Source organism: Barbus barbus (assembly GCF_936440315.1).
Source record: "Barbus barbus genome assembly, chromosome: 13".
Taxonomy (NCBI): domain Eukaryota; kingdom Metazoa; phylum Chordata; class Actinopteri; order Cypriniformes; family Cyprinidae; genus Barbus; species Barbus barbus.
In genome coordinates, this window is record NC_136741.1 from 15,595,001 (window position 1) to 15,654,976 (window position 59,976).

Here is a 59,976-nt window from a genome sequence, read left to right on the forward strand (position 1 = left end):
CCTTTTGCTCACTCTGGATAAGTACAGTTCTTGGAGAGTGAGGAGGGTTGTACCAATGATTCGCTCAGCAGTCCAGACTACCCTCCGTAGTCTTCTGAGGTCAGATTTGGTAGCTGAGCTGAACCAGACAGTTATTGAAGTGCAGAGGATGGATTCAATGATGCCGGAGTAGAACTGTTTCAGCAGCTCCTGTGGCAGGTTGAACTTCCTCAGCTGGCGAAGGAAGTACAACCTCTGCTGGGCCTTTCTGACAATGGAGTCTATGTGAATATCTCAGTTCCTGAGAGATGGTGGTGCCCAGGAATCTGAACGACTCCACTGCAGTCACAGTACTGTTCATGATGGTGAGTGGGGGGGAGCAGGGGGGTTTCTCCTGAAGTCCATGATCATCTCCACAGTTTTGAGCGTATTAAGCTCCAGGTTGTTAAGACTGCACCAGACAGCCAGCTCCTTAACCTCCTGTCTGTAAGCAGACTCGTCACCGTCCTGGATGAGGCCTATCAGTGTGGTGTCATCTGCAAACTTCAGGAGCTTGACAGAGGGGTCTTTAGATGTGCAGTCGTTGGTGTAGAGGGAGAAGAGCAGTGGGGAGAGTACGCAGCCCTGAGGAGCTCTAGTGCTGATGGTACGAGTGCCGGATGTGAATTTACCAAGCTTTACTAACTGCTGTCTGTCTGTCAGGAAGCTGTTGATCCACTGACAGACGGAGGTGGGGACGGAGAGCTGAGATAGTTTATTCTGAAGGGTGTCCGTGATGATGGTGTAAAAAGCGGAGCTGAAGTCCACAAACAGGATCCTCACATAAGTCCCTGGTCTGTTCAGATGCTTCAGGATGAAGTGCAGTCCCATGTTGACTGCATCATCCACAGACCTGTTTGCTCTGTAGGCAAACAGCAGGGGGTCCAGTAAGGGACCAGTGATGTCCTTCAGATAAGCCAAAACCAGTCTTTCAAATGATTTCATGGCTACAGACGTTAGAGCCACAGGTCTGTAGTCATTTAAATCCAGTAATTTTGGGTTTCTTTGGGACGGGGATGATGGTGGAGCGTTTGAAGCATGAGGGGACTTCACACAGCTCCAGTGAGCTGTTGAAGATCTGTGTGAAGATGGGGGTCACTGATTTGAATTGTAGCTGTGAGGGAGAGGAGGGTTGCTGGAGGTGTTAATGGTTGTGTGGAGAGGTGTTCAGGGCAGGTGTGGGGTGTTTTTTCAAATGACAATAAAACTTGTTCAAGTCATCTACTACTTGTTGATTCTCCAGAGTGCTGGGGGATAGTGTTTTTTTTCCTTAGCTTGTCAGAATAATTCCTCTTTGCCACTCTGATCTCCTTTTCCAGTGTGTATTTGGCCTGTTTGTACAAGACTTTATCCCCCTTTCTGTAAGCATCATCTTTGGCCTGACGGAGCTATCTGAGTTTTGCAGTGAACCATGGTTTGTCGTTGTTGTAGGTTAGATGAGTCCTGTTAGGAATGCACATATCCTCACAGAAACTGATATAAGATGTTACAGTCTCTGTGAGCTCGTCCAGATCGATGGCAGCGGCTTCAAAAACACTCCAATCAGTGAGAGAGAAACAGGCTTGTAAATCCCGCTCTGTTTCATTAGTCCATCTTTTTAACAGATCTTAATACAGGCTTTGCAGATTTAAGTTTCTGCCTGTAGGATGGAATAAGATGAACCAAACAGTGATCAGAGAGTCCTAAAGCTGCTCGTGGAACAGAGTGATATGCGTCCTTTATCGCTGTGTAACAGTGATCCACTATATTACTGTCTCTGGTGGGACATGTGATGTGCTGTCTGTATTTTGGCAGATTTGCTTTATTAAAGGCCCCGAGAATGATTAAAACAGAGTCTGGGTGGTGTTGTTCTGTGTCTGTGATCAGATCAGCGAGTTTCTGTAGAGCTGTGCTCACGTGCTCTTGCGGTGGAATGTAAACACTCACGAGAATGAACGAGCAGAACTCCCGCGGCGAATAGAACGGCTTGCAGTTAATGAAGAGCGTTTCTAGATCTGAACAGCACATCTTCTTTAACACAGTTACATCTGTACACCACCTCTCATTGATGTAAAAGCACGTCCCGCTGCCACGCGATTTTCCCCGTTGATTCTGCATCGCGATCTGCTCTGATCAGCGTGAAATTAGGGCAGCAGAGTTAGAAAAATCCTTGTCCGGGAGAGCAGGAGTTTGTCCGTTTTGTTGGGTAGAGAGCGGAGATTCGCCAGATGGATGCTAGGCAACGGCATTCGAAATCCACGCTGTCTGAGCTTCACAAGCGCACCGGCTCTCTTTCCCCACCTGCGCCTCCTGTAGCGTTTGACAAGAGCTACGGCTCTGCCAACTACAATGTCCATCAAAACGTCCGAAAAATCAAAATCCGGTAAAAGATTTTGTGGTGTGTTCTGCCGAATGTTCAGCAGGTCATCCCTGGTAAAACTGATCGTATTTGAAAAACAAAAAACAGGAAAAACAAACAAAAACAGTACAAACACTGGAGAGCAACGCACAATAGCTGCCATCAGCGGCGCCATCTTGTAATATCTTACTACATTTCCTTCAATTCCTTCATTGCTCTGATATTAATTTAGTTGAAAAAACAGCACACTTATTTTACTGGTTGTTTTATTTAACATGTAACATTTAAAACTGCATCGACATTTGCACAGAGTGATTTTTGAGCAGTGTGAATTCAGCTAATGCTAAGTAGCATAATGAGACTCCTCCTGCCGTTGGCTATAAATCAATCTGAGGCAGGTGTTTATATTAGACACCATCCAGTAGAACACCTGGAGTGTTCAGATTATCCTGATGTAATTGCTTTCTTCTAAACAGTGAATTCATTGTGTAGATCCTCTGTCAACATCGAGTGAACTTTCTATGATAGGTGCTTTACAGTAGTTTACTGTTCACAATCGAGCCTTTGTAATGCTATCCCCGGGCGGTCTTTCATTCAGCTGCCACTGAACCCTCTTCAAAGACAAGATTACATATATTCGATCAGTCAGACCAGTGTATTCTTAAAATGTTTAAATGGCTGCTTTAAGCCATCAATTTTTTTTTCTCTTCAAGACCAAGCTTGTTGTGGCAATGTTGTTATACTTCCTGCCTCAATGCACAATCGTCTTTTGGAAAAACATAAATCATGTAAAATTTTCACCTCTCACCTGAACTGAATCTTAGATGTATGTGTGTGTAAAACTACATACTTTCAAAATGGCTCTGTCTGAATGACTAGTCAGTCTTAGAACTGTATTATTAGACCGGTTTAGAGTCTTGTACCCTGTCCACCAGATGCTGATCAAACACCTTGACAGAGACAGACTGAATGGAGCAGTATTCAAGGACCATGAGACCCGTTTTTAAAAGTTAACACCCTAGGGAAGTGGAACATTGCTTTCTATGTGCAGTACTGCACATAGACCAGCATTTAATAAATAAAAAACAATGCTTGAATGTAGAGGAATCAAATAAATAGGGTATAGATTTTCTGCATAAACTATGCATGTATGATGTATTGGTGTTGTTGCATTTTGTGTATATACACGACCATTCAGAATTGAGTAGTTGTTTTTTTATGCTTTTGTTCCACAAACACATTATGTTGATCAAAAATAGCAGTGGAGACTTGTTGATAGTTTTCTATTTCAAATAAATGGCGTTCCTTTGAATTATTCTACATATAAATGATCACTGAAAAAAATGCATTACAGTTTCCACAAAAATATTAAGCTGCACAACTGTTTTCAACATTAATAATATAAAAAAATCGTCATATTAGAATGATTTCTGAAGGATCATGTGGCACTGAAGACTGGAGTAATGGCTGCTAAAAAAAAGTCCGCTTTGGCATCACAGGAATAAATTAGCATTTAAAATGTCACATCAGAAAACAGTTAATTTAAGTTCTAATAATATTTCACAATATTACATTTTTTACATTGTGAGAATAGACTTTTAAACAATTGTATATCAGCCAGTGTTGTATAATTCTCCTGTTTAACTTCTAGATTACCTTTGCAGTCAAAATTAATATTTTCCATATTGTACATAAAAAAAGAATGTGGTGCCTAAATTCATTTGTAGCATTTTTAAAACAGCTTTTTGTTTTTATCATTTTATTTTTTTACACTGCAACATTATACATTTATTAGGTATTGGTAATAAAATAATTATCATCTTATTAGTATTTTAATATCTGTGCATTTCTAACTAAATCATTGCTCTCGAGTGATTTGCAAGTGGGAATAAATTGGAATCTTGTCTTCTCAAAGAGGGGTTTAGCATGTTGAAAGACACACGCTTGCTGTTAACTGCTGGCACACTAAAGCACACCCTCTCAGAGAAGTTATGCGTCTAAATCGATCCCTTTTAAGGCATGACAGCTAAAAGGAAAAGGTTGAGATTTAAAAAGACACCCTTATTGACCATCCCTACCTTCTACATGTTCAACATGTATTCTCTCTTGAGTAAATATTTCAGTCTAATCACTGTAACCAAATTCACACTGAACAAACGGGAATGAACATGCACCATCGAACTCATCTGACACCTGAGTTTGTCATACACTGCGATTATTTTCTAAAGCCTTGTGTATAGTTCATCTGAAAAGCCACTCATTATGTTATGACCTTGTCAGTTAGCACCCAGGTTTTCTTGTTGTGCCTGACTCAAGATAGATTATACAAGGATGCCTGCAGTTGAGACACTCCCTCTAAAGAGTTAAAGTCTTAGTGTTAAAGTGTTAGTGTTTGGCTATGCATCTAGGTGCAGAGGATGTTTATGTTTAGTGAGGTAACTGTCCTTACATCAGACATCAGACTCTTCCTACCAAACTTGTTGCTCCATCAAGTCTGGTTTCCCAAGAGGTAAACCGTAACCACAAGCATCTGCTTACCCACTTGTCATGCGTCTCACTTTTTGTGTCTTTTGGTTTCTCTTGCTGGACCTCTCTTAATAAAAAGATCCAACTTTTTTTAGACTCTGGGTGACCTTTAAAATGTCTTATTGGTCACGCAACCATTTAGTCCACTTTCTCTCTCTCTCTCTCTCTCTCTCTCTTGTGTTACCCACACAGGCCATCTCTCAACAAGACCTGGTCCACATGGCAATACAGATTTCATGTGGGATGAGCTATCTGGCACGGAGAGAGGTTATTCACAAAGACCTGGCTGCCAGAAACTGTGTGTAAGTGCCATTTGACCTCATGTTCTCCCACTAATTACCATTTTACATCAACTGTCCTTCACGCATCAGTATAAAGCTGCACCAAGTGTTACATATTGGCATTGGCTGTAAAAAAAAAAAAAAATTTTAATAATGGACAGTGAAAGAGTCATTATTGCAATAGTTATGATAATGACCGATCAGATGTGCATTATCGCATTTGTCATTGGTAATTGCCAAATAAATGAAAAAAATATTGAATTAAGCGTAAAGCATTTACTTTTTTTATTCTCTCCATGCATTCTTTATCATCCATATGTATATATTTTATTTTTTAGACGTCTCTGATTTTTTTAACTTATTTATTTTTGTAGAATTGATAACAGTATGCAAGTGAAGATCACAGACAATGCGCTGGCCCGTGATCTCTTCCCCATGGACTACCACTGCCTCGGGGACAATGAGAACCGACCCGTTCGCTGGATGGCTTTGGAGAGTTTGCTTAACAATGACTTCTCTAGTGCCAGTGATGTGGTAAGAGTCGCTCCTGCTTTATGAATTTTTTGCAACGGACTGTAACATGCACTCTCATATTTTGTTTCATACCAGCAGCAGGTGTTCTCTGTATTGTTTTTCTCTTCCTATGGATGATTTGCTTATAAAAGTATGTTGTACCCTTTTAGTTTTTTGTTATGGCACTGGTAAAATCGCTATCATTTTTAAGATTCGTGATTGTGTCCCAGATCCTGGTAACAGATTTAAAATTGCGTAACTTCCTTGACGTCATACGGTCTGCTCCATCATGCATTGTTACTGCTGATAATTACAGTAATCGTGCTTCAGGTGCCCATGAACTTGTTGAGGCCTGTATTGTCAGCTGCATTCAGCAATATCACAGTTAACACACGCATGAATTTCTCTAATGTGTTTATATTCAGAATAATAGTCATGTAATAGGTGTACAATCAAATTTCAGAATTTCACAAGTCTGCATATGCGCAACAGTGTAAGGTAAAGGGAGAGTTCACGCAAATTAAATTACCACCATTTATTTACTCATGTTGTTCCAAACTCCAAAGACTTTTGTTTAACTTTGAAACAAATGAATGTTTTCTGTTGCTCTATTGAAAGACCATTACACCAGAACTTTAATGCTTCAGAGTTCATAAATGCATTGTAAAAAAAAAAAAAACTGTATGACTCAATCATGCCTTTGAAGTCTTCTGAATAGACACGATCACTTTATATGGTAAACTGATTTAACTTAGGTGTTTATTCACTTATAAATATTGATCAATGCACATACATGGAGCGCATCAAATATGGTAAAGGAAGCTCAAACATGCTTTCTTGATGCATGAAAACCAGTGAGTTTTGTTCTTGTGTATCATGCAAGAACCAATAAGCTTGTGCATCAAGCAAATACGGATTAAACCGCTCTATTTACATTGATTACTTTTATAATGTCTTGTTGTCGCTTGTGAAGAACCAAGGTTTTGGTGTAATGGACCTTCAGTGGAGGGACAGTAATGTCTCGTTTCATGAAAAATATCCTAATATCTCCCTTGAAAAAAAATGTATGGGTCAAAACCACATAAAAGTGAGGAAACAAGGACTGAATTTGTATTTTTGGGTAACCTATTCTTTTAACCAAATTCAACCATGGAGCATTTTTGTATTTCTGAAATAAGTGAATGGGGGAGAAAATTGTGTTTGTCTGGCAACACTGTACATTCTCGTCTGTCTCACTCGTAAAGTGCCAAGGAAACAACCCACCCTAGACAGTCAGGAAGGACTGAAAACCTCCTGGCTGCCTCATAAATGACACACCAGGCCAAAACCTGTCAGCGATCTGACCTCTGCATCCTTTCAATCTAACAGAACAATAGTGTCTGGTGCTGCCCTCATGCCAGGAACAATTATTAAAGCGTTGTTTATCATAATACAATAGGAGATGGTGATGAGCAGTGGGCTGGTATGGAAATTTACTCATTTACTAGGATACGCAGGAGATTTGTTTACCGTAAGGACCTGTAGTTCAGGATACCACCCACCCATTGAGACTTGAGACAAAATGCCAGATCACCAGTGGATGTCAACTTTGATCTCTGCCCAGTTTTACCTCTCAATGACTAACAAACAAAAAACACATTAAAGTGCAGAAGACAACATCCTTTTATATTTAAAGAAGCCTGTCTGTTTTTAAATGTGTAGAAAGAAAAGATGGGCATGATCGTCTTCTAATGAATAGGGAGCACATTCTTCAGTCAAGTGTGTTGCCCTCAAGCGCAAACTATTTTTACAGTACTTTTACTGTTTAGCATTTTCCAACACATCTCCCTGAAGGGCAGACACATATAGAACTGTTTGTAAAGTTACTTTTGCACTGAAAGTAATGCAGATTTTTATAGTCGTGTTGCTTTTTATATCCAAGATTATTGACACATCTAATCAACTTGATTGACTTGAACATTATATATAACGAGCTGTAATTACACTAATTTGCACTTCAGTTTGTTTCATAGCTAATGATGTAGAACAAACATCTTTATGCATGTAAAATGGGCATGGCTGCTTATTTATTAGATTTGAAGCGTCTTAAATGTTTCCGCGAACAAGCTGTGATTGTGTCCAAAATCAATGGAAAGAATCCACATTTCCTTCTTTTGTGTTACTGGAATGCTTTGTTTCCAGAATACTTCCAGTGGCCCTAAAATGGCTTAACGGGGACCGCATGGCTCAAACAAATCCAGATAGGGTCTCATATTTACATGCTTTTCTGCAGTTACATGATTTGTCACGAGTCTCCATTTTAAATTGTTTTAAGGAATCCACTGATATTTAAAAGTCTGACAGATGCAGATACGCTGATAATTATTTATTTGACCAGTTTTAAATGAATAAATATGATTTTATATTAATATAAATGGATAATAATAAAACAACTTAAAATCAACTAATTTTTATTAACTAAGGATTATATTTTGAAATGTTTATTAATGTTTTGATTTAAAAACATTATAAAAATAGCACTAATAAATTGTTCTTAAAGATTTTGTGAACATTAATCTTTAAAAACAGCATTTTTTAAAACGTTATCTTATGTTTATTCTTATTTGGTTATAAATACCTGGATACTGACTCCCCACCCACCCCCCCAATCATCTGTGAAACTCTCCAAGAAGCTTCCCATATGTCCTATATGAAGATTCTAATAGGAACATCTTTCTGCATTCAAATACTGATCTGTAAACACTATCTGTTTGTTTACTAAATAACGTCCGGCTCTCATCACTTGTGGAAAGGGAGGGATCATCTTTCTGTTTCAGTCATTGTGTGTCACTCAGCCTGCTCTGAGCTCTTGTGTGTTGCTTCCTTACAGTGGGCTTTTGGGGTTACTCTGTGGGAACTGATGACCTTGGGACAGACTCCTTATGTTGACATCGACCCCTTCGAGATGGCTGCCTATCTGAAGGACGGCTACAGAATAGCACAACCTATCAACTGCCCCGATGAACTGTGAGTTTGGTTCAGACATTTAACTGCTGTATTTGAATCAATTTCAGAAAAACATTTATTTTAAAATAAGACGTGTATAGTTAATTTTGCAAAATAATAACCTCTCGTGGACTTACTGAGTGACTGGCAGTGCTCCCAAAATATCAGTAACAGCAGCTTTCTTAAATCTTGATTAATTTGTAAGGGAACCTTTAGAAAATGAAATAGTTTGATCCGAATACAACAAGTCCACACAATCTGAACCTTATCGGCATCCTGCAATAGCTAGGGAACCGGAGCCACGGTGACCGGACCAACCAGGAATTACAAAGCAACAAGCGCTGTTGACTATGTGAGTGATCCAAACACAGCAAGATTTATTGTCTTACACGCACTCACCGGAACACAGTTTAGAGAACGCAGGAAAGGCTAATCAGCATTGGATCACAGCTTCGCACTCTTTCCCTCCAGAGAATAAGTGATGAATGTGTTCTGCGGCTTGCCTTGTGTGTTGGAAAGCCTGAATAAAAACTGAGCGATAAGGCAATCTCAACTTTCACTCAAGCTGTTCTCGAAGGTTGCTGCTGTCAAGTGTAATCAAGACCAATAAGTCTCATCAGACCAGCTTTTTCTTCTTTGATCAATCTACTACGGCTTCATCAGTGACCGATCTGATGAAAAGAAATGTTTTGTTTATATAAAGATGTTTTCTGTTTCAGATTTGCAGTGATGGCCTGTTGCTGGGCCTTGGATCCGGAGGAGAGACCAAAATTCCAACAGCTCGTCCAATGCCTCACTGAGTTCCACGCAGCTCTAGGGGCCTACGTCTAAACTCGCTCAAACCAGCGGAGTTGTTGAACAGCACTATTCCAGAGAGTGAAAGTTAATGCAGTGCCTTACTTTATAAGAAAACTAGCCTTTTTGTAAAGTGCTTTTGTTTCATGCGATATGAAATGTGGCTTGGTTTGGAGGTCAGTATCTTTTGTATATCACAGCTGCGTGAATATCAAGGACTATTTTTGATTCTCATTAATATCATCCACACTTGTTTGGAATGCTGGTATTAGGGTGTCCACAGGAAGCTGCTGTTCTCTTTGTTTCACGAAGAAGCTTTTTTTTCTTTTTCATAATAATAGAAATGACAAGAAACTGACCTAAAGGTCTGGTAATTTCCTTTTGGACATTTTAAATATTGCTCAGAGTAATCTGTACATAGATTTTCAAAGACTTCAGTGAGAGGAGCTTCATCTCCACTGCATTCGGTCTTGCATTTATTTGTTTTAAAAAGAGAGAACAGGTCTCTGCTGCATTAAATGTGCAGAAAAAAATGTCTCCTCCTGAGCACGGCAATTGGTACGTAAACTAGATTCAGAAAAAGGCAGTTTTTTCGTTTTGGGACTAAAGATGGTGGAGCCCTGCAGCTGACCATAAGCTTTACCTCCTTAAATTATGAGGTGGTCATGGAGGTTTGAAGCAGCATGTTGGGGATCCTGCAAGTCAAACTGGACTTTGGTACAGGGTTTTTTTCAAATTCCTAAAGCTTTTGATGTTTGACTGTTCTGTGTCAGAACAATGCCTTCCTTGTATGTTTAAATCCATATGAATACATGGACAAGAAAAGAAACATGAGTCACTGTGAATATTTGAAGTGTACGGCCTAGACACCATTTTCAAATCCTTTGTTCTCCATCTATAGGCTCTTCTTTCTATCCTTGTGATCACTGCATGTTGACTTTTTTAAAGGGTTTTGTGTAAACTGAATTCATACATATCAATTAAATGAGGCCTCTAAATAAAATGGGATCTCAGTTTTAGTGTTTGTGTATGTTGCCTTCAATGCATGATTTGGCCTGGAGAATGGTTTTAAACATATATGCGAACTTTTTCACCCCCTCTTAATACAAGCATCTATTTTAGTGATCAAAGCTGTTGTGAACTATTCTGAATGGAACAATTTTGCAATAGTTACCCCTACTCTGGTTTCAAGATAAGCGTTGTGCTTTTAATACGTAATAACGTTGTGCAAATGTTTATCTTGAGAGAGCAGTCAAAAGGCTATCAGTCATTTGTGGGCTGGCAGACTACATATTTGTGCAATCTTTATTCACTGTAATTTTAGCTGTGAAGTATATTTTTTGAAAGTTAGCGATTTCAAATGTTTTTATTAAATGCATCATGGTACGTTTCACAGCATTTCCGATATAAAAGTACACCTTGTATATAAAATTGTAAAGAAATATTAGAAGTGCTAAAGCTACGATTACTTGATTCTTTTTATAGTTTTTGATGTCATGCAAAGAAAGAAAAAAAACATCTGTTGGTTTGTTGCACCCATAAAGAGGGTAAAACCTCTCAAAGTTTTCCGTTTTATGTAGTGGCGTAATGGAAAGTCACTTTTTTTGAAGGCTGAATATGCTTAGTCTTCAATTGGAGTAGTGGCTTAGAAGAATTATCACGCTATTCAGAGATATTGTTTTTCTTTCCCTGGTTCTGACATGCTTTATTCTGTATACAATACAGTTTAATCTCTGCTAATGGCAAAATATGTTCAATAAATGTGTCTTAAACTTATATAAATGCATGCACACCTATCTACGTACAACTTGACAAGCACAACATGCTCAGACATCACGCGCTGACACCATCTGTGACCTGCTCTCTGTGTACTCTGGATGTAAATGTTGCAATATAAAAGCTTAGATAATGTTTCTTAAGAAAAAAATGATGTATCTTGTATAACTGACCTGTATTTTCATAATCACTCCTTTCTTTTTCCATGGTAAGATTTTAAAAGAAGGCACTTTGGGGAGTGGTAACCTTTTTTTCAGGTACTACCTTACAGTAAGCTTTTTAAAAAATGATTAATTGTGTTTTAAGTAGATGATCACTTGAATGCTTGTTCTAAAATTTCTATTCTCTATCCTATGATGCCAATTTCAGTGTTATTGCTGGTGTAGCATTTCATTTTAATGGCGCGCTACAATGACTCCATTGTTGAATCAAACATCTGTTATTTACACACATTCGTGTCATTCCAAACTCAAGGCTTTCGTTCATCTTTGAAACACACTTTTTTTTTTTTCTTTTTTTTTTTTTTACGAAAGCTGAGATTTCTCTCTTCATTAAAAGTCCATTCCCCCAAAATGTTCAGTCTTATAAATTTTCATAAAGAGATCGTACAAGAAATCCAAGTTAAACAAAACACATCAACCAATACAATGAAGCTTACGTTTGCCATATTTGATGTGCTTTTAGTGTGTTGATCAGTGGTTATTGGTCAAAGAGGAAAAGGGTTTTCAAGCATCAAAAATAAATGTGTAATGTAATTTACTTTTTTCCCCAACCATTAGAATGTCCTTTTTTTATTTTATTTTTTATTTATTTTTTGGAGCAAAAAATGACTATCATATTTTTTTACCATGATATACAGAAAGCACCCACTAAAATGCCATTCAGTGTAATTTTGTTTAAAAAAAAATAAGAATAATTTAATGACGTGGTAAAAGACTCACAGCTCAGTCTCAAAATATTAACTTAATAATTTTAAAACTTTATATTTTATCACTATCCTTCAAAAAACTTTACCCATTTGTCAAGAAGTTTTTGTAAGGAAGTGAAAGAAATACAGGTCAGAATAAGTTTCATTTTTACATAAATATGAATGTTATGCTGAAACGTTTTTTTTGTGTTTGTGTCATAAATGGAAAGAATATTAGTATTGTTATATTTTTGGTGTTCGATATTTAATTAATTTTAATAGTATTGTTGAAAAATAAGAATTTCATTGTCATGCTTGCTTAGCTTGTCACTTTGCATCTGACGTACTTGGGCCCAAAAATGACTGCTTGCTGCTGTATTTATGAACGCTCTCTGTTTGCCAACATGACTTTATCAGGATGGGTATTTTGGGTCCCCTCACTGGCCTCTTTTGAACAGAGGGAGGAGAAAAACACTGTCCAGAAACCGTAGTAAGCTGCTAATATGACAACTATAATCCTTTCTTGTTTCCCTGCTGCTCTAGCTACTGGATCTGCATGTACTTTTTGGTGGTGCCTAGCAACTCTAAAAACACAAAAATGTAATATTTGTCAGTGCAAACATTCTTGATTTATCTGAAATATAAATGCTAAAATGATCTATACAGTGAAACTGTTGTATAACAAAATTTGTGTTATGCTGAATATCTTCAGCCTATGCTGCAGGCTATCAATCAGCCACCATCAAACCATTAGCTTGACCAGTACAGTTACAAACACCAGTAAGAGGTGAAATTATCTCAATTTAAGCGCAATAAACTCACTCTGCTGCAGAACTGCAATTAACACCCCCAAAAACCATTAGGGAACGCGTGGCCTAATGGTTAGAGAGTCGGACTCGTAATCCAAAGGTTGTGGGTTCGAGTCTCGGGCCGGCAGGGATTGTAGGTGGGGGGAGTGAATGTCCAGCGCTCTCTCTACCCTCAATACCACGACTGAGGTGCCCTTGAGCAAGGCACCGAACCCCCAACTGCTCCCCGGACGCCGCAGCATAAATGGCTGCCCACTGCTCCGGGTGTGTGTGTTCATGGTGTGTGTGTGTGCACTTTGGATGGGTTAAATGCAGAGCACAAATTCCGAGTATGGGTCACCATACTTGGCCGTATGTCACGTCACTTTCACTTTTCAAACCTGTTCATCATTTAAAGTGGTGGTGTCTCTTCAGAAGACTTGTGTACTGCCTTTACCGGGAAAACCGTTATATTTCTGTGAATGAATCAGTTAACATAGGTTAAACTAGTGCGAGTGCCTTCTTTCACTGCACGATTCGGTCTATAAAAATGCATTTAGAATGATCATATAATTTAAGATATGGGGGAAGAAAATGTATAGTTAATATCACAGGAAGAGTGCCTTTTTTTTCTCCAAAACTCAGCATGATTATAAATGTGACATTGATTTTATGCAACAGTTCAACAAACAAGACGTTAATATTAAGAGACTTACGTTTTAGACACCATATTTCCTGCTTTTGCTCTATTTCTCCAACAAAAATAATTCCAAACACAGTCACAGCACTGACGCGTCTCTGAGCAACATGACGGTGCTTCGTTCCTGAATGAATCAACCCTTTAAATGCTTGGGTTCAATCGCAATGACTCACTTATTAACACTGACTTGCTGCCATCTACTGGCGGTTTTAATTTCACATTTAAAGTATCTTCATTTTTTTTTTTATAATTCCAAACATCAGTTTTCAAACATTATTTATGCATTTGTAACTGCAGGTTAGCATTCTATGTCCCTCTGAGCTGCATTAAACAGTGTGTAAATGCATCTAAATGCCACTTCAGATGCATTGCAAAGATAAATGTTGTTGCTACTGATTTAATCTGTTTGGTAAGAGCCCAAATGCAAGAATTTGATTTAAAAGATGAAGCACACTTTTAGAAAAAATGGCTTAAAGGTAAAAATGCCCATAAAACTTATTGGAAAAGATTAATTTCTATCACTGCTGTGAACAGACCACACAGAATGTGAAGAATATATATAAAAAAATTCCACAGTAATCTTTAAAAATATAATCACAGTAATCTCTGTCCACAGTAATCTTTAAGATACCAGCACTATAACACACTCAGCAAAATATTGTCTAATTATCGTTCTTGTTAAAATTCCAGAAAGTATCAAGATATAATTTTTTGTCAATACCGCACACCCCTAATTCATTCATGTTATTTAATTTATTGATAATAATGGTTTAAATCAATATAATAATTAATACTTTTGACTCATCCATTTTCTTAAAAATGGTTTAAAGGTTGAAATGTAAAGTTTATAATTTTATAAAACTTTGTTTTTGTGAAATCTTGTATCTGAATTGTAAATTTTACAGTTTAATATGGTACTATAGACATTGCCCTACCCCGCTCATATGGTATTCATTTTATTTGTGCAGGTCTTAAAGGTCTTAAGTCATAAATTTGAGCTTAAAAATCCTGCAGAAACCCTGTGAGGGTGAGCAATTGATGACAGAATTTTCATTTTTGGGTGAGCTATCCATTTCTTTTCTTCTTCCTGCAGAACACAAAATATGATATTCAGAAAAATGCTGATGTCCAAATAAGATGGACCGCACTGACTTGTTTTATTGTGCTCCGCAGAAGAAAATGAGTCACAGGTTTGGAACCAAGTGACACTGTAAATGACAACTTTTTATTTTGGGGTAACCTACCCTTTGAAGAGAATAGCTCTGTCATAATGGTCTAAGTACTTCTTGGAAACTTGTCAGAAAAGAACAATGTTACAGCAATGAATTTCAATGAGACGTCGCTGTGATGCAACATTTATGGTCACTTCAGTGAGGTCTCTTGTGCCAAATCTTACTCATTTCCAAGGTTTCGCTACACTTGAATACAGAACAAGTACATTAGCACAATGGAGACTTGAGGCCCAGTGGAAGGCCAGTAGAAAATTCGAAACCTCTTAAGGTAAAATTAAAGAAAACATTTTTCAATATATCTTGCTATACAGAATAGGTCACACTTTATATTAGGTGGTCTTAAGTACTATGTATTTACATAAAATAAGTACAATGTACTTATTGTGTTCATACTGTATTGCAAAACACTTTTGCTGCTATTGAGGTGGGATATATAAGGTTAGAGACAGGTATGGTGGCATGGGGTGGTTTAAGGTGTAAGGGATGGGCCAACAGTGTAATAATAAATGTAATTACAGAACTTAATTACAGATATAATTACATCTAGGTATTTAAAAAAATATAAGTACAATGTAAAAACATGTATGTACACAATAAGTGCATTGTATCAATTGATTAATTTAAATGTAAGTACATAGTAGTTAAAGCCACCTAATATAAAGTGGGACCACAGAATATATCTTACGCCTTGTATCAGGTTGTAGGACTTTGACCCTAGAGTGCAGTAATGGACAGAGACTCACGTGGGCTTTGGTCATGAACGTCAGTATGAGTAGGAGTATTGGACTTTGGTTTGGTCATAATTACACGGCGAGTTTCTATTCCGTTAGGCAAAGAGTAGGCATACAGCATAACACCTCCAAGCCTTAATTGTGCTTTGGAATGTCATTGTAATTAACTCATGCTCCTGCAACTGTGAGGTGTCTGCCTGTAATATCCTGATACAGGAGTTCATTGCGACTTGATTTGAAAGTGCCATTAAAAACTATTGAGATTTGCTACTGGAGCAAAAATCACTGATGCACAGACCACTTCAATTTAAAACTCACAAACACAGCTACTATGCAATTATGAATGCCAAGTACATAAGACAGAACTAAATGATTATAGCATGCAAATAGCAACAATTTTGTCTCGACTCCCTTAATAAACAGTGATTTGGATTTCAAACAGATAATGCAGTATAAGGTTTTTGGATTTATATTGCAGGTGTTCAGGTGTTGTATTATCGCCTATTAATACCATTATTTGGGTCAGTTTTTCATGTGTATGTTTTAGTTAAATTAACAAATAGCTGAATAAAAAAAAAGATGTAGGCCTGCTACTGTTTATTATTATACTTCAATAATGCGTAACATAATTAATGCACCTTATTCAGAAATAAAGAAAAGCTAATTTCCAAATATTTTTTATAATTTTAATACATTTTATATGGGCCAGCCTATGTCTGTTCACAGATCACTGGTTTAAGCTTATCTACTCATCTTATTTTAAAATGTACCTATATTATTTTAAAATATGGAATTGTAAGAAAGACTTATGCCAAATATCATTGATATAAATGTAAATTCATTGAAATAACGCCATGGTTACACAGAAAAGCAAAAGTAAGCTACTCCTGTTCTCCTCCGGTGTCATTAAACTGAATCCAGTTAAATGATTTACACTGTTTATGATACGTGTATGCACAGATTCCTTACCGAGTGTGCAGTAAGTCCGTGTAATATGAGGAAATGAGATCCGTTTCTGATATATGGGTAGGGGGGGGGGATGACGATTGTATCATCAAAACATTCGCGCGTGGAGCAGTGGGCGGAGTCTGTGGGCATTGGGCGGGGCTCGTGACATCACTGATAAAGGTCATATAATCCCCCATAGACGATCACCGATGTGGAAACGTGTCTAGTTCATCCTTGTCGAAACAAGCCTAACAACCAACTTCACCTTTTATAGGAAAACATGGACATATACGCCAAAGACATAAAGAAACCCAAGCCAGCGTTGTTTTGTAACATAAAGGTAAATTATTATTATTGTTGTTGTTGTATGGTTATTGATGAATATGATTAGGTTATAATGAAGATCCAGTATTCATACAATAATAATTTTAAGTTTAATATATTAATTTCATTTGTTCAAGTTCAATATTATTATTTTTGTTCACTGTCATTTAGTAGAAGCATATTTTTCTCTCTTTAAATATATTTTAACAATCTCTATAGACACTTTAAAAAAAGCAATTTACAGTGCACTTGCTGTTTTTGCTCTGGTGATAGTGACGTGACAGTGGAGGCATTATTATTATTATTATTATTATTTATGCTGCCATAATTTTTATTGTCTTTGGACTTTTTTGTCTTTAACACTCCCACATGAGTTCTTATAATAGAGCTTTGTGTTTTATTAGTTCACAGCCCTTTAAAGAAAACGGGGAAAAAAAACTTTAATGTTATTAATAGCATCTAATATTATATATACTTAACTTATAAATCAAACCACCAAGACAATGTGTGCTCATCTTTAGGGTTATAAAGTTGTGCTGTTTCTAATCCTGTATCCTCTGCTCATCTGCATTGTGAATATAGTAAACCGTTCACTGGAGCTTCATGCTGGATATATTTTCTGTCTTTCATTTGTAAAACCCAGATTGTTTGAAGCCCTGAATGTTTAATTCAAGGTGTTTGACAGTTGAAACTAGTTTTGCTGATTGAGACTGTCAGTGCAGATAGACTTCTGTCATCTTGAAGCAGCTGTGGAGGGATTAGCAGGTCAGGATGAGGACCTTGGCCCAAGGGGCAGTACTGTATATCAGATTGCTTGCCAGAAGCGATGCTTAGTTGGAGTACAGCATTAACTGCATCCATTCCCAGTTTACTCTCAAACAAATGTCTGTGGAATGTGGGGGATATTAGACAAAAATATGGTTCTCTCATCTCACACATTGTCTTGCATGCATACAATGTTTAATTATGAGGTTTTTGTGTTTGGAAATTGTTTGGATAAAGATCTCCGTGACCACAGACTGTTGTGGTGTCAAAACTATTTAATCTTGGCTTTGCCAGAGAATCATGGATTTATTTGTAATTGATATCTGTTCATTTTCCCAAGGAGTATTTTGTTTTTCTTTTACCACGATACACAGATCTTGACCAACATTAATTATGTTTACATGCACCCAAATGATCCATGAGTAATTGGACTCATGCCTCAGTAGAACTGAAAAGCCTTCATGTAAACATCTAAATCAATTCGACTGAGCTGAATCTAAATTAAATTTTGATTGAATCGAAAAGGGTGGTGTAGACCTAAAACAATCCAATTAAAAACTATGCATGTAAATGCTTGAATACAACTATCTTCTCAATCAGATTCACACATACCTTGCACGCCTGCATGATTCACATAAGAGCCCTTAAATGAAATAATCTGTTTACATACAGTTCACTACTTACAAATCTGCATATCTTTATTTACATCTTATGAACTGATCAGTAAAGGAGACTGATTTTACTAAATATTGCTTAAAGAACTCTTGACACTCTTGACTTGTCAACAAGTCAAAAGTAACAATTAGGTTAAGTGACATTGTCGCAGCTTTATTCAGAATACACATGTAATGCACATGTAAACCGAAATATGAACCGGATTGCAGAATCTGAAATAGAAAATTAGTGCATGTAAACATACAACCCGAATTCCAGAAATGTTGGGACGTTTTTTAAATTTGAATAAAATGAAAAATGAATCACATGAGGCAATATTTTATTCACAATAGAACATAGATAACATTAAAAATGTTTAAACTGAGAAATGTTATGTTATGCACAAAATGAGCTCATTTCAAATTTGATGCCTGCTACAGGTCTCAAAATAGTTGGGACGGGGGCATGTTTACCATGGTGTAGTATCTCCTCTTCTTTTCAAAACAGTTTGAAGACATCTGGGCATCGAGGTTATGAGTTTCTGGAGTTTTGGTGTTGGAATTTGGTCCCATCTCGCCTGATATAGGTTTTCAGCTTCTGAAGAGTTTGTGGTCGTCTTTGACGTATTTTTCGTTTAATGATACGCAAAATGTTCTCTATAGGTGAAAGATCTGGACTGCAGGCAGGCCAATTCAGTACCCGGAGTCCTCTACTACGAAGCCATGCTGTTGTAATAGCTGCAGTATGTCGTTTTGCATTATCCTGCTGAAATGCACGTCGTCTGGAGGGGAGCATATGTTGCTGTAAAACCTTTATATACCTTTCAGCATTTATAGTACCTTCTAAAACATACAAGCTGCCCATACCGTATGCACTTATGCACCCCCATACCATCAGAGATGCTGACTTTTGAACTGAACACTGATAACACGCTGGAAGGTCTCCCTCCTCTTTAGCTCGGAGGACACGGTGTCCGTGATTTCCAACAAGAATGTCAAATTTGGACTCGTCTGACCATAGAACACTTTTCCACTTTGAAACAGTCCATTTTGAATGAGCCTTGGCCCACAGGACACGACGGCACTTCTGGACCATGTTCACATATGGCTTCCTTTTTGCATGACAGAACTTTAGTTGGCATCGGCAGATGGCACGGCGGATTGCGTTTACCGGCAGTGGTTTCTGGAAGTATTCCTGGGCCCATTTAGTAATGTCAATAACAGAATTATGCCAATGAGTGCTGCAGTGTCGTCTGAGGGCCCGAAGACCACAGGCATCCAACAAAGGTCTTCGCCTTGTCCCTTATGCACAGAGATTTCTCCAGTTTCTCTAAATCTTTTGATAATGTTATGCACTGTAGATGATGAGATTTGCAAAGCCTTTGCAATTTGACGTTGAGGAACGTTGCTTTTAAAGTATTCCACAATCTTTTTACGTACTCTTTCACAGATTGGAGAGCCTCTGCCCATCTTTACTTCTGAGAGACTCTGCCTCTCTAAGATATAGACATACCTTTTATAGCTAATCATGTTACTGACCAAATGTCAATTAACTTAATTAGTTGCTAGATGTTCTCCCAGCTGAATATTTTCAAAATGTCTTGCTTATTCAGCCCTTTGTTGCCCCTGTGCCAACTTTTTGAGACCTGTAGCAGGCATCAAATTTGAAATGAGCTCATTTAGTGGATAAAAGTGTAAAATGTCTCCGTTTAAACATTTGTTATGTTCTATTGTGAACAAAATATTGGCTCATGTAAACGTCCCAACATTTCCAGACTTTGGGTTGTACCTATTGTTTGCTTGTTGCACTTCAAATTCACGGTGATCGGCTGACTTTGCAATTAGGCATTATAGAAAATTCCATCTGAGTTTGTCTGGAGTTGCATAAATCCTTTAGACTCATACCTGCTCACTCCTCCACCTAAAGGAACTGTCTGCGAATCACTTCTGACAAACCAGCCCAAAGGTTGTTGGTCATATTATACGAGAAGAAAATTTGCTCACCTAAGTGTTTCACACCTACTACAGATCTGTTTTGTGTATTTGTGAAAATTGTTGGCACTTTACAACAACCTTAAGCAGAAACAATTCCAATGAAGATAGTTGTTTGGAAATACAATAAACAGTTTGACATGACACAGATGCAGAAGTGTCTTCGTAGTTTTCCTTACTCCATTCTATGGAATTCCTTTTTGCCCCTTTATTAGGTACTATCTGTTGTTGTGGACATTTATTTTTAGTGAATGAGAGTACAAGTAGAGAGAAGCTTCGTGTACTCTCCAAAATCAACTAAGCTGCTGCTGAAACTTATGCTTCTCCTTGACGCTCAGCTTTCCCTTGGACTTTATATGTTTGCAATAAGGGTGTGAGAGTTTACAGGTATGTCTAAATGGATTGAGTTTGTGTCTGTGTGACCAATGAGGCATAACTGCACATGTTAAACGGACAGGTTTTGCATATGTATTTTGTTCATCTGGGTGAGTCAGGCATTGATGACGTATGTTGAAAGGTGTAGAACATGCTGTTCAGTGTACTTGGCCTGTTTACAATCCTTAAACCCCCCCTTTTTTAGATTTAAACTCATTTGAACTGACAGGTAATTCTGATATATGACATGCAGTTTTGACATTTTTGTTGTTTTGCTTTCAAATATTTTGTACTTTTTGACTATTTAGCTATTTTTTCAACTTTTCTCTATTAGCATGTTACATAACAGAAACCTATTTTATTTAAATGTAGGATGGGTTTTCAAAATAATTTTTTTTTTGTTGAGATTGCCATTAGAAATTGCAGAGAGGGAGTGTTGTTTATTTGGGCTACAGGTCATTGTAAGATTGCAGTTGTTGAAATAAGTAAAATATTAAATAAGACTGTCACATTGATCTTGAATTTTTCCATTTATTCTTCCATCAACTGATTTGCTCTTGGCAGTATGCACAATGCAAAGGTTCATTTACTCTTTACTAGGAAAATGCTTGGTTGAATCTGTATTGCATTAGGGTGGACCAACTCCTCCAGATTTTTTCACTTGATTTCATTGAATCGTTGTTGACAACCTCTAAATTTGTGAGTGTCCCATTTGCAAGAGTTTCTTTGAAGCCGTACAATGTGAAAATCCGTGAATATAGACATAGCTAGCAAGTTCATTGTTTTCTGAAACCTGGACTTGAGAGATATGATTATTTGTAGTCATTAATAAATTATGCTTGTCATCACTAAATGTTTTCTTGTAAAATGATAGAATATAGAAATGGACTCTGCTCGTTTCAACCCAAAGTGAAACAGCGTCTGCATGTCATGTTATTTTTTGTGGCTGTGGTGCACAGGACGGGCAAAAATTATTAGAACATTGAGATTGTACTTTTTGACTGTTTAAGCTTTATATCCTGAGGAAATCTGAAAACGTCTGCTTAATGGCTCCTGTAACACGTGATAGCAGTGCAGAGATGAACATCAAACTTCAAAGTCAGTTTTTCCCCTGATTCTCTTTACTCAGCAGGACTCTTCATGCAGCACAATAGCTGCTGAGGAGGGGGAAAAAATCCAGGTCTGGACAGATGACAGGAACTGCTTTTCAGCACGTTCATCGAATCTTTCACCACTGGTTTTCTATCTGTGAAGTTTGAATTACTCACTGTATCCTAAAAACATTAGGCCGGATCTATGATGTCAGTGCAATTCAAACATCATTAAAATACACTGCTGATTCAAAACTAATGACATTCTATCAAAGCCCTAAAGGTGCATAATTAAGTTAATTCGGCGGTCATCTTGCTCTTTCTGTTTTGGCAATAGACAAACAATTTCCTATTTTCTTAAATAGGGAAATTAAAGTTTGAATTGACCAAAATCTCTAAATCTGTTTGACAAGATTACGGTTCAGTAATATAATGCAATCAAATCTGACAACAAAAATATAATATATTTTGCTTCTTAACTTAAAGGAATAGTTCACCCGAAAATGAAAATTTTGTCATAAATTATGTCGTTCCAAACCTGTATAAGTTGCTTTCTTATGTTGAACACAAAATTTGATATTTTGAAGAATTTTGAAGAGCCAAACTGTTGTTGGTCCCCATTGACTTCCATAGTAGGGAAAGAAATACTATGGAAGTCAATGGGGACCATCAACGGTTTGATTACCAGCATTCTTCAAAATATCTTCTTTTATGTTCAACATAAGAAAGAAACTCATACAGGTTTGGAATGACATGAGGGTGAGTAAATGATGACAGAATTTTCATTTTTGGGTGAACTATTTTGGGTAAAACTATATATTCCAGCACTTGATCTTAACCTGGGGCCCAGGTTTTTTTCTTAATAATAACCTGATAAAAAAAAAAAACTTACATAAAATTAAGGTGTAAACTAAATATTTATTTTTAATGCATTTTTTGCTCATCAAATATTGTTTTATTTAAAAACAAACAAACATGTGATTCTTGAAACTTCAACAATATTTGTGGTTAATTAATCTCATACGGTATATTGACCCAGTTTCTGTTAATATTTTTTTCAAAAACTAACAACTTTGTCATAATTTCAACATGCCAAATGAAATGTTATATACACAATATGAGGGACATATTCAGATATTTTATTGGACAATATGGCTGATAGCCACTGTTTTACAGACTAATACAATAAAGAGTACATGAAAAGACGATGCCTCTATGAAAAAGCATTTGATTCTTTTTTCCCCCTGATTTCCTAGAACACGTAAAGCAGCCTGCCAGGGCTTAAATGCTTGAGGTAACAGTATGACAAATGTCTGACAATAATTTTCTCTCACATATGGCAGGATTGTTTTAGATTTCAATTATTCTTCCAAAATTCCAAAAACAATTCACACATTGCTTCAATACAAAACAAATATTTCAGCATGCTTTGTGCTTACCTAAGGCTACATTGTAATATTCATTCACAACGCAGTGAGTGATCAAATACATGCCAGCTCTGCAAAAGATTTATGACTGCTTGTGGAGAATTACACACCGATGAACCTGCCAGCTGTAATTTGCGTAGGAACATGTCAAATTATTCTGTACATATGCAATTGCTTGCACTTTTGTTAAGACCTATTATCCAGCAATACAGTAACATGGCCTGATCATAGTACACCTACTGTACCTCAGGGACACTTTTTGAGTAATGGCCTCTGGAGACAGAGTTCTCATAGTGTTAGTTTAACACAGAGTCTTAAGAAAACAATAAAAAAAAGCAATCTGCTTGAGCTTCCCTGTAACATTATACGTGAAAGGTGGCTGAAGCGTGTCGAATAATTCGAGCTGAACCGAATGTGGAACTGGCATTGGGGCAGAAAGAGGCACAGAGCTGCCATTCAAACGTCTAACAAAGGCATTTAGTTGGGCTGCTTGAGTGGACACAGCCTATCAAAATATTTCCATAATTAAAAGCCCATTCGCTGAAAAACAAGAAAGAAATCGTAGCAACTGTGTCAAAGGCAGCTATTATGTGTGCTAATAAACCATAAAGCTAAAGATTTAATGGGAGCATTAGCTGTTCTAGAAGCTGTCAGAAAGCATAGTGCTTTGGCCTGAAACGGTTGAGAGCTGAGGAGTGAAGGAGAGGAATTTATGTCTTGTGTTTGTTTAGGAAATCCAGTCCAGATCTCTACATGCCCCATCAGATTGCTTCATGCCTCTGAGACCTCTGCGAACGTTCCTCTGCTTGCGTTCATCATGTCTGGGGCACAAAAAAAGCATGATATCATCATGCAGCTACCTCTCTCTCATACACAAACAGGGAAACGTTCCAATTTATGAGCTTTTATCTCCGCTGCGTTTCTGGTTTATCGCCAAGAGCCTCTCTCGAAAGAGGTGAACAAACGCTGCTAACTCTAGATGAACATTACTATCAGTGTATTTGCCAACCAGTACAACAAGTAAACATGACTGTCTCTCTGCTTTAGCCTTTTTATGCTGTGTTATGCATAGTAGGAATTCTTGATTTTTTTTCTTCTATGTTTAAGAGTCATTGGTAATTCTAGGATTTTTAAAACATTTGCTGGTAGGATTATAAATTAATATTACACACATTTCAACATAGAAAAAGAGCACCATATCTGTATATGAGTTGGAAAAGTTTGATTTATCCCTATATAAATTAGGGGTTTATGTAAAGTATAGATACTATGTGCAAAAAGGACAGGTACTGCAGTGTACTGTGCAAAAAAAAAAAAAGATGGATATTAAGTTATGAGGGTTGTTCTATGGCAACAACCCTTTTGTTAACTTTTTGATTTAAAGTAAATTTTTGCCATTAGTTTAGCCATTTAATTTTTGCCATTAGTGCCGCAAGTAGCACCAAACAGAATTGCAAAATTTTCTCCTGCGGTCTGGTGCTGGTTGGACAAACAAGCAAACCAAAATCCCGGCACATGAACCAAGAAAAGTTTGCAATTCCATTTGGTGCCACTAGTAATACGTTTCTGGGCCTTGACAGTGTTAATTCTTTGGCAGTCAATAGGACAGTCACAAGCCTCCCGGTTTTCATCCAAAATATCTTAAATTCTGTCATTAATTACTCACCCTCATGTCGTAATAAAGGCATTTAGTTGGGCTGCTTGAGTGGATTGGCTCTTCCTTAAAGAGCCAATCAGATTTCATATAAGGCCGATGTCCACGTGGCTCCACCCATAACTCTGAACCTGGCCATACCCTATAGTTACTTAAGCAACTTGCGGTAAAACTGAAGTTTACTACCAGATTTTGATTATCAAAAAAGGTTGTTGGTTGGATTTTGAAATGTGAGTGTTGCGTTAAAAATGCAGCAAAAATGATTTGAGGCTGCAGTAAATTGTAAAATGGTGGGGTTTAATTGGTGTAAATCAGTGGTTCCCAACCATGTTCCTGGAGCCACCCCAACAATGCACATTTTACATGTCTCCTTAACCAAAAGCATGCAAAATGTGCAGTGTTGTGGGGGCTCCAGGAATGTGTTTGGGAACCACTGTATTAAATGCTAAGAGAAGTGTAATTTTCAGCGGAAGTTTGAGTTGACATTTTGAGTGCATTAAAAAAAATTGAATGGCAAGAAAAAAAGATAAAGTAATAAAAGTGTCACATACTAATGGAAAGCAGAGACACCACTGCTCCCAATTTTCCATTTTATGTACCGTCTGTTTTATCACTTATTTGCACAATAAGGAGCTTTTGGGGTGATGGCTGCTTTTACTAGCCGCATGAAGACAACGGTGTAAATCTTGAAGGTGTTTTTAGGAGCTCTATATGGTTTGGATTAAACTGTATTGCCTTTTCCCTTTTTGTGATTAGGGACGTGTTACAAACCAAACACAAGTGATCAAAGTCCCAGATCTCACTGTCTGTAGAGATTTGGAAGGGAGCTCTAATTTTAGGGAGTTGTTGTTCAACTCCAAATGTGCTTTAAAAAAAAACTCCCATGTGATACAGTAACAACATGCTGATGAATGCTCCTGTTTAGATGATAGAACATCAAGTTCCTTTAAACATATAAGTTTTAGTACACTTGAAAATTATAATTGGTACACTGTAATCGTAACCCTAATGTCTGACAGTTCTTGTACACTTTGTTGCTCTCTCTTCCTGTAGGTCTTTGTGTTGTGTCATGGCCTGCTCCAGCTCACTCAGCTCTTGTATAGCTCTTACTTCAAGAGCACCATCACCACAATCGAGAGACGCTATGGCCTGAACAGCCTCTCCTCAGGAACCATCTCTTCCCTCCATGAGGTACTGGTCACATCACAAACATCTGTGTGTGTCATCTGTGGCTTGCTTAAGTGAAATCATTCAAATTAGTGAGGCGCTAACTCTAATAAATGAATTATTTAGATATTAACTGTTCGAAATTTTCATCTGTTCTTCTCAATTAAATTGTTGTTGAATATCAGTTAGTGTAGTCTATTGTTGTATTGTTTTAGGGTGACACGGTGTGTAAGGATGCACAATATTAACATTCTGCCTGATAATGATAAGCTGATAATTCATGTTCATGTTTATGACCGATAACCAATATTTAAATTCTACGTATTTTGTCTTAATAATAAAAAATAATAATAATAATAATCAGTCTCTAATGCTAAGTGAAATTAGGCATCACAGCTTCATAATGTTCAGTATGAAAACAAAGAAGACAATTATTTTGAAGCTATATAAGAGTGGTAAATTATTAGTATTTTTAAAAACAAATTTTAAGTGAGTGTTAAATGACAGCAAAGGTAATATAAATGTAAAAATAGGGGGGGAAAGCATGTAGGGCATAATATCCAATCCACAGGTGTGCCACAGATAGCCAATATTGGCTAATAAACCAATTATTATGTGCATCCCTAATTATGTCATATACGAGGTATTTTTATAATGATGAATCATGAAATTAACAATAAAACGGTCAATCCAGATCAGCTTTCTATTCTATTCAATTCAAGTTTATTTGTATAGCACTTTTCACGATACAAATCGTTGCAAAGCAGCTTTACATAAAATTTTAAGTTTCTACATTATATTTAGTAGTAGGTTATTAGTGGTGACTCTGGCAGAAATGTACAGTAGGAATCATGCAGTTAGTTACAAATTACATGTAATCAAACAGAAGATGAACACTATTAACTGCAATGATTATGCGAAGATCAAAATGAATGCTGGTCAACAAGGAAGGGGCTGAATACTGTATATTAGGTATATACGTGAATGAATGTGATTTGTTTTTCTTTTTTATTAGGTAGGGAACACAGTGCTTATAGTGTTTGTTAGTTACATGGGTAGTCGGGTTCACCGACCTCGATTCATTGGACTGGGCGGCCTACTAATGTCCATCAGTGCCATGATCTTAGCTCTACCTCATTTCCTGTCTCAGCCCTACACCTTTGACTCTGTCCTGCATGGTAAGTGTCATTCAAGCCATTAGCATCCTTATTCATCTCGATAGAACCAAACGAAATCAATGAATGTGAATGTATTTGGAAATCTTACAAATCTCTTGGAATGAGCTCTGCATTCTTTTTCTTCTCATTTTCTGTCTTAGTTTTTTTTTCCTGCATGTTAATATTGTTTCATGCCCCAGAGTAAAGGACTCTAAGACTCTAAGCTCAGCAAAATTATAATATCACCATATTCATTTAAAAAGGCTCAGGACACTTTGAAGAAAACCAGACACAACAAAGAGGGAATCCAAAATAACACAGCTGGATGATAAACATCAGCTTAGACATAACAGTGTAGGCAGGTCTACAGAAAGTTGCTGCAGAGAGACTCCATTTTAACCCGAGTCTCCCTTCTTAGACAGGGTTTAGCATTAGTTTGTGGAAAAAAAATCATGAAGAAATAAACGGATTGAAGTTGAAAAGGGAACGGATAGAGAAAAAAAGGGAAAGAGATGAGGACAAAGTAACAGGGAGATACTGTAAAGTTAAAGCTGCCTGATTTCTCTCTGAAGAGAAAATCAACTGGAATTTACTCCAAGAGATAACCGTTATCTCCCTTGACTTCCTTTGACCTTTTATTTTTGCTTCATTCTCTCACTTCTCCTTCTTCCTCCAGATACTGTCATTTGGCCATACACATTGCAATGCTATGCAAAGCTTAAATGAAATATGCAGCCACTTACATAAGACCTTAAAAGTCGTGGCCTGATGGTTAGAGAGTCGGACTCGTAATCGAAAGGTTGCGAGTTCGAGTCCCCGGCCGGCAGGAATTGTAGGTGGGGGGAGTGAATGTCCAGCGCTCTCTCCACCTTCAATACCACGACTGAGGTGCCCTTGAGCAAGACACCGAACCCCCAACTGCTCCCCGGGCGCCGCAGCATGGCTGCCCACTGCTCCGGGTGTGTGTTCACGGTGTGTGTGTGTGTGCATTTGTTCACTACTCACTGCTGTGTGTGTGCACTTGGATGGGTTAAACGCAGAGCACCAATTTCGAGTATGGGTCACCATACTTGACAATACGTCACGACTTAAATGCATGGCTCACTAATTTTTTTTCTTTTATTCACCTTCATGACACTCCAAACCTGTTTTGTCTAAAACAAAAGGAGTTGTATCGTAGATGGTCCAAGCTTCTTATTTGCATACAAGTAAAGGAATAGTGTCTTGTCTGTTTATGGTCTACATCCACTTTGTTGTATGGATAAGAGTAGTGCTCTCAAACGATTAATCGCAATTAATTGCATCCAAAATAAAAGTTTTTGTTTACATAATATACTTGTGTGTGTGCTGTGTACATTTAGTATGTATAAATACACACTTACAGAAACAATTTTGAAAATATGTATATATTTATATTCATAATTTATATTTTATATATATATATATATATATATATATATATATATATATATATATTTAATATATAAACACAGTATATTTTTCTTAGATATATACATGTTTGTGTATTTATAACAAATATACACAGTACATACATATTATATTAAACACAAATTTTATTTTAGATGCGATTAATCGCAATTAATCACTTGATAGTATTCGATAAGAGCAATTTGGACAATATACTTAACTCCATTTGTGTTAATAAAAGTTAGAAACATTATGAGGTGAGTGAATAATGAACAATTAACCGTCAGGAGCACCTTCACCCCTCAAGTTCACACTTAAAATGCAGTATGTTTTGTTTTCATCGTTCCAGTAAACTTTTATGAAAGTCACTAAACACAGATATTTGGATGGATGATGTGAACTGGTGGTTAGGATGAATATGGTGTATTTCTTTGTCTCAATCCCACAGCGAGCAAACAGGACATGTGCTATTTGCATGCGAACGTAACGGGTGCTGAGGCTTGTGGTCAGGAGGATTCAAGGAAGCTTGTGGACACCAGTAAATTTTGGGTGTTAATGGCTACGGCCCAGCTGCTGTTTGGAATCGGTTCTGTCCCCATCCAGCCTTTTGGAATATCTTTTATAGATGACTTTGCAGGAGTTGGGAATTCTGCTCTCTATATTGGTACTTTTTTTTTCATGTTTTTCATAATGTTATTTGAATTTTAAAGAACTGTAAAGATTGATGAGGTTTCTGTTGTTGCATGTTGCAGCTGTTCTCTTTGCTGTGTCAGTGTTTGGGCCGTCCTTTGGATACCTCCTGGGCTCTGTGGTTTTGCGGATTTATGTGGATGTGGACAGAGCCAGCACAGGTTTGTTTACCTTTTAAATCACAGCAAGAAATTATTCCTTTTCTTTATGTTATTGTTCAGTGTAGACAGCTGCGGTGTTACATATTATGCAGTTTCTTTCGTCTAGGGGAGGCATTGGAGTTGACCCCTACTGACCCTCGATGGGTCGGTGCATGGTGGATGGGTCTGCTCATCACTTCTGGAGGGCTTGCTCTCACCTCAATCCCTTACTTCTTCTTTCCCAGATCACTTCATGCAGAGAAGGTTAATCTCACTTTTGTATTAATAACAAATGATCATATATGTATGGCACTGATTCTTGAGACATTTGATCAAAAATGCAGTAAAATATTCTTCAACATCATTACATTTTAAAATAACAGTTTTGTATTTTAAAATAAATTTTAAAATAACTGTTTTTAATTTTTCTATACTTTAAAATGTCATTTATTCCTGTTATGGCAAAGCTGAATTTTCAGCAGCCATAGTCTTCAGTGTCACATAATTCTTCAGAAATCATCCTAATATGCTGATTTGGTGCTAAATAAACATTTCTTATTTTATTTTTTTTATCAGTGTTGAAATTATAATATTAAAAGTTTGGCATTACTGTCACTTTTGATCAATTTAATGCATCCTTGCAGAAAGTATACATTTTCTGTGTCACAACCATTATATCTCCATCACCCAAACTCTATAAACATGTTTTGGAACTTTAGGTAATTTCCCTCATTAAATCATGTCTGAGCTACCCACAGCAGAAATAAAATGACTACTACATTTATCATATGCGTGATAAGCAAAATATGTCTAATATGTCAACACCATCAGTGTGACAGATCTTCTGTCTGACAGTGGTGGTAGTTCATTAGATGCAACAAAGTGTGTAATCATCCTCTATTATCCATTCATTAATCCAGTCCAATCCGATCCATTCAAAAAAATTGGTACATAAACTTTTATTTTTGCTTTTCTTTAGCATGTTTGTCTCACTGAGCTTAATAATTACTGATGGTTATTTTGGATATTCCTTCTCTACTGCACTGTAAAACAACTTTTTTGAGTTTAAGATTTTTGAGTACTCTCAACTTGTTGTTTTTACAACAAAAAGTTGAGAATCTACAAGAATAAGTTGAGAGAACTCAAAAATCTGCTGAAGCTGGTTGCCTTAAACTTTTAAGTTGGCTCAACTTTTTATTTTTTTACAGTGTGTATTCTGACAGTTTTTATGGAGAAATCCCGATAATACAACTAGCTGCCATCCTGTCACGATCAATTTAGATAATCTGTGTTTGACAGTGTGAAACTAGTACACCATGTTTTTTGAATCTGATATGCAGTAGGCAATACTTCTACATTCACAGTGAGAAGCTGAGGCTGTTACCATATTCCTGAAATCTCATCACTGTATGCCATCTTCTTTTAAAAATGTAAAAATAGGAGTCACGTGACGTGCTCATGAACCTAGCCGCATTTGAGTAGAGCTCCGTACGTTTGGCCTCTTTTTGATGATTTTTTTCGTTTTGTTTTAAGTTTTATTCATTGGTGGTGCTTTACCTGATTGCATGCAGTCGTAAACAGCAGGAGTTGTCTCCATTGGCTTCTCCGATTAAGAAGAATTCCAAGTCACCGAACTCAAGCGATATGATGGACAAGATGTCGAACACTGTTACACAATTTGAGGACATTCTAAGAACGGAGTTGACGGCGATGCGGAACGAGTTTGCTTCTCACATGTCAGTTGTTCAATCGCTATGCTCTAAACTGGATCCTCTTACAGGGGAGATGAGAGAACAAAAGAAAGTTGTAGCAGATCATGGTAGATGCGTTGCCGCGCTCGAGCAACAGGTTGTGGACTTACAGGATCGCAATAGGCGCAGATGTCTGCGTCCTTTTTGAAAAGTTCGGTACCGACGTGGGCCGTGGCTCCTGTCTCTGGCGGGCAAATTGAAGATTGAAGTGGAGCGAGCACATCGCGTGTACACAAGGTTCTCCTCAGATCGGTTTTCATCTTTAAACTGCTGCAGTACTCGGACAGGGAGCTCATTCTGCGGGCCGTCAGACTTCATGCCCCGGTGAAAACTTCCAACGGAGCAACGCTGTCTTAATTTCCAGATTTTTCTCCGGTCACCGCAAAAAGTAGTAGTGCATTTGCGCCAATTAGGAAGGAGATGAGAGACGCTGGCATCCAGAATTTTCTCCTTTATCCTGCAACACTGAAGGTCATTCTCAATCAAGGTGAACCTAAAATGCTATATTCCCCAGAAGAAGCAAGAGTTTTTCTCAGATCCCTTTCATACACCAACTCTCAGTGAACTTCAGCTGGACATTTGCTGTCTAATCAGAGAGGAGATGCTCTAAATGGTTAGGTGACTGTGTCTTTCACTGTTCACTTTAATGTTCACTGCCTTGTCTTGTCCTGATGTCCAGTAAAGATATGTTATTTGAGTTTACATCCTCGTCTCCGTGTTCCTTGTTCCTCCCTGCTGTGTGCACCGTGACACTTAATGAGGATGTGCATGTTTAATTTTCCGATCAGGTATGGGGTGTGTTTAAATTGTCTTCTAAAAACCCTAATCACCAAATGATTCATTGGAAATTGCTGCATAGGGTTTACTTGACTCCAATGAAATGCTTTTATATGAATCTGTCGTCCTCTCCTAAGTGTAATCTCCCAAGGAGTTTTAGGCACGTTTTTGCATTTTTTTCGGGAGTGACCCTCTCTCTCACCTTTTTGGACTCAGCTCTCACAGGACCTATCATATTTGTTGGGTACTGAGATATGTTTGACTCCGCGCCATTTTTTCATGAATGACTTTTGGGACTTCACCTTGTCCGTCCAACAAAGATCTTTACTGTTAGCTGCTCTCACAGCAGCAAACAAAATTGCTTGTCAACCGTTGGAATCCTCCTCACACAATGGACAGACGAACTTGGACTGTGTATTTGTTGGACATTATCTCAATGGAACTCTCTACTTCTCGTATACATGGATCTAACGTGAAAACTGTAAATTCATGGCATTCATCTTTTAATGTTGTCTTCTTTTCTAAAATCTTTGTAAAAATTATTTTATTGTTATTTGTTTATCTATTAATATTAATTAATATGTGTTTATTATTATTATTTTTATTATTATTCTACCAAGGGGTGGGATGGGTTGGGGTGGGTTTTAAATTTGTACAGCTGATTTTTGTTTTGTACTACTGTTCCACAAAATAAAACTCAATAAACAGTTGTTAACAAAAAAAAAAAAAAAAGTAAAAATAGTGGTAGAATAAGCAACGAAAGCCTTTCTTAGTTCAAAAATGTAAGCAGATGAATAATTAATTACTGTAAAAATACTTTTTTACAAAACAAACAGACCAATTTGAAAATCTTCTTTTGCAGCCTTTTGAATTGGAAGGTGACATCATAAAAGAAGACCCCAGGAAGACAGAGGGCTCCATGCTGGATTTCTTTAAAAGTGAGTCCACTGTAATTGATTCGTAATGAGACTATTTCATTACTTTACCTACAATTAAGAAATAAAGTTGACTGGGCCAATTAAAATTTCTGCAGTCCTGTGCCTGTTGTCGAGTCATACATGTGCTGTTTGTCAATGTCTTGTCTCTTGAGTCATACATAATGCTCAGGTTGTTAATGTAACAGGATCTGACTCGTTCTTATGAATATACCGGCCTCCAGGGCATGATTTGTAAGCAGCTGGTTTGTACATGATCATGTCTTCATTCAAGTGTATTCAAGGCAAAATTGATTTCCTGTTTCAAAATAGTGGGGGGGGTGAATGGGTGAGTCTGGGTTTGGTGAATCTCAGGAGAACATTGCCAGTTTGGGTAAGGCTCTTTATGGTCCAGCATGATGGACATGGTTGGATGAGTTTGGTGTGGAAGAACTTGACTGACCTGCACAGAGCTCTGACCTCAACCCCATCAGACACGCTGGAATCACCTGGAATGGAGATTGTGAGCCAGGCCTTCTCATCAAATCAGTGCCTGAACTCTCAAATGCTCGACTGTATGAATGGGCGTAAAATCCCACACAAACACTCCAAAATCTAATGGAAAGCCTTCTCCGAAGAGTAGAAGCTGTTATAGCTGCAAAAGTGGGACCAACTCCATATGTATGTAGAATCCAATGTCATTAAAGTCTCTGTTTGTATAATGGTCAGGTGTCCCAATACTTTTGTCCATATAGTGTATATAAGACATATGCTCATATATTGGTCAAACAAATTATGTTTACATTTGCAAATATAAAAGGTTGGTCACACTTTACTTTAAGGTCCAATTCTCACTATTAACAAACCATTAACTGTGACTTTTGCCTCAATAAACTCCTAATTTGCTGCTTATTAACGGTTAGTAAGGTATTTTTTAAGGTATTGGGTAGGGTTTGGTATGTAAAATATGGTCATTAAGAATATGTGCTTTATAAGTACTAATAAACAGCCAATATGTTAATAATAAAGTAATAAGCAACTAGTTAATAGTGAGAACTGGTCCCTACACTAAAGTGTTACCAAAAGGTAAAATTGGAATTGTATTTTTGCAGTGTTCCCTAAGATGTTCGTTAGGCTGCTGCTGAGTCCTGTCTTCATGCTGCTAGTTATGACCCAATGCTGTTTCTCCTCCGTAATCGCTGGACTTGCCACCTTCCTCAGCAAATTTCTTGAGCGGCAGTACAGTACCTCCGTGGCCTACAGCAGCCTTCTTATTGGTAGGTCAACATAAATGAATAGAATACATTATATATGAGTACAGTTTTCTTAGAAATGTGGCACTAGTCTCAGACATTGCTGTGTACAGTATTGTATTTGACATAGATCCAGTGTTTTCATACTAAGGAAGATCACTTATTTGTGAATAAAACTTTGTTTTCTCTCAGGTGCTTTAAACCTGCCATCCATTGCTGTGGGGATGGTGCTCGGGGGTCTGATCATGAAACGCTGGGCATTGTCGTTCAGAGCCATTCCACGCTTCTCTGTTGTAATGCTCACCATCTCCATGTTCTGCTGTATACCCCTCTTCTTCATGGGCTGCCCCACACAAGATGTTGCTGGTGTTTATGGCATTAATGGGTGAGTTTAATAGCATGTTCTTTTGATTTAGCTGACTCTTGCAGATTTTTTTTACTTTTTACGTTCCTAGATAGAGTTAAATAAATAAGTCGGGTCTGGCCTGGGTAGGCTCATTTGTTTGATTGCTTCCATGTTTTTGGAATATTCTCTGTTTAAATAATTAACTCTCTGAAGTCTGATTGTCTTCAGAGAGTTAATTCTGTCATTCTGGAGAAACTTGAGCTTAACTGTCTTGCTTAAAGGCATTGTGATAAGTACATTTTTGGCAATTTCCCTCATCCTAAAGTTATGCATTTGGCTGACTCTTCCAAAACACTTTACATTGCCTTCGAAGTATACATTTTATTGATTAATGTATCCCCCGAATGCTCTACTGTTTGACATACAGAAACACTTTCCATTACTTATGATCAATTTTTCAAAATACACACACAAAAAAGACCAAAATATATTGCTAATATAGAATTTAAAATATTTTTGCATACGTATATTCTATACATATATTACACTTCAGTGCATTTTAAAAAATCTTTTCAATCTAAATAAAGCCTCCTTATATTGTCTAGAAATATAATCAGTTGAGCGAGCATACAGGGGAAAAACAGCATGTGGCACGAGTCGTTGAGAATAGCTCTTGGACTCGGAGCTTGAGTTCAGCTCATCGTACAAAATCCTGTGTGTCCTACATATCTGAACACTTTTACTGTGCCAGCTGGGAGGAAAGGAAATACCTGTTTCTCTAGAACACTATGTGTTCAAATGGAAACTCTAGTGACTTGATTTTGTGGATAGGAACAGTTCATTTTTTACTTGCTCTAATGTTGTCACAAACAATTATTAATTCTTTCAAGGAACACAAAAGATTAAATATGAATATTGTACCGGTCATTTATTCCAATAAAATTATAATGAATGAAAACTTGAGATTTTAAGCTTCAAAATTTAGACAAAAAGCACCAAAAAAAAGTATAATAAAACAGTAGTCCATACCACTTGTGTGCTATATTCCAGTCTCCTGGAGTTATCCAATAACTTTATGTGACGAACAATATGAAATTTTCATTACTGACTGATAATCTTCCAGTCCAGTGAGATGTTACCTAATATGACTGGATCATTGAATTTGAGAACCGAATCAGTTTGATTCATGAACAAATCATTCAGACAAGGTTTATGAAGTCAATCACCTAATTCATTGAAACAATCTTTTAATCAATTTCTCATTAACATGCAAAGGACAACTTTAAGCATATTAATATTTTCAGTTAAAAAAGACTTATAAGACTCAAAATATAATCATATGGACCATGTCTATGGTGTTTGTTTTGTAATTTTGAAGCTTGACATCCCCAGTCCCCATTTACTTTTATATTAAAAGGACTGACCAAAATATCTCTTTTAGTGTTCTATGTAAGAAAAAAATAGTAATGAGTAATGTCATAATTTTTGAGTTCAAAATACTTCTTTAAGATTACCAATTTATAATATGTTTCTGTATTCTGCAAGAAGAAGCTAAATTGTGTCAATTTTCCCAGCAGGCCTCAACAGTCCTGTGGTGTCAATTGCTCCTGTCCCAGGAGCACCTTTAACCCAGTGTGTGGGGAAAACAACATTGAATACATCTCACCCTGCCATGCTGGCTGCGCAAACTTCACCATGGATCCCAAAAACCCATACAGAGTCCAGGTAAATCAATCTGACAACCAAAACAGAAATTGGTCACGAAAGTTCCAAACCATTATCTCAAACCAGAGCAGAGCCACTGCATAGATCTGTCCAGCTAGACCTTTATTTAGCTCATTACTGAAGCCGGATAGCAGCTCAACGTGAGTCTCTGCAGTACTAGCGACACTGAGCAAATGACCGGTCATGGTCTGTTAGAGATCAATGGGTCGAGTCCAATCAATCCCTAATTAGTAATACTTCCTGGAGGAAGTGCTTTGGGGACTCAGAACAACTTTCGAATGTGTTAAAGCTTCTGTATAATTGCCCAGAAAGAGACTTACAGGAGCAGCAGCTGTTCAGCAGTAGTTGCTGTTCTCTTTAAAATAATAGTATCCTTCAGTTATCACTTGTAATTAATTTAAGCACTAATGCAGGGTTTCTCAACTGGTTTTGCTAACCCACAATTAATCGTGCAAAAGTAAAGTGAAATTGATTAATTATTGGTTTCTTATATTATTATGCAACAAAACATGTTTGCCCTTGTTACATGTGAACCTGTATTTATTCAAGTCTGGGTCAGATTTCCTTTTACCTTGTGTAGTTTTTGACATGTCACACTATCTTGTGACAGGTGAATTTGTTTCATATTGTGTATTTTAATACATAGCCTTTTACATAAAAACAATGGAAAGCATTTTCTCATGATGAAAAAGGCCTATTTATTTACTTACTTATTCATTCATTATACATTAGTTGGTTTTAGTTTTTTAGTCATTTCTTAATTTAATTTAATTGATTTTTTTATTTTTCCTGCTCTCTGTGACTTAAGCAGACCTGTAGATTTGTGTGTGTGTGTGTGTGTGTGTGTGTGTGTGTTTGTTTCTCAACTACAAATAATTATGGTGACCAATATTTTTCATTCAATCAGTTTTTGGTGTCTGAATGTTTGTTCTACTAAAAAATGGCAAAATCTTCTAATATCCAATATCCTTCCACACACAGATTTATAGTAACTGCCAGTGTATTCCTGGTGTGGCCACAGCCAAGCCTGGCCCTTGTGCCAACACCTGCCCTCACTATCTCCTGCCTGTAATGCTCCTTATATCTCTGGCCGGACTTATTGCCAGCCTAACACACAATCCCATCTACATGATGGTGCTCAGGTGAGAAACACACATGCATGCCAACATACAAACACCAAAACACTGCATTTAGTGTGAGAGCTTAAAATATAAGAAATCTCAAGTTTTTGTATCTTATTTTACTCATTCTGTCTTTATCTACAGGTCAGTTCCTTCAGAAGAGAAGTCATTTGCCATTGGGGTTCAATTTCTGCTTCTGAGGGTTCTGAGTAAGTAAAATAACAAAACACTTTTATTAATTTATTTATTTATTGTGAAATGCAGTTTAAATTATAAGTGCAGACTGCAATAAGTATACAGACAAACATATTTCCCTAAAATGTACCCTGAAAGTTCCTCAAAACAAGATTGTGAAAATACACAGAGCGGAATAGAGAACAGTGGTCGGTGTAAATCACAGTGTAAATGAGTCTCAGATGAGGACACTTTTCTGTTCAAGTGCAATTGCAATACTGTAAGTACTGCAGCGCCCCCTTCTGGTCATACAACAACATAGCTACTGTGTGAGGGGTACAATCAATTAATCAATCTCTGCTACTGTTCCTAAATCTGAGAATATTATTACAAACTATCTATGCCTTTTTGGTATTTTAGCGAATAGTTTATATATTTATTTACATTTGTAGTAAAATGATTAATTTTTCTCTCTTTGCTTAGCCTGGCTGCCAGCTCCAGCTCTGTTTGGGATGACCATAGACTCCACGTGTATCTGGTGGAAAATTGCATGTGGGAAAAAGCAAGGATGTGGTTACTATGACAACAACCTCCTTAGAAACAGGTAAGAATATGTTCTCTTTTTACCTAAATGCATTACGAAGGTACATTTGCGTCAAATATTGGTAGATTTTGAATGAAGTGAGTTTAAACAAACATACACTCTGCATATATTCAGCCAAACAAGGCTAAAACAGAAAGCAGACTATGATAATTAGTGTTAATCAACTAATTTGTAGCACTGATGATAATCATGATGACTTGTTGCAGGTATCTAGGACTGCAGGTGGGCTATAAGACATTAGGCATTGCGCTCCTGGCATTTATTGGCTGGAAAATGCAGCGGACCAGAGAGTACAGCTTAGTGAATAAACCAGAGGGACCCCTGTGATGCCTCACCTCTGCTTAACCCCGTCACAGCTCACTCTTGAGAACCTTCTCAGTGAGTTGAGCCCCTGGATATTTCTTGTCAGAAACCCCTCCTTCCAACACCTGACTGGAAATGTGATGAATTCAGTTTGGACATTTCTCAAGTTGTACACTAACTTCTTGGGTATTTATTTCCACCTGCATGTAAGCAGGGCCATAACTGGACAGATTCAGGGATGTCCCACCTTCACAGTTATTTTGCTAGTAATAATTAACTACATATAGTGCTCAAAACTATTTATCACACTCATAGCCACAGTTCTCATCAACAGGTTATTTAGGATTGTGGCACCTTTGGGGAGGTCACAAAATTGAAGAGAAATGTCTATATATTGTCCTTATCTTTGGTTAATACACAATTTGATAATGATTCAAAATGTTTTTTTTGTCCATTTGTATTTGAGGACTATGTGAAGGATGTGGAGTGCTCTTATAACCTAATGCACACAGATACATGAGTGTGTCGAATACCAAACTGTGTATGAGTAGAGGTGTATAGCTTCAAATAATGATAGTAGCATGAGCAGATTTAAAATGTTACTTTCAAATGTGAAGACATTTTGAAAATAGGCATCAGATGTTTGTAAAATATATTTTTTATACCTGATATTGCTGTTTTATTATACACATTTTTTTTTTTGCCACGGTTCTTAATACAAATGACAACATGCTTTTCTTATTTCTGCTTGGAGTAATGAATCGTGACTTTCTGATAAGTCTTTATTATTCGGTATGTAACATTTACCAATGTATAAGTTATTTCAAATATAAAAATTTGTTCACAATTTGTTGCTTTTTTATTTTGCCATTTGGCTGATCTTTAATGAAAGCCAATTTCTGCCACATAAGAAAAAAAAATCATAATTACGTCGACATTTTGTCATAATTGTTTTTATCTACTAATTATGACTTCATTTCAATTTGTCATAATTTTGATTTTTTTTTTATTTAATCATTATGACTTAATTTCAATGTTATAACTTTGACATTTTGTCATAATTTACTTTTCATCTCATAATTTCAGCTTTTTGTCATAATTATGACTTCATTAATATCTCATAATGTCAACTTTTATATCATAAATGAGATTTTTTTTTTAACTTATGAAAAAGTCACAATTATTAGTTGCAAACGCATGATTTCAGTGCACGTTGTTTCAACTAAAAGAACACTGGCATAGCTCTTTTTCCTCTACGTATATGGACGAATTTATGATCTCACAATGTAGTAAATACAGAAAAAGCAAAAATAGTAATTTAGGAGATGCACATATTGCATCTGGGGGTTGCCAAATTTCATCTGATATTATACTGGATATTATTTAGCATTATCAGTGATATTATTAAAGTTACTAAGTTATTTAAACAAATTAACTAAACTTTAAATTTTAGTAAAAGGAGACGCTAAAACGCACAATTATAAATTATTAGCAATTGGTTAGTTATTGTAATCTATTATTTTTTTCTTTTATTAGCAAAAAGGGAATTCTTTCCCCCTGGAACCCACTTAAGTACCCCCTAGGTACACATACAGTACCCCTGGTTGGGAATTACTGATCACACAAGCAGATTTTAAATGACCAGTTCTGAGATTTAACCACTCCTCAACCACTGGCACCAACCAATTAACAAATAAATCAAGCAGTGTCATGATATGCCCCTAATAATTTAGATAGATCTATATAATCAAAAACAGAGATTCTTCAGAGCTTAAGGTGGGCGATACAGCATGACGTCATGTGCTGTGGGTTGAGAGAGAGAGAGAGAGAGAGAGAGAGAGAGGTGAGGCCGCGCATGCGCAGCAGCTACCCAGCCTGACCGCCGATCCAGTGCAGTATTCCCGTTTCCAAACGCACAGGAGCGCTGCTTGTTCCATCGCGCTGCCCCATCCAGACATTCACACCGGTGGGAACACGCTGTTAGAAAACAAGCCCTCAAACATGTCTGTGGGTAATGACTTTGGAAACCCTTTAAGGAAATTCAAACTCGTCTTTCTTGGAGAGCAAAGCGGTGAGTGTCATATTGGAATTGCCAAGGGAAGTTTTAGTAATAAGCATTATTATTGATTATTTACAGGCGCTGTATACACCTGCTTGACTTGAACATGATGAAGAAATTGTATCAAACATCAGATTCATAGGCCAGTGGATCTCATCTGTTATGGTTAATTTTATTAAAGTTTATTTTTTCGGGGAAATAATCACTCAGTTATTAAATTATCCGCCTTTCTGTGGTTTTTGTATTTGTTTCCTTAAGATATTTATTGATGAAATGGCAAATGGGTCATTTATTAAAATTTATTTAGTGTCAGTTCAACTGATTATCCTCAAGTTTAAAGACTATTTTAATTAATTTTTATTTCATAATACTGGCTTAATGCTTTTTTTAAAATGTAAAAAAAATAGAAACTATTGTTGTAAATATCTGGATTTCATGAATTTTAACAGTGATAGGTTATGAACTGCAGTGAAATATCTAAAGTCTTTGGTGTTTTTAATAATGTACAATCGAGATGGCATAAAAGTTTCATATAGGCCCATTGGCAGACTCCAGCGTTGTGTAAAATGTAGCTTGTGCACTTAACAGAACAGACTGAATAAATAAATAAATAATCTGGATGTTGAGACACACCCAGTGTGTGCCATTGAGAGAACGTGTAGCTGCAGCCTGCAGACTCTGCCTGGTATTGTTTCTCTGTGGTGACAGTGATGACTAGGTCAGTTTTCCATTGGTGTGGTTGAATAAGTCCTAGCATTGTGAGTGATGTGAGGAGGTAGGTAAGTTAATGTTTAGCAGATCAACTCAGCTCTGATTTCCCCTGGCACTCTGCCCCCTGTCCTGAATTAAGCCTCCAGAATGTCTTAGCTGTCCTCAGATCTGTGGGACTTAAGTCTGGCATTGCGCTGCGGAGAGTATGATTCACACTGTGAGGGTAAACAATGGATGCTGCCATGGTACGGAGGCACTGCCTCTCTCCAGGGATTCTGATCCCGGCTTTATTTTGTTGTCTCCATCTGAATCCTTTCAGAGATGTTGTGAAGTAGCAAAAAGACCCTCCTCACAGCTTTTTGAGGATTTCTCTGGGTGTTGTTGATCCATGTAGAATGTGTATCAGCTTGTGGATCTGTTCCAGTCGTTACTTCCATAACCTCTCAACTTGTTAGGCTGCGGCTGCAGAGGTTTTCTCACTGCAAAGAATTCCACATTTTCTTCAGTAAAATTAGAGAGAATGTTAACATATGCTCACTGTACTGTTTAAAAGTTTAATGTTTTAAAATGCTCATGCATCACACAGTAAAAAAAATAGTTATATTGTGAAATATTATTACAATTTAAAATAACTTTTCTATTTGAATATATTTTAAAATGGACTCTATTCCTGAAGCTGAATTTTCAGTAGCCATTACTGCAGTCGTCAGTGTCACATGATCCTTGTTTCTTGTTAGCACGTTTTGTATTTCTTTTTTGTTGATAACTTATCGTAGGCCTCATTGATCTGAGCTTACGCACCTCAGTTTTTGAGACAATATTGTCAAAATTATTCACAAATATATTTTTTTCACTCAAAAAGGTGTTTGATCTCAGATCAATGACTGATCTATGACCAGCCCCCCAAAAAAATCTGTGTTAATTGAAAGACAACAAGTTGCCAAAAAGACAATGCAAGATTTGGTGATAATATAGCATAATGAGATTTACCAGCAGTTTTTAAGAGGCCAGTCATTTTTGACCGCAAACACCAAATTAGGTAAAGGATTTTCAGTACAGCATAGAGCCTAAAAGCCTTTTGTCTTTCAATCATGACATGCTTAAACACAGTCCTTTTTGAAACAGGTGATGTGCTGGCTTATAGTCAGAGCCATCCAGTTATTGAAAGCCTGCAAGACAGCTGCAATTACTGCCGAAAGGCTTTAATGTGTTGCCTGTGACTTAAGGGAGAGATAAGCTGAGAGGATTCGTATTGACCAGCACAGACAGTGAAGTGTGTGTTAGTCACTCACTGATAACAACAGTAAACTACAGTGTACCGTTTCCTCTATCTGACAGTATCAGCCATGTTGCACTTTAGTTAATAAAATATTATTTTTAATATTATTACTTATTAACTATTTAAATTAATTGGTTTGCATCTTTGTCACTGATTTAGGCAGAGGTAGTCTCTGATTTCAACCTGTGCCAGTAAATGTCAATATGTATGTTGTTGATTTTGAGGACGGGCAGCAATGTTTCATTCCACATGTTCTTTCTCTCTGCCTCTTATTTCCTTTAGAGACACTTAATGCAACCATTTGTAGAGCAATTTGAGACATGGTATTGATTTTTCTCTTCAACTCTTCTTTATGGCTCTTTTTGCCCTTTTCTGTGTACATCAGCACACATCTGAACAAAGATTTAAAAAAAGTTCTCATTAGAATGTTAATGCATAATTGAAAAGTACACCACACAATAATGGATTCTAGTTTGGAGCCTGCTATACAACCTAGATGAAAAATGTTCAGTATTGTGCTGCTTTAAAATGTTTTAATCATTTACTCACTTGTTTGTGACTTGTGTGTTCCACAGTGTTTTTTGGCTATACAATGAAAAATGGGTTTAATGCTGTTTTGCACATATGGATTTTTGCCTTTCCCATTGATTTGAAGTATATGTTCTTTTGTGTTCCACTGAAGAAAGAAAGTCGTCATACAAGTTTGAATTAACATGAGGGTGCACAATTCTTTGTGTGACCTATCCCTTCTAGGAATCTTGATTTAGTTGATTTATTTAGGAATCTTTTGATTTGGTTTAATTTTGAATCTCAAAACATTACAAATAGATGACGAAAAGATAAAAATGATACATAATTCATTTAATTTATTCAGCGTAAAACCTGTGGAATATAAATTCACATAGATATTTCTCATACAATGACATTTCATTGTGACCATGGGAGGTCAATATCGAAAAAGTGCTCGATTAAAGCACCATACAAGTAGTCCATATGACTTGTACAATATGTTCCAAGTCTTCTGATAGCTTTGAGTCAGGAACAAAGCATACATTTAGGCAGTATTTACTGTTATTCTTCACCTCCACTGCAGCTTTTGAACCAAATATGGCTCCTAAGATTCAAAACTAGAACTAGAATATTTGCATATCACTATGCATTAGACCAATTCCCTGGGGTCTGATGCCAGTGCACACAAACACTGCATGTTGAATGCTGTTGAGTGCACATTTCACCTCTCTGCCAAATGTGTATAAACATATATATTCCCTTGAGTGTAAAGTATAATGTTTTCCAGCTCAAGCCTGCTAATGTCAGCGTATTTCTTAATTACCACACACATTGCAAATGCATAGTCATTACCAGCAATCAGTGCTTGAAATATATGCAAGTCCTATCTGCACTTTGAGTGGCCAGTGTGCACAGACAGCATTTTGTGATTACTCGATTGAGATATTAAAAGTGAAGGGAAGTCAAATTTAGTGAGTGGATAGATGCAATGTGGAAATGGAGATAGTGGAGAAATATTGGGACTGCATGTGAATGAAGATAATCCAAAGTGTGGAAAGGAGAATTCTGCCGTTCATATATCTTATTTAAATGGCTCTAGATTGGGAAGGCTTTGCAAGAAGCTGTCCAAGGTGCTGATTACCCCTCTTCCCCCAAACCTGCCCCCCCCCCATACTTACTCCCACCGCAGGACACATGAGAACTGTTCTGACTTTAGCTTCCTGGTTGGGGTCGTAGAGAAAGTAGAGCTCTGAACACGTCTCCAGTCACTATGAGGAAGATAGTGGAGCGTTATCATGCTGCAGCACACACTTTGCCACTTCTGAAATCTTTCATGTCTCGTTTTTTTGAATGTCTTCCTGGTTCCAGACATATTTAAGCTGGGCAAATGCAGCTCCATGTTGGCTCTGTTTCCTCACTTGCTGCATGTTGAATATAATTGCAGTCGTGAAACATGGCTGATCAGAGGCCATCATTTATTAATGGCATGGGCTGAGGGAAGCTGAAATGGCAGAGAAAAAAAAAAAAAGACAAGTCACCATGTTCCAGCCCACAGAGCTCTGTTACAGCCGTCTGAAGGAGTGTCATGTGGGAGTTCTGTAATATGTTGGTGGCGTTAAGAATCCCAGTGATGCTTGTCGTCTTCACACAATGGAGTATGGGAGTCTTTATTAGCAGTCTGAAAGATTTGAACAGCAAGAATGCACTCTGAACAGACTGCTTATGAGATTAAGCTGTATAAAAAATAAGTGTATTTTTCATAATTATATAATAAAAAAGTAATACTACTTGGTTAAAATAAAAAATCTCATAAGAATTAGATAATGCTGTCTTGCTCTCTTGGCAAGGTCTTCCAGCCAGTTCTATCAAACCTTTACCTTGAATCCAGAATGCGGCAGCAAGATTAATTTTTAATGAGCCAAAAAGAATGCACGTCACACCTCTGTTTATCAATTTGCACTGGCTACCAACAGCTGCTCGCATAAAATTCAAGGCATTAATGTTTGCCTATAAAACCACCACTGGCTCTGCAAATGGACATCACTTTATTGTTCATCCCAAAGAGGCACAAAATCACTTTCACAGACTTTTCAATTAAATGTTCCCTCCTGGTGGAATGACCTGCCCAACTCAATCCGAACAGTTGAGTCCTTAGCATCTTCAAGAATCGGCTAAAAACACATCTCTTCCATCTTTGTTTGACCCTCTAACTCTAGCACTATCTTTTCTAATTCTATTCTTTAAAAAAAAAAAAAACCTTGCCCCTTTTAGACTCATGCATTATTCATTTACTGCTTTCTTTTCTTTAAAAAACAAACAAACTAACTCTAGCTTCTTTATTATTTTTGTATTCTATCTATTTGTTTTCTTTTTATTTATTATACAATTAACAAAAAGCAAAAAGGCATTGAATATTAGCTTGCTCTATTCTTTTTCTATTCTATCTGTTTTTTTATTATTTAGTATATTATAAAAAAAAAAAAAACTTGTTACATGTACTGCGTTAGAGTGAGACTTGTCATAGCACTTGCATATCATTGCTCTTTTGTTGATTTTGATTGCTTCGTTTGTCCTCATTTTGTAAGCCGCTTTTGATAAAAGCGTCTGCTAAATGACTAAATATAAATATATAATGTAAATATATTTTAAAATGTAATTTATTATTGTGCTGGTAAAGCTGAATTTTCAGCATCATCAATTTAACAGTGTTGAAAACAGTTGTGATGACTTTACAATTTTTCTAAATACTTTGATGACATAATTTAGATTCATTATTTTTTAACCAAGTTTGTGACTTTAATCTAAATGAATGTATCCTTGCTGGATAAAAGTATTCATTTATTTCATCAACAACAACAAAAATCATACTAACCCCTAAATTTTAGTCTACTTGGCACATAGAAAATAGCCTAATAGAGGAGGTAATATTCATAATGTTGAAGGTATTGCATGAGTGCAGAATGAATCTGTGTATATTTCTTACAAATTCATTGGCCATTCTCTGTATTTCTGGTGTGGACATTGGGAAATTAACATATTTAGTTAAAAGCCTTTTGGGTACTGAATTAAGTTGGCAAGTCCGATTTTGTAATTCTGTGGTCTGTGAAGTCTGTGCACATCGAGGAAGCAATCTCTTGCCAACTTCCTGTCTCAGAATAATGAAACAGGCTATTGTGAGAGTGTGTCACACTGATTACTCACATTTACTCATAGTTGCCTAACCAGTAGGCAGTCTGCAGTTTGTTATCCCACATCATTCCAAAATATCAGCTGTATATTGGTTTGGATTATTAGTCAACACTCAATGAAGTTGACTGGCTTGAGTTGATTATTGTACAGACCACTGTGAATGATGCTAAATTGTTGCCCACATAACTTTGCTGACTCACCGAGCCAGTAGCACAGGCATGGATCGGCTCATAGACACCCTCAGAGAGCGAGCAAATGCGTCAATCAGCATGTATCCAGGCAACAGTGTTCGGAGAAAATGAAACCAGTAATGCTGTTCACTCACACAGCAGGTCAGGGTTAGCGCGTACCACAAGAAATCTAATCTATTCTGTCTATTGATTCACTCTGACGTTTGCTCAGAGTTAAACCTAACCTTCCTGAATTTCCTTGTCACTTGATTTTACCTGTTCTTCAGATGTGATGAAGGCATCATATTAACAAGATCAGCTTCTTTTTTCTGCTGCGTTGAAGAACATTCAAACTACTGAACCTAGTTGTTGGTATATGTAACCAGCTGTTTGATGTCAGAACTTCTGGTCCAGAGGGTTTATAGTACAGCCACTCATTGCATTATCTACCAACTGACAGTTAGCCTCAGGTTTTATTTGCATGATATAATAGTTAAAAAATTCCCTTGATGCAGTGCCAGAGCTGCCACATTCATGTTTAAATGTCAAGATGATCTGAAAGACTATGAATTGTGTTCGGCTCAAGATTTAAAAAGGAAATCTTTTGAATGGATTAAGGTTGCGCTTATGTTATTAATTCCACTTTATGGTCATATTAGTTTTCCCCATCTCCCTAGAGGGCTCTTAATGTGCTGTGGTAATAACATATACACTACTATTAAGTTATTTTTTTTAAAGAAAGCAATGCTTTTTTTTCAGCAAAGATTCATGAAAGTGATCAAAAGAAACAATAAGGATATGTATAATGTTACAAAAGATTTCTCTTTCAAATTCTTTTGGAATTTTTATTCATTAAGAAATCCTGGGGGAAAACGTAGCACAGGTTCTCAACGATGATAGTAATATAAAATGTTTCTTGAGCACCAAATCAGTATATTAGAATGATTTCTGAAGTATCAAGTGACACTGAAGGCTGTAGTAATGGCAATAAATTATATTTTAAAATGTATTCAAATTAAAAAAGTTATTTTGACTTGTAATAATATTTCACAATATTACTATTTTTACTGTATTTTTGATTAAATAAATAAGCACTTGGTAAGCACTTATTTTAAAAAACATTAAAAAAGCTTCTGACCCCCTTCTTTTGAAGGATAGTGTACAGTGGATCCAGTAATCTGAGAAAAATCTGGGATTTATTGATTTATTTTATTTATTGATTGTATTGATTGATTGATTTAAACCTTAAATAATTCTAAGAATTAAATTATTTTTTAAAATGTTGCATTACTTCACTTGTCCATGCGATCTCGTTTGTATTAAAAGTCATTTTTTTTGTTTCTCTTTTAGCACAAAATGATCGTTGGAACACTCTCAACTCATGCTGAATAATTGAAATACCTTTAATTTGTTGTTGATGATAATATTACAAAAATCATAATATTTATTAAAATATTTCTCATTAAATAAATAGTCAAAGAAATAACACAAAAATAGAAAGCTTTTTAACTGGTGGTCTCCTCCACATCTCTGTAGCTCTGATTTGGTCCACCATCATATCAGGTAAAAACCATTTAGCTTTGATTTTTTTTTTCTAAGAGAAGCACATGCAGGAATGTGATTAAACGTGGTATGCAGTATGTCAGGACCACCATGCATGCATAAAAGCAAACTTTTCAAAATGATCACTTACAGCCTTCCATATTCTCACTGATCTTTGATATTTTTAGTTTCATTTTCTCAGCATATCTTTAGATTTTTTTGCATCTTCTCAACCCTATGCACAAATGGAAAGGTCTCTAATTATAAATCACCCCTTGGTGGTGGGTTAGCTTTACCAGTACCACAAGCCTTTCTCTCTCTCTCTCTCTCTCTCTCTCTCTCTCTCTCTCTCTCTTACACAGCACTCTCTTTAATGTTCATAGATGCCCTCTTGCATCCTAATGAGATTCACAAGCAAGTTGTCTTTGTCTCCTCTGCTCTCTTTCTGTTGTTCATTGTTTCCTCTGTCTTTTCTTTTTTTGCTCTTACTTTCCCTTGAATATTTTTTCTCTACCACCCTCCCCACTCTGGCTCATTTTGTTATTTTATACTCTGTATCATTTGAGCAAAATGGCCTCTAAAAAGTCTTCCTCATTTTTTATGTCTGTCTAGGATCAATATGGCTTTCATTAGTTGCCTTGTATTCAGCTGAATCTGATAACGCATTATAAACTTACATTACAGCAGGCTTGTGTTCAGTTTGTGGTATAATAGCATCCAGTCAATGAGCTGCACTGGACTCCAGTCATCCTCTCTATTGAAACTGCATAGTGTACAAAATACATACAGTTGCTATAATAATAATTCATGTACATTTTTATCTTTTTTTTATTTTTTTAATAAATGAAGGGAGGGACATTTTTTCTATATAATGAAAAAATGTCCCTCCCTTCTGTTACAGACATTCTGATAGATTTGATTTATTGCTGATTAGAAATATAATAATGGCATAATCTTTAGAGATTTCTATAGACAATAGCTGTTCAGGGCACTCGCCACCAAGTGAACTGACTTGCCTGAAAGCGAACTTGCTTCCACATAGATTCATTATTTGAACATTATATTTTTCAACATCTACATTAAAAATCTTTCTTACATCACAATAACAAAGGGACAAACATGTAGCACAGAAAAAAAAGAAAGAAAAGCAAAGGCATTTTTCTTTTCACCTTATAAAATATAATCTTAAATGGGTTGCATCAAAATCTATTTCACGGCACTGTACTCCCTTATGTTTTTATCCTTGATAATGTCAGCTTGACCTTAAACATATTTCTTTGCTTCTCCCTTCCATACTCAGAACGAAAACAGTAATTTATTTTTCAAAGAACAGGCGATCACTAAGTAGAGTCGATGAGCTCCATAAATTTATGATTACTGGTTTTATTTATAGGATCTTGATGAGTTATCTTACTTGGAAAGATGTCAAGGCATTCAGATGCCTGTGTGCAGGATTGATGTTACTGGAAGCCATTAGCAACTCCCTCTTCCCAGTATTTCACAGAAAAAATGTTATGCACACATCACATGCTAGTCGACCTTATGAGATTAAACAAAGTTATGGAATTTACACATGCCTGCTTGAACTAAGTGCACTTCTGGAGATTTTCTCTTGCAACCCTACATCGCAGGGAGAGAATGGCAGTGCATTAGCCTTTGTTGTCTCATTGGCAGCTGAACCCAAGTTCTGGCACTTGTTAATTTTGCAGATGGCAAATATGCCCAATTAAGTCTTACTTCAGTACCGTGCATAATGAATAATAATGAGTTTAGTAATGAGTTTTGAATGCGCTGCATTTGATGTGTGCAGTGTGGTCATGTCCACATTAAGTCTGAGGTGCTACTTTGTTTCCTATACAATGTGGACGGATGCTATCAAGCTTCAAAAATAATGTAAATGCACCATATAATCCGTACAGCTTGTCTACTGAAGCCATATGTAAATAAAAAGAGCATCTTTGATAATCTGCTAAGCTTCTCCTAATGTGCTCCTCAGAAGAAAAAAGTCATACGGATGTGGTAAGGCGTGACTGTCAGTAAATGATGGCACGATGTTTTGGTTGAACTGTTCCTTTAAAAGCCAGTTGCTGACCAAGCCCCTTGTGGAGCAGTGTATTGATCCAGAGATTGAGGTCAGGAACTGCATAACCAGGGTGAGACTTTCTGTGGAGGCGTCCTGAGGCTGTAAATTTTGAGGTAAATGCTATGGGCGAGAAGGGGTGGATGGTCTCGCCTATTGTTTCCTAGCTGGATCAGTCAGACAATTTTAGATATTTGAGGCTGTAATGGATTGGAAGACCAAAATACAAATTTACCTTCTTATCCTCGTTATGTGCATGAACAAACCTTGTGTGTATGTGTGTGTGTGTGAGACTTGTTTATGCCACACTGTGAGGACCTAATGTCCCCACAAGGATAGTAAAACCTGACATTTTTTGACATTGTGACATTTTCCCTTACGAGGGAAAAAATAGTAAAAATAGTAAATTATGTTTATCTGAAAGTGTAACAATGCCAACAGGTTTTCTAGGGGTAGGTTTAGGGTTAGGGAATAGAAAATATTGTTTGGTCAGTATAAAAGTAATAGAAGTCTTTGGAAAGTCCCCACAATTCACAGAAACAAACGTGTGTGTGTGTTGTTTTAGCATTTATAGTCTACATATAATTCATAAAGCTTTTCATTGGTCAAATACTGATTAAATATCATGCCTTAGTAATAGGGAGTGGTAATGTTGGTTTATATAAGATGGTTTATATAAATGCATAAAATTCTTAGTGTGGTTTATTTGCACAAGGTATTTATATTTGCTACCACTGTCAAGTCTGTACTGCTAGGTAAAATCATGCATAAATAAGAGTTCAGTTATTCATTTTCCCAAGACTGGATTTAGCTTCTATTCTATTATATTCTATTCTATTCTATTCTATTCTTTACTTTACTTTACTTTACTTGACTTTACTTTTAGTTATTTAGCAGACGCTTTTATCCAAAGCGACTTACAAATAAGAAAAAGTAACTAAAACTAAAAGTTAACACTCTGTAAATACTCTATGCACACCCATTTAAGAAAATACAGAAATTAAATATAATTGACAAATGCATACAACAACATTTCAATAGTAAACATATAAAGGAAAAAAATAAATAAAATAAAAATAAAAAGCGATACTTATATCCTTTGCCGGTGTCCTAGCCCGGTGGAGTCGCACGGTAGATGCACGGTAATTTCATTCTATTCTATTCTATTCTATTCTATTCTATTCTATTCTATTCTATTCTATTCTATTCTATTCTATGCTTGTTTTTATTTGAAATAAATTAATACTTTTATTCACTAAGGATGGATTAAATTGAAAACAAAGACATCTATAATATTACAAAAAGATCTCTGTTTCAAAAAATGCTATTCTTTTTTTTTTTGATGGGTGGATGGTTATGTAACTACCTACCTGTTTACCTACCATAGATTAAACTCTGTTTGTCATTGAAAGTCAAATTCATTATTAGCGCAGGGGCTTGTCATTTGCGCAAAGTGCTTTGGACTTTCTTTTTTCTTCTTTTGCATTCACTTCACTCGTGATGCAGTGAAGTCAGAAGTTTTTAGGCCTGGAGCAATGCAGTCGAGACTTCCATTCAAGCCATGTGACAAAATCCCCCCAAACTCAATGATACATTATGGGGTCAGTCTGTAAGTCCTATCAGGTGCCCTAGAGACACTGCTTGAGTTGTGCTGATAAAGCAGCACTGCGCTGCTGGACTGTTAGCCTGAACAGGAAGAACTCCCAGCTCACTGCCGGCAATAATTCACCAACCTGCTTCTTAAAATTTAGATGACTGCAAGGGCACAGAGTGTTAAGAATTTGTATGTTAGAGAGGAGGAGAACAGAGGGTTGGACCTGCGAATCCTCAGGCATCTGTTTGTTATTCTTTTTGAGTCTTTTGTTGTTTGTATATCATTTTTGCAACACTGAATTATTCTGGTGGTGCAAATACATTTGGTGCTGTATGCCAAGTCAAGCTCATTTTATTGTGAATAGAGCTCTGACATTTCACTCTGCAGTAGAGACTGAACTTGGAAGGCTTGGAAGGTTGGCGAGACGCCGAGTTAAAAGAGCCGTCCCATCTACAATACTAAGAAGCTCCAATGTGAAGACTTTTAAATATTTTATCAATATACCTGCATTGTGAAAATGCTTTTGGCTCGTGAAAGTGGAGGGAATGCATGTGTTTTTTTTAGTGCCATGGGAAGTAAAAACTGCTAGAAGGCCAGGATTCACATTGGCTGGATCTAGATATAACCCTGTCTTCTTCATTTCACATCTCATTGCTCCATCCTACAGTTGTCTTCCTGTCTGATGGATTGAAGGAAGCGGATCCCAGGCAGCTTTGATCTGCTATTGATTGACTCAGCTGCCAAGTAACGGCCGGTAATTGATCGCAAGCTGTACCTCTCTTTTTTCTCGTATGCCATAGTGCTGGTGCTGCTGTCTGGAGACAGACATTATACGACTCTTATATGGCCTTTGTACATACCATCAAAATCTAAAGGCACTGTTGACTTTTATGTCTTTACTGTGTGGTTATAGAACATCTTAGGTTTGAATTTTTTATCAGAATATGGATGTAAAAACATTAATGTTTGATGAAATCTTGTAGTATTACAATTCGACAAAGTCAGCAATAAGTGCTGGAATAAACTCTGTTGATTTAACATCATCGTTTAAGACAGATACGCAAGCATTTATTAAAATCTTTGCTGGAAAGCTGGATATTGAAGTGTGCTGGGGATCATAAATCTCTCTCTGCATAATGTAATTGCAGGAATGTACAATATAGGAAGAGGCGAGTGAATTTATGAAACATAATTAAAATGAGCCACCATATGCCTGCGTGCAAATCAGTGAATGTGATGGTTTAACCTCTTTTCTTCACTGTTAGTGGATTTCATGAGCACTGAGTATTTCTTCAATCGAAAGTCTTTAAAAGGGGGTTCGTGGTGGTAACTGCAAGTGGTCTGCCAATTATTGTTTGATCTCAAACTATTTTTTGTAAATTTGAATTAACTTAAAATTGAATTAAACTTTAGTTAAGAGCTCCAGTTTTACTGTGCTTCTGTGTAGTACACACACACAAATAGTTTGTTTGTTCGTTCATTCTCCTTTTCAGTTGTCTGAAGTGCCACATTCTATTGATTTTATGGAACCCGTTCAATATGACTACATAATAATGATAATCAACAGTTTATTGTTTTAATTTATGGAAAATAAAACAAATCAATAAAGAAACTATTATTATTGAGTTGTAAAATAATAAAATGAGTATATAATAATAGTAATAATAATAATAATAATTATGTAATTTCTTTGCTTTCAAATGTTAAACCATAGCACTTTTATTTTTGGCAGAAATCCATAGGGTGACCTTAAAGCTTTTCTTTTTTGACAACAGATTTTTAAACAGTTTTTATTACAAATTTGGGAAGGTGGATGGTTGTTGTGAATTCAAATGCACATTATAAATGACCCAAAGCCACAGTGCTTGCAGAGATGCAGTCCACGTAGAGAAGCATTTAACAGAACCACTCCAAGACACTGAAAGCACCAGAACACAGTGCTGCGCTTCACTCTGAAACACGTACATGTGGTAGATGGTGCCGTAAGCTCATGTAGTGATGACAGAAGGATTGAAATAATTTAAGAACACATTCAAAAGTTTGTTTTTGTAATTGTAATCTTCATACAGTCACCCTACCAAGATTTATTCAGATTTTTGCAATTCACAAAGGACATAGATACTTCTCAGGGTAGACAAATCTGGTTAAATACAGAAAAATCACATCCCTCTGGAAGTCAGTATGCTTTATTATTTACAATTTTGTAAAGCTGTTTGTGTTTGTGTGTGCGTGTAAGTTCAGCACAACTGCAACACAGTTTTAATGCTTTTTAGACTAATAGCAAATACATTTTAAAAGGATGTTCTCTCTTGGGATATTTGGAGGCATTTTTGTAAAGAGGCAAAGTAATAAAGCAACATAGAATGTTTTTGTTATTTGAAAATAAAACAAACCAATATACAACTTTGACAAAATGGACAGAATTTTAGCCATTACAGCCAAGCTTTTGGACATGCGTCATCAAAATGAGAACTATTCAGATGGCTGAGCAGTATCCCAGAGCTGCTGTCATTGTTGAGGAAAAGTGTCATATTCCCAGCATGGAGCTCTGTCTCACTCCAGTGAATCCAGCAGGCTGCTGATGTTTAGTTTCTCGTTCATCTGGCTTGTCTAGATCAGCCCTCCATCAGTAAGTCAGCAGGGCCTGCCCTGTGCTCACCTCCTTTGTTTTCTTTCTCTGACACTCCAGACAGTCTGATGAACTCTCTTTTCCTCACTCTGGGCACAGTGAGGTGCGCTGCTACTGTGGAGTATCCAACCGACAACTACTTTTCCTTTGCACCTCAGAAATAAGAGACTTGTTGAGAGAAAATAGTTGTTGACTAATCTATTCTGACTGTATGTAATCCCTAGAAAATAAAATAAAAAAAAACATGGAAAATGGCATGTTTTTGAAGAATGGTCTTAGTCTATTTAAATTAAAAACCAAAAATTCAAAGGTCTGAAGCCAGGAAGATATTTTTCGAAGAAATGAATACTTTATTCACAAAGGATGCATTAAATTGATCAAAAGCAACAGTAAAGACTTTTACATTGTTGCAAAAACAAATTATCAGAAATAATTTATGTTCTTTTAAACTTATATTTATCAAAAAAAGTTGAAAAAAGTGTCACAGTTTCAACTAAAATATTAAGCAGCAAAAACTGTTTTCAGCATTGGTAATTATAAGAATGAGCACCGAATCTGGAGGATATTGGAAAATTCTATAGAATTATGTGGCAAAGACATTCATTACAAAATATTAAAATAGAAATTTTAAACTGTAATTATATTACAGTTGTAACAGTAACAATATAACTATTTTACTGAATTTTAATCAAATAAATGCAGTCTTGGTCAGCAAAAAAAAATAAAAATAATAAATCTTACCATCCACAAACTTATTTGTAACAATTAATTATTTGATTTTTCTCCTCAGCAAAAAGACCCTAGTAATCTCATAAAATCTCATAATATAAATGCAACTCATTTCAGTCTTTCACGCTCAAAATGTTAGAGCTGTGTAATATTTATTATTTTCATATCTCTTGTTTTTTTGTTTTTTACTATATATCAACATTTGTCTTAGTAGTGTCTATTTTTATTTTAGGAAAAACATCCAAGACAAAGTTAATACTTAAATCAACCACAATTTAGAAGCCCAAGCTTTAAAAGACCAATATTCCTCTGGGAATTTTTAAACTGCAGGAAGAAAAAAAAGCTGTGTACAAGAAATGGGAACACATCCTCTATTCATCACCCCATTCTGTGTCTGTATTCACTGTCAGATGTGCCTCATAAAGGTGTGTGTGTGTGTGTGTGTAAGATTGAGTCACAGCTGTGCTAAACTGCCTCGATGGCTCAGATTGACTCTATGGGTAATTAACACACTCCAACCAACTGGGACTGTTAGCAAGGAATCAACTAGAGACAACTGCAAAGAAGAATGTTTATTATTTCTCCACATGAAGCTGAATATCAAAGCACGCATCCACAGTCTCCCTCAGCCTTCATTTTCTTTCCTTTTTATCCATGATAATGCATTCAGTGCAAGGTTTCCCTTAGAGGAGCGAGCGGTCTTGTTTTTTTTTCACCGTTAAACTGGGGTTTTCTTCTCTTTTTATTTGCCTTGGTGGTGCCTTCTTCCCCATGCAGGCCTAATGAAGGAAGAACTGAATGGCAGCTGTAATCTGTTTTTCCCTCGTTCATTATTAGTGAGGCTAATAGACCAGCTATTATTCTTTCAATGTACATGATTATGTAATTGAATTCCCTGGATCAGCATGCTGAACTTTAAGGGTACTCTTCAGTTTTTATGTACCTCAGTGACAAATTGTGTGCTCACGCACCAGTGGCATAGACTGATGTGCCTTTCAGTGAGCTGCATTTTAGCAGTGACCCACAAGAAAGAACTCGGTGTGCACTTTTCATTTTTAAAGTTTTGTTTTGAAATCTATTTTTAAACCAGTCTTGACAAAAAAAAGTAGTTGAACTGAAATAGATCTCATCACATCAGAGAAGTTCAGTGAAGTCTTGTACAACTGTTTGTTTTTTGGACATCTATTTTCTATTGAAGCCACATGTTTTAAAGGGATGGTTCAGCAAAACATGAAAATTTGTTTTGAGTAATTAATGACTGAAATTTCATTTTTGGTGGAACTATCCCTTTAAGGCAATAGATGAGTTGATGTTTTCTAGAATGCATTAGGTTGGTGTTTACACTCAAAAGAAAGTAGGCAGGGTCATAAAGTAAAGATATAATGACCTTTCCACAGAATATTTTTTATTTACAATCAGGTGTTGTTTAAATTATCCAAACGGACTGTCTTTTAGCCCAGACCCTGCGTGATTAATTAAAATGCTACCTGGGTGATTTCCATCTCAAACTGGGATCTGTGCGATGGCAGAAGTTGGCAGCCTTGTCAGTCAGTACTCTGAGGGTTTATGGTTCTCGGAGCAGCAGTCATTAGACATGTACACATGATTAATGTGAGGCGTGACTCGGCTGCTTTTGCTGGCTGCTGATATTGACAGGCCTCTGACACCAATTACAGCTGAATAATTAGTTGATTGACTTGCTGTTTGGGAATTCTGTTGCACATATAGCACAACCGGTGCACTTCACTTGAGGCCTGAATACAAGATGGTGATCATCCTGTTTTGAGGAGTGTTTTGGACCAACTAATCCAGATGAACACCAGACTGGCTTTGCTGGGAGACCACATAGACTGGCTTAATCAAGCTAAGACCAGCAAACCACCTTAGGCTGCCTTGCTGGAGAAAAAATGACTTAAGCCATTCTAAGATGGTTTTCCTGGTCAGGCCGGTCTGGTTTGCTGAATTTACAGCAACTGGTAGACTGATATTAGACTAAAAAAGCTTATATTTATACATCTGATGCTTTTATCCAAAGCGACTTACAATTGCTATATATGTCAGAGGTCGCACGCCTCTGGAGCAACTAGGGGTTAAGTGTCTTGCTCAGGGACACATTGGTGTCTCACAGTGGATTCGAACCCGGGTCTCTCACACCAAAGGCATGTGTCTTATCCACTGCGCCATCACCACCCTTTATAAACCACTCTTAAACTAAGATTATGAGTATGATATGAATAATAATAATAAAGTACTACCAGTAGCCTGCTATGTGTAAATGTATTGATTTAAATACATTTGTACATTATTTTAATAGCAATAAATAATAATACTAAATAATAATAAAACTGAATAGTCCTCATATTACACTAAAAATAAACAGAAAACAACGTAAACTATTATAAGATGGTTTTCCTGGTCAGGCCGGTCTGCTGAATATAGACGAACTGGGAGAGCAAGCAAAAAGCTAATAATTATAAACCACTCTTAAATTGGTCTAAGATTATAAATATGATATGCATATTCATAATAAAGTACTACCAGCAGCCTGCTATGTGTACATTTATTGATTTAAATACATGTGTACTATATTTTTGTCATGGTACACACAGCAGAGATGAACAAGGAACAAGGAACACGGAGACGAGGATAAACTCAAAATAACAGTCTTTAATAAATCCAAGCAAGGCAGGGCTGGCACACAGAAACACCGGGGAGTAACGAGTAGACCAGACGAAAATTAACTGAACAGACAGGACTGAAATACACAGGATAATACTAGATAATTAACCAAACACAGCTGGACAATAATTAACTAATAATCACACTTAACAAGGACAGGAAACAAACCAAATAAGGACACAAGAGGGAAACACATGACACACACAACACAGGACTGACAGTTTTAATAGCAATAAATAATAATAAATTGAAAATTGAACTAAAAATAAACAAAAAACAACTTAAACCATTATAAGATGGTTTTCCTGGCCAGGCCGGTCTGGTTTGCTGAATGTAGACGAACTGGGAGCATCTAAAATGCTAATTATAATAAACCACTCTTAAACCGGTCTAAGATTCTGAATATGATATGAATATTCATAAAAAAGTACTACCAGCCGGCAGCCGCCTGCTTTGTGTAAATTTATTAATTAAATATTAATGTTGTACAAAATTTTAATAGTGATAAATAATAGTAAGTTTAATAGTCTCTTCATTAAAAACAAACAAACAAAAAACTGCTTAAACCATCATAAGATGGTTCTCCTGGTCAGGTCATTCTGGTTTACTGATTTTAGACCAACTAAACAAACTAATAATTAAAAAAACACTCTTAAACCAGTCTAATATTATGAATATTATATGAATAAATAGCCTGCGTTGTGTAAATTTATTTAACTAAAAACATGTTTATACAATATTATAATAGCAATAAATTATGAAAAGTACATTTATTAAAGCACACACTAAACTACGCTTACTATTATTATAACAACAACAAAATAAAATAATGATTTATTATAACTATTATTATAATATTATTCATATCAATAATTACATTCATATATTGCTGTTGGTGTTAATTATAATAATAATTACCGATTCACAAGCAAATAATTTACAGTTGTGTCCAATGCTCGTGTATTACAAATGTTCACTTTTTTAGATTATTTGAGCATTATAAATATTCATAAAGTATCGTGTGTATTGGCAGCCTGCTTTGTATACATTTTTAAAATAAATTTTGTATAGTAAATGATAAAAACAATAATTACAAATTAATACTTGATAAGCAACTGTTCTTAAGTGAATAATTTGCTTGTAGTAATGATTTGCAACAAACCATTTTAAAGTAGTGCTCAAAGCTCAAGTTTTGTAAATGATAGTTACTCTTAGTCAATGAGAGGAAAGCTCAGAGCGTCCTGACTGACCTTCATCCACCTTGTTACCTTGATAATGAGCTGTAGGTGGTGTGCCCCGGTCAGAGAGCCGTCGGGTTGCAGACGGAGATGGGCTCAGCACAGATGGGGAGGCTCCGCTAGGGGCGAGGAGGCCACCGTTACACAAGGAGGCCATTTACAGGGTCTTGGCTGCAAGGTTGATTCTAACAGACGGAGCTTAGTTCAACAGCAGTGAGTCACTGCATAAACTAGACACAAACTAGACAAGACTAGAGTTAACGCTAGAGAGTTAGGGAAAGAGAGCTCGGAGAAGAAGTATAAGAAAGACATAAGAGTTGGTGGAAGAAGAAGAAAAAAAGAGTAGGAGACAGAGATGCAATATTCAGCACCGCTGCACTGAACGGGACGTCACTTTCTATGATGCACGGACTCCAGAGATATGGAGAAGGTCTAGAATCGTTCTGCAGAGCCTGGTACAAGTTCTCCATATAATTACCACCCTGTCTAGGATGTATCCTGTAATTTGATTAATGTCAAAAACCTGTCAGATATTTTTGCTGTCGTCACTTTGAGTAGAATGAAAAAGGACATGATGATTTTGGGTCTTATTAGAAAGAAAAGAAGGAAAGAAAAACGCCTCTCATATCTAATCCTTCCTGTCTCATGCCCTTGGAATGTATCCTTTATACATGACACACTCAGCAGGGTTGTGCTGTGCGCAGTTTAGGTGTTCTTTTGCTCAAACCTCTTACGGATCAGTTTGCCCATCTTAATTAAATGTGTGCCCACCTCTGCTGCCAAATTTAAAATGAGGGAAGATCAATAATTCAGCTTCAGTGGGAGTAGAAATGCTCCTCTGCCCTCTCTCTCCCCGTCTCTTTAGAAAAGGTAAACATTTGTACATGTCTGTTTAGTGAGAGTGTTGTGTCTTCTGGATTGGCCTGTCTAGTGTAAGGAGTTCTAGAATACTTATATATCTATAATAATAGCATTTTCATTAATCTCAATGAGATTTGCTCAGCTGGTACACTCTTAAATCTCATTTGAGAGCGCTGATATGGTATGACTTTTTGCTGTATCACATTTAGTTGTAGTGATTTTTTTAGAGATTCTTAAATGCAGGTTGAAAAATAGCACAAAGACTTAAAAATTTATAATCTAGAATGGCAAAAAATGAAAAAATTACTATTAGTACTACCAAATTAGTCACTGATGA

The 59,976-nt window shown here is 36.6% G+C and overlaps 2 protein-coding genes across 3 annotated transcripts in view; both read left to right on the forward strand.

Annotated features, from left to right (window-relative positions):
* The window catches only part of LOC306879116 (tyrosine-protein kinase RYK-like), a 78,875-nt gene extending 67,075 nt beyond the window's left edge, over positions 1 to 11,800 (forward strand). The window contains exons 13-16 of one of the 2 annotated variants that reach the window (XM_079431832.1): positions 5,075 to 5,184; positions 5,538 to 5,697; positions 8,546 to 8,682; positions 9,381 to 11,800. In XM_079431832.1, the coding sequence (XP_079287958.1) occupies positions 5,075 to 5,184; positions 5,538 to 5,697; positions 8,546 to 8,682; positions 9,381 to 9,492 (519 nt within the window). In that variant the 3' untranslated portion in view covers positions 9,493 to 11,800. The remainder of the gene's footprint in view (positions 1 to 5,074; positions 5,185 to 5,537; positions 5,698 to 8,545; positions 8,683 to 9,380) is intronic. The other variant, XM_079431833.1, reaches the window with a different exon arrangement.
* A 4,939-nt stretch (positions 11,801 to 16,739) lies between these two features.
* LOC306878768 (solute carrier organic anion transporter family member 2A1-like) lies at positions 16,740 to 39,215 on the forward strand. The gene is made up of 14 exons (XM_079431291.1): positions 16,740 to 16,878; positions 25,873 to 26,010; positions 27,002 to 27,164; positions 29,020 to 29,235; positions 29,324 to 29,422; positions 29,529 to 29,665; positions 32,792 to 32,867; positions 33,956 to 34,120; positions 34,289 to 34,481; positions 36,017 to 36,167; positions 37,149 to 37,309; positions 37,433 to 37,497; positions 37,946 to 38,066; positions 38,273 to 39,215. The coding sequence occupies exons 1-14, from the start codon at positions 16,819 to 16,821 to the stop codon at positions 38,391 to 38,393; spliced, it is 1,866 nt and encodes a 621-aa protein (XP_079287417.1). The 5' UTR covers positions 16,740 to 16,818; the 3' UTR covers positions 38,394 to 39,215.
* The last annotated feature ends 20,761 nt before the right edge of the window (positions 39,216 to 59,976 follow it).

What these genes read in the sequence shown, in the direction of transcription:
- LOC306878768 (XM_079431291.1), top strand. Translation starts at nt 16,819, where the DNA reads ATGGACATATACGCCAAAGACATAAAGAAACCCAAGCCAGCGTTGTTT. An exon ending in GATCACTTCATGCAGAGAAG is followed by an intron (nt 29,666 to 32,791) that starts GTTAATCTCACT and finishes CTTCTTTTGCAG; the next exon opens with CCTTTTGAATTGGAAGGTGA. An exon ending in CTACAGCAGCCTTCTTATTG is followed by an intron (nt 34,121 to 34,288) that starts GTAGGTCAACAT and finishes GTTTTCTCTCAG; the next exon opens with GTGCTTTAAACCTGCCATCC.